Consider the following 72,089-nt stretch of genomic DNA (forward strand, 5'->3'; position numbering starts at 1 on the left):
ATTATACATATCGGCAACACATCAGGTGGTGAGCGCCTTACTCGTCGTTGAACCAGAACAGGACAGACATAAATTCCCGCTTCAGAAGCCAGTATACTATGTATCCACTGTCCTTACACCATGCAAATCCCGGTACCCGCATTATCAAAAGATAGCATACGCAGTCTTCATGGCATCCCGAAAGCTCCGTCACTACTTCCAGGAGTGTTCGATTATGGTGGCTTCCAAAGTACGACTCAATGACATTATGAATAACCGCGATGCCATGGGCCGGATTGCCAAATGGGCCATTGAGCTCCTCCCATTTGACATTACATACAAACCACAATGAGCTATTAAATCCCAAGTACTGGCTGACTTCGTCGCCAAATGGACAAAGGCCGAACTCCCTAAAGAGTACGACACATATTCCAATTGGGTTATGTATTTCGATGGCTCCAAAATGCTGGCAGGGCCAGGAGCGGGCGTCGTTTTAACGTCCCCTACTGGAGACGTTGTTTAGTATGTACTACAAATACTGTACACATATTCCAATAACGCAGCTGAATACGAGGCCTTATTACATGGTCTCTGGATGGTTGTCCCGATGGGCATACAACGCCTAGAAGTGCACAGGGACTCAAACCTTGCAATATCTCAAATAAATGGAGACTTCGATGCCAAAGATCCGAAGATGACAGCTTATCATAACACAGTCATAAAAATGTCGGCCCAGTATGAGGGGCTCGAGTTCCATCATGTGGCTCGAGAAAGTAATCAAGCGGCGGACTTTCTTGCTCGTATCGGCGCTAAGCGCGACCCCGTCCCACCTAATACTTTCTGGAAAGGCTTTTTAAGCCATCTGTGGTGTGGCAGGGGGAAGGCGGCAACACTAGTCCGGATCTGAACATAACCCCAGATTCCGAAAATACCAATATCATCGGAGGCTCAGCCACCGAAATAACACCATCGGCGAATCTCATCATGGCAGTCATTGCCCCATGGACCGAACCCTTCCTGGCCTACCTTAACAGGAAGGAGCTTCCCGAGGACCAGAATGAGGCCCGCTGCATTGTCCGGCGTTCGAAGGCCTACAAGGTTCATGACGAAGACCTCTATAAGAAAAGCGCTACCGGAGTTCTTCAAAGATGTATCTCCGAGGAAGAGGGGCGGAAGCTCTTGGCCGAGATTTACGCCGGGCTTGGCGGTCACCGCGCCATAGCTCGGTCCCTTGTTAGCAAGGCCTTCCGTACATGGTTTTATTGGCCGACGGCCCGACCATCTCCAACATTGCGTCGGATGCCAACTCTTCGCCAACCAAAGCCATATGCCCCCCACTGCCTTACAAACAATCCCCATCACTTGGCCTTTTGCTGTCTGGGGACTAGATATGGTCGGACCCCTTAAAGGAGGAAGCCATAAGAGAAAGTATTTGCTGGTCATGTTCGATAAATTCACTATGTGGATAGAGGCCAAACCAATCAAAACGGCCGAAGCAGGGCCAGTAATAGATTTCATATACGGCATGGTACACCGTTATGGTGTCCCACAAAACATAATAACCGATAATGGCTCTAATTTCACAGCCGATGAAGTGAAAACTTGGTGTGCTAATCTCGGTATTAAACTCGATTACGCCTCAATCTACCACCCGCAGACAAACGATCAAGTCGAACGGGTGAATGGTCTTATTATGAGCGGCATCAAACCTAGACTAGTGTGGTCTTTGAAAGAATTAGATAAGCACTGGGTGGAGGAACTTGACTCCATACTCTGGGGGCTGCGGACCACGCCCAACCGCACTACTGGATGTACACCTTTCTTCAGGGTGTATGGTGCAGAAGCAGTGTTACCCTGCGTTATTATTCATGACTCACCTCGAGTGCGCATGTACGAAGAGAGAGAAGCCGATCTTGATCGGCAGGACATCGTAGATGCCTTGGAGGAGGAGCGTGACGTCGCAAAAGCCCATTCCGCATTTTATCAACAGCAGCTCGCAGGTATCAAAGCAGAGAGGTGCGGGCCAAGACTTATAACGTTGGTGAACTCATTCTACGCCTGCCAGAGAAGAAAAAGGACAAGCTCAAGCCCAAGTGGGAGGGTCCCTTCATCATTGACAAAGTTCTCACCGGAGGAGCGTACCGCCTGTGTGATGCGTCAGACAATCACCTGGAGCTGAACCCCTATAATGCGGCTAGACTACGCCAATTTTATGCCTAGCACTGAACTACTATGTTCGTCTCCTCCCTCCTGTTATTAACATTATTTTTTCTCTCTTTTCATTTTTATCTTTTTCTTCATTTTGATGTTTAGCCTTACAGTTTCAGTACGGCTAGACCGTCCTTACCTGATGCGTAGACCTCTACATATGTACGTTCATTATACCTGGGGGCTTCTCGTACAGAAGCTTGCTATTATTCTTTGAGCATCAAGTCACCACATATGCGTTTTTCCATATGTATATTTTCTTCGCCACTATATGCATCGATATGACTTAAGTTTTGGCCAAGCTGGGTTGCCTGGCTCTTGTGCTTATGCCCGACGTTCCCGTTAGTTCAGCTAGGGCATAAAGGGAGCACCTCTGCGATCGTTACTACTGGGTCATTCAGATGTGTACCTCAGACTGGGTGAAGCTGAAAGCTAGCGTTCTTAAGGGAATATTCTATCGGCGAATTAAAGATGTTTTTGCATTCACTTCATTGTGAAACCCCAGAAGTTACTTACTCTGTGATTTTTTTTCAATCACAGTTCGGACATGCACATTAAATGCATGCACACCCAGGGAAAGGAACCCTTAACAGAACTATTCTCTCTGGAAGATGTTTCTTACATAATGTAATATAACATAACTAGCCGGATACACATTGTCTATTCAATCAACTATGACCCCTTTGCCTGGCTCCCATGCATACCCCCGGTATATTCTGCCCTAAGGGTATTCGGAAACACTCTGCACCTTCGGGTCCAGAGGTCGAAGCGAAAAGGTCGGCCATGACAATTGTTTTTATTATCCAGTTAGAAGGAAAGTACATAGTCACATAGGACTCAAAAACTTCCTCCTCTATACCGTCCAACAGGCGGTCTAATTTACAATCCTGTTGGGAGTATCTAGCAGCCACCTCTACTTGGCCATATACCAAACTAACGGGAATTTCTTCCCCATTTGACCCTACCGGCCCAACCCGGGCCATGTGATTTGGATCCAGCTTGGTATATCATCTTTTTATCATGGCCCAGGCTTCTCGCGCACCCACCCAGCAGGCCGATATCTTCCACAGTCGGATACGCGCCCGCGCTCCCTTGAACAGCTCTACAAGCTTCTCCATACTCCCTAGAGGGGAGTCGGATGGCCATAAGGCCTTGGCTACACTCTGCATTGCCATCCGAACTCCCTCATGCAACTACGATAGCTCTAGCAGAAGATCACTTGATGATCCGGACACCTCCTCTTCAGGACGGCCCGTCAATATACCTGCAATCATAGCTATATCAGGTATTGTTACTTCCAAACTGTTATAAGGTAAATGCAGTCACATACTGAATATGCCGCCTCGCAGTTTTTTATTGTCCTTCACGGAGTCAGCTAGCTGAGCTCGCACGTCTTTCAGTTCTTCGCCTAGTTTGGTGTTCGAATCCTGGAGCTTCTTTTTCTCCTGAACGACTTTTGTTAACACACACTCGCCCGCAGCTAGCAGTTTTTTGGCTCCATGTTCTTCGCCTCGAGCGGCGTCTAGCTGCTCCCGCAGTTGGTCTAACGATCGAATACAACGATAAGCAACCAGATTAGCATTATTAGTGTACGATTATGATTTCTCTATGGAGGGAAACATTACCGGGGATGGCTTCTTGGATTTCTCCAATTCGACATTGGCAGCAGACAGCTGGCACTGACACTTTTCTAGTTCCTGAGTTAACATGGTGTTCTTCTTCGTAAGCACCTGGTAGTACATTGTCCTTAAATCAGTTGTTTCAACTACTTTAAGTCTCGGGGGCTACTGGTATATGGTTATCATTGTCATACAAAACAAACTTACCTGCACATCTTTTAAATGTTGTCTTGTAGCTCTGTTAAGCCCATCTCGAGCAGCTCGGATATACGCATCGGCTGAGTTGAAGGCGTTAAATGACTCTTCTGAAAAGCCATGGTCTTGTAAAATGGCCCTGCGGCGCCGATGATTCATGGCGCTCTCCACTTCCGAGTTGGTGATGGGTACATCATCTGAATCCGCCGCTGGAGGACAGTCCGGCGTCACCCCTGCTTCAACCCCCGTCTTCATGGCAGGATTTGAATCCTGGCTATGGGAAGTATGACCGGCCGGACCCTCGGATATAGTCCGGTACACCTTTTTCCCGATAAAGGGTAAATGGAAATGATGTAGGGTAGAATCCTAATCGCCTGATCTTTCACGAAAGGAGCAGAACCCGCGAAGAACACGAGGAACACGAGGGGAAAACGAGGGAAATCACGAGGGGAAACACGAGAGAATCACTCAACCAACAAGAAATATTCACACATGTGCTAGATCCTTGAATACATAAGAGAAGATACACGATCCAAAGTCAACAACGGATGATACAAGAGGTAACCGGCCTTCTCTGTGAGGAGGTCTTGATGTTCTTCTCCACAAGGAGGTCTTGAATCCAAAGGGATCTTCTCCGAACAGGCCGCGGTCTCTCTCAAGGAGTAGATCCTAAGTGGATGAGCGTAGCTCTATCTCTAAATATGAGCTCAACCAACGCTAACCCTCAAATGGTGGAGGTGGAGGAGTATATATAGTCTAGGGCCACGAAGGGGTAAGTGAGGGCGAAGGGATACATGGGCTCAGCCCAATACACTGTGCATAGACAGGCGTCGGACGTCCGACGGGTACCGGACGTCCGGTGACTCACGAGGGTCCGGTCGTCCGGTACTTGTCGGACGTCCGGGGTTTTGGCTCGGTTGATGTGGCGCCGGATTTCCGGAGACGGTTGGACGTACAGTTGCTGGAGTGTGTCGAACATCCAGGACTTGTCGGACGTCCGCTCGTTTGGCTCGGGTGCGGGATTGCCGGTCGTCCGGTCCGGGCCGGTCGTCCGATGGGTCTTCAGGCGTCGGACGTCCGGTCCCGACCGGTCGTCCGGTGGCTGGAGCTTCTTCCGTAGCTCTTCTTCTCGTTCCTCACGCTTGGTGTCCTCTCCTTCTTGTCCATGGTCTTCCTCTTGGTTCCTGGTCATGCATAGTACACATGTTTGAGGTAGTAGCCATGTCTCACGTATGGAAAGTGATGGTTCGAAGAGGAGCGAGTACACCTTGTGTCCAATGGTGTATAGATGAGGTCTCGTCTTATGTTCTCTTAGGGCTTGGAGAGTAGTCGGAGTGTACATGGGGATGAATGTGGGATGCTCCGCATCATCTCCCCCTCCTTGGGAAAGATCCGACCTCGGATCGTGATCCTCATCACCATGTAAACGGTAGTCGTGGACGGACTTGTAGTTGGACAGAGTTGAAGACATTTCGCAATCCAAGTACTCCAAGGTGTCGCCGGAGTGGTATACATGCAAGAAGAGGAAACACAAATGACACTCGGAAATACAATGGTTAACGCACACAAGGTGTCCATCAAATAAACATGAGTTCGTCCAAAGGAATTGTTCATGAAAATGCATGAGATGCTTATCCAAATGATGTAAAATGACATGTAAAGCATTTATGGAAGCAAAACCATTCATTGTGCACACAAATGTATTGTGGATGTGATCAATGCAACCACGGTGCAAAATGATGTCATAGTGAGACGGTTTATCAATAGCATGAATATGGTAATGGATGCTCAATGTGATGTGATCATGCAATTGATGGTAGGCAATAAGATCATGATGTATGAATATGCCATCAAGGTATATCACAACAAATTTGCTAATGAAATGCACAAGCTCATATATCATGGATGACATGGGAATACAAGATGCAACAAGGCAATCATGATGTGAGTCAATCCATGCATAAGATGCAAATTTGTCATGTGTATGATATGTCCATCGAGCATGACATGTGTGAACACAATTGACAAATATGGAGGTGTTGGTATACAAATGCTCGATGTCGTGGCATGAGTGGAGGTTTGAAGGTGCATCCAATAAATCTGAGCGCTCCTCAACTTGAAGGTCCATGGGTTCCATCTCCAATGTCGGTCCTCCATCCAATAGATGTAACATGTAGACAAGAAGAAGGAAACAACAATGAAAGAGTGACCCATCCAATATGCATATTTGAGGATGGCTCAAAGGGAAGGAGTTCACCATTAGGAGATTCTTGCAAATGTTGGTGTTGCACATCGTGTATACCTTCACATGACCAAATTGTGTCATGACGGTATCGCCTTGTGAATCCTTCAACATGAAAGAACATGACAAACACATGGAAAAAAAAATGAGGTTAGCGGAAAACCTATCATTCATGCGGTAAAATACCCAACAAGTGGATGCATCATGCTCATCATAAGAAAGGACAATGGAGCATTTCATAGTACGGAGGAATATGATGTGAGAACAACCAAATAGAATAGGCTCAAGCAAGCATGCATGCATCACAAGATGTATCATGTGAGAGGCATGAACATATACGTCATCAACCCAAGAAAGAAAGTAATAATGGAACATGGGTGATGCGACAAAGCAAGCAATCATATGAATCAAGGCAAGCAAGCTAGTTGTGCAAAGATGCAATGTACTAGAAGGAATCATGTTAAGTATGTCATGTGTACAAATGGTAGTCATGAATAATGCACAAGACACATCACAAGCATGAAGGCAAGATATGAGCAAAATAGCATCAATAGCATGAGGCACATGATAAACATGGCAATAGCAACAAGGATCTCCACCAAGCATGCAAATACACATAGAAGTAGCATAATGGTGAATCATGGGTAGATGCAAGAAAGGGTCACAATTGCATGGCAAAGGCATAGAAGCAAGCATAGCATGCACAGTGAACACGGTAAAGTGAGCAAGAAGCGAGAAGCGGTATATAGCCCATAGCCGTGTGAGAGCCAAATGAGAAAGATGCGCATAGTCGTTGCGCGAAGAGAGCGGTGGGAAGCATAGTTCACAGGATCCCAAGTCATCTATGCTCTCAAGAGATCGTTTCGTCAACTCTTGGGATTGAGAGGTTGACGAGTATACATGAGTACCTACATAAAACAAAGACAAAGAGAAAATTGTGTGTGCGTGGTAGATGTACACATCATCCATCATGATGCGCACGTGCTTGTGTTGGTTAGCACAAAATATCCAATGATCGAATAAATGATATGTGTGATATAGAAACATGTCATCTATCATGAGAGGTTTGTTGTTATGTATAGCATAATGGAGACTCAAATTGTGTAATGCATCACAAGAAATATATAGAGCATTTTTGTTCATGGAATGCATATGGTGCAAGCAATTATGGGAATCATGCAATGTATAGAATGCATCAAAATATCCTAATATGCATGAGGAAACTATGGGGGTCTCCTCATGATCATTAGTGGAAACATCACACGGAGAATATTGACAACATCCAAAACAATGCATATTTGGAACAATGTGATCATGGTATGGCATAGTAGATGAATTGCGCAAATCATGTAAAGGAAGCATGGAAATATCATCACATGAAAAACAAAAGCCAATGACCATCATCTCATCATCTATGCCATAAGTGCAAATGGGATTGATTTTAATGGGGCATGCATAGTTACTATGTTGAGATTGAAAAGATGCAATATGGGAGATCTCACTCATAGCATATGACAAGGTTAATGGATTGTCAAACAAGATGTGACCAAAAGAATTTTCACATGATATCCTATGAAGCATAGCATCACAACTAGGCAACTCAACATGCTCATCATCATATTTATCATAAATAGGTAAGTCATGACATGAAGAAGTCGCACTAGCATGTAGCATGTGTATAGGTGTGTCAACATCATGCAAGCAATCATTCGTGAAATAGTCCACTAGTGGGACAAGAGAAGCACTATCACCTATGTTACCTTTGGAACATTGCTCATGTGTTGTAGGTGAGGTGTCGAAGACCAAGTCGTGGTCATCTTCATCTTGATGGAACCATGTGGGGGGTGCATCATCGTCCACCATGGCCATCATTGTCTCCATTGGAGGTATGGACTCGTCGAGGGTAGGCATGTCATCATGTAGGAGACCTAGCACCAAAGAAGAAAACACACTAGGAGTAGAGGCTAACTCGTTAGAAATCAAAGTGGCCTCACATGTCGTGTCAACTACCTCACTCACTAAGTGTTGTGGCTCACTCACTCCCTCTCGGATGCTCCCATTCATATGGTTGGTGGAGTCACACAAATGGCTCTCAACCTCACATAGGATGTGTGGCATGCTCTCAAGTGTGGGGCTAGTGGTGCTCACACTCATCCTCTCATAGGAAATGCTCTCAATGTCACGTGTGGTGGAGTCACTCATGTCACACATGTGGTGGTGGCTCTCCTCACATGGAAATTGGGGCATCTCGTCACATGTCGTTGTCGGAGAGATGTTGGTGCAAATGTCTCCATGCTCAATCATGTCGTGGTCGTAGCTGTGGATGAAGGCCGAAGATGGCACATCATCACTCTCCTCGAAGACCAAAGATAGGGTCTCATGAGCGGTCTCGTAGCTTGACTCGGAGTATGAGTCCAATATTGGCGCCGTCTTCATGTTGTTGAAGAGGTTCGTGCTTGTCGCCGTGGTCGAAGAGGATGGCCCTTGCTCGACCTTCTTGTTGCCGTCTTGTTGTTGGAGGCCCAAATGATGTGGCACTTCGTAGCTCGTCTCCATGACCGAAGGGAAATTCCCATGCTCGGCCATCTTCCTTGAGGGGCTTCCGAAGATGGAAGTGTCTCCCTCACGCGTAGTTGGTCGCCTTCTAGTTGAAGATGTCGATGTAGGCGAACTCATGGGAAGTAGGCGAAGATGCCGTACGTCCAAAGGCGAAGATGCCTTGATAGCACTTGGCGAAGATGCCGAAGTGGTTGGTGTAGCCGTAGCTCCGTCTTGGTGGTGCTCGTCTCGTGGTCTTTTCTTGTGCCCATGAAGTTTGGACTTGGCCTGAAGTAGGGCTTGTTGGGACTTGTAGGAAGGCGCATCTCGAGCATCTTCATGTTGATGGTGGCATTGTCACACTTGAGCTCGTAGTAGATGTCATTCGACGTCGTCGCGCACATGTTTCTTGGAGGTGACTTGCCCTTTATGACGAGGTGGATCATGAACGTGATGGTGGTCGCCAGGGAGATGTGGACATGGACGTCTTGCGCTTGTGTCGCTTGGGTGCTCCGAAGAGGATCGATGTGCTTGCCGCCGCCTTGAAGATGATGAAGGGGAAGTAGACTTGATCAAGTCCCGAATCTCCTCCATCCTTGCATCTTGCTCCTCCTTTTGTGCGGAAAGCTTGTTGTCGATGTAGTCCCCTTTCCTCGCTTCGGAGTGACGAATGTCGATGGAGAGGTTCTTGATGCGCTCTCATAGTCTTGATTGTGCGCCTTGCATTTGTCGTTGTAGATCGAAGATTGACGCTTTGGTGATGTAGTTTTTCACGCCGTCGTTGTTGTGGAAGACCGGAGATGAAATGCCGTGCCTATCCATCACAAGATTCGAGCCAATATGAGTGGATAAAGAGAAGAACGAATACCAAATGTACCTTGACCGAAGTTGACAGTGGATCAATGATCACTCCAATGTGGACAAGGAAATAGCACAATTGGTACCAATTCTTGTCGGTTTTTCACACCTACACAAGTAAGGCTTATGGTGGAGCTCGGTGAGGATAGTGGCACAAAAATTTAATGCAAAATGTTAGCAAGAGTCAATAATGTTGAAAGAGATTCACAAATTTGCAAGTGTAACAAGTAGACCAATAGCAATATGTGGCACACGAAAACACACACACGGATAGATAAATGGGGTTGTGCAACCAAGGATGAGCACAAAATGTGGAATCCACGGAAAACGCTCGTGTTGCACAAATCAAGAGAGACGCTAGCACGTTTGCTCACTAGGCGGATACGACACTTTTGCACAACCTATAAGATGCAAAATGGATAAACTTTCTATCCCAAGTATGCTATGTATGTATGGTTCTCGGTGTTTGATCCAAGATGATCGGATATGATAATCTTATGCAATGTGGTGGATGCTATGTCTATTGCTTACAAGCTTCTTTGCTCCTTCTCTTTTGCTTAAAAGCTTATTCTTTTTTCTGTATGGCCACTTTGAGAAATGCACAAACCAAGATAGCAATTGTGTATATGCGGGAACAATCTTGAGGCACAAGGGATGATATGATGATACCAATATGATATGGTATGTATGCAATGGAAGGGTGGATCACTAATGTGCACAAGTAACGTTGCCGGAAATACTCAAATGGCTAGTCTCGATAGGCAAGGAACGCAAAATGGGCTAGGGGTTAACAATGCAATTGCAAGGGGAATGTACAATGGAGGTGTGCCACGATACCAAGATGATATGGAGGTTACCGTCCTTGGCGATGATTAGTAGCGGTGTTCTTGATGTAGATACCAAGATGATGGAGACTCGTCCCTAAGTAGCCGAAACACCTTAGGAAACGGAAAAACCGCGAACTCAAAATCTCAAACGTCAAATGTCAAAATGGTGGTAGCGGGATGCGGTGGTGGTTGTGGAAGCTCAAAGGGATTGTGGAAATGCAATGATGGGTTGTGGAGTACGCAATGCGGAACTGGAGGGAAGGTGGTGGACTATACATGGTGTCAGAGTTGGAAGCACGGTCCCTAAGTAGTCGAAACACGTTAGAAGACACAACTCACAACACAAACAAAATTGGGTTAAGTTGGGGGGGGGGGGCGGAAGTGTATAGTGGTCAAGCCTATGCGGAAGTGGTGGTGGTGGTTGATGAAGAAGTAACCGTACCTAAGTAGACTAGACACCTTAGTAGAATCAAATCACTCCTCAAGCAACCACATATGCGCTGGGGATCAATATGGGTTAGGTTGCGGAAGTCGGTGCTGGTGTAGCGGATGATGTGGTGGAAGCCCTGGGCAAAGATGCCAAAATTTTCAAAATTAGATGGAGTCAAAAGATGTTGGTGGTATTTTTGTGGGAAGGGGGATGTCAAGAGCTTTCCAACGAGCTAAAGAACGTCAAAACGAGTTCGGATGAATTAGTTATGGCCAAAACAAAAATAAGCCGAAGTTGATATCTACAGGTAGCGGACGTCCGGAAAAAAACGGTCATCCGGTTGCCGGACGTCCGGTCGGGTCGGAAATCCGTTGATTCTGCTCGGGTTAGGGGGTTCCGGTCGTCCGGTAAGGTCGGACGTCCAGTGGTTCCTGCGGCTCCGGACGTCCCGTAAGGTGACGGTCGTCCGGTGTATCGGGGTCAACTCCAGATCCGAGATTCGGGACGCGATTTTGGGCGGAATTTGGGGATTTTGGGGTCAAAATTGATGAGATTTCGTGGATGAAAGATGGGGAAACTTGGGGAGATGCTAGATCCACTTGAAACCAAGCAAATCCATGGATCAAAATCAACAAAACTTCCTCACACCAACAAATCACAAAAAATGGGGCTATTTTTGGTGGGGATTTTCAAAATTGGGGAAGAACACAACAAAATTAGGCTAGAAAGCGGTGGGGGAGGCTCCGAAATCATGATCAACGTGGCTCTGCTACCAAGATGATGTAGGGTAGAACCCTAATCGCCCGATCTTTCACGAAAGGAGCGGAACCCGCGAAGAACACGAGGAACACGAGGGGAAAACGAGGGAAATCATGAGGGGAAACACGAGAGAATCACTCAACCAACAAGAAATAGTCACACATGTGCTAGATCCTCGAATACATAAGAGAAGATACACGATCCAAAGTCAACAATGGACGATACAAGAGGTAACCGGTTTTCTCCATGAGGAGGTCTTGATGTTCTTCTCTGCAAGGAGGTCTTGAATCCAAAGGGATCTTCTCCGAAGAGGCCGTGGTCTCTCTCAAGGAGTAGATCCTAAGTGGATGAGCGTAGCTCTATCTCTAAATATGAGCTAAACCAACGCTAACCCTCAAATGGTGGAGGTGGAGGAGTATATATAGTCTAGGGCCACGAAGGGGTAAGTGAGGGCGAAGGGATACATGGGCTCGGCCCGATACACTGTGCACAGACAGGCGTCGGACGTCCGACGGGTACCGGACATCCGGTGGCTCATGAGGGTCCGGTTGTCCGGTACTTGTTGGACGTCCGGTGTTTTGGCTTGGTTTACGTGGCACCGGATTTCCGGAGACGGTCAGACGTCCGGTCGCTGGAGTGTGTCGAACGTCCGGGACTTGTCGGACGTCCGCTCGTTTGGGTCGGGTGTGGGATCGCCGGTCGTCCGGTCCAGGCCGGTCGTCTGGTGGGTCTTCAGGCGTCGGACGTCCAGTCCCGACCGGTCGTCCGGTGGCTGGAGCTTCTTCTGTAGCTCTTCTTCTCGTTCCTCGCGCTTGGTGTACTCGCCTTCTTGTCCATGGTCTTCCTCTTGGTTCCTGGTCATGCATATCACACATGTTTGAGGTAGTAGCCATGTCTCACGTATGGAAAGTGATGGTTTGAAGAGGAGCGAGTTCACCTTGTGTCCAATGGTGTATAGATGAGGTCTCGTCTTATGTTCTCTTACGGCTTGCAGAGTAGCCAGAGTGTACATGGGGATGAACGTGGGATGCTCCGCATCAGGAAAGGTTACAGTTGGATGTGACTGCCAAGGTGCATACTTGCAAATTCGTACCTCTTTGATGAAGGCTCTGCCATATCTTTCTCTGCCTTCCTCTTGGAAGGCTTGCCTGGTATGGGGGACGCTCTCTTCGGAGATGCCGGACTATCGAACTGTCCGAACGCTTCCCCTTCTAAGCACAGGACAGTGCGGTGGGTAAGGAGGAATGAGAAAACTCCTTTGGATAAGGTGTCTTCGGATTACTTATGCGTGAAGCAGGAAGGAGGCCGGGGTAATCGGTGATAATGGGTACATATGTACCATTGTAGCTCATTTGATAAAATAGTCCATGCTCAAGCTCCACAATTATGTCCGAATCTTCCTCATATCCAGGGTCATGATCCCGGTTGCGATTCTCCAGCTGAGGGGCAGGGTCATGGATCCCCTCGACAGCCTTTCGCCATTCCTGTGATGGGCAAGATAAGATGTTGCTTGTCAAGAATGATTCAGCGAGAAGAATAAAATAGTGGAGCTGAACCTTACCCAGCTGGGAGGATTATACATGGAAAACCCATCTCGGATTTGGAGACAGGTGAACTCCTCCTTCTCCCCTTTATACTGCTCGGCCAGTATTTTGGCTAGGGCGGCAGGAGTCTTTGGGCCCTTTCGGCCATAGCATGAGGCGTCGTCTTCTTCGCTATACTGCCACATGGGCAGCCCTCTGTATTGAAGTGGCTGGACCCCCGCGTTACTGAAATCGCCATCACCTCGGCTATTGATAATCCGGACTGGGCAAGCGTCTAAATCTTGCCCAGCAGCAGGCTCATCTCCGTGCTATCCTCTTCCTCGAGGCTCCGAGGACGCCAGTTATGGCATTTCTTTAGCGGAGCGTTTGAAAACTCGGGGAGGCCCATGCGGACAGGGTTAGGTAGAGCGACGTCGTCGATGTAGAACCATTCAGACGGCCACTCTTCGGGAGCTTTCTTTGGCGTGCCAGACAGGTATCGGTCCTGGCGATGCGCCACACTTCGGCTCCTCCCACTTCAAAAATTGAACCACCTTGATTGCATGGGACGAGGCAGAACAGTCTTCTCCACACATCAAAATGGGCCTCGCAACCTAGGAATAGTTCGCATAAAGCGACATAGCCCGCGATATGCAGAATGGAGGCCGGAGTAAAATTATGTAGCTGGAGGCCGTAGTACTCCAGAAGCCCTTGAAGGAATGGGTGAATTGGGAACCCCACGCCCCTCAGCAGATAGGGGACGAAGCACGCTCGTTCTCCCGCAGACGGATTCGGGAAATCCTCCACCTGGGTTTTTCCGTTGAAGGAGGCCAATCCTGCTGGAACAGGGACCAGATCTGCAGGAGGAAGAAATCCTTGCGTTTGCAGCTTCGCTAATTGGCTGTGGGGCATGGAGCACCTCTCCCACTCGCCCTCTCTAGGTTGGAATGGGAAGATGATCTAGGAATGTTGGCCATGTTGGAATGGTTTTGCCTGGCAGTGCCTGAGGATTTTCTCCGCGTGATGCTGAAAGGATCTGAGATCCAATCTCATTAAATAGACACTCTTTCTTGCAGGGCTAGGGTGATATTTGCAAAAAAAATACCATGACTATCCACATTCGCCCGACAAGTGGAAGATGAAGTCATAAATGCATAGAAGCCGAGGGGTGCAGTGTTGAATTGAAAGCCGAACACCCTACTTGGAGGACGTCGGAGGAGGAACCCCCCTTGCAATGCCGAAGACAATCTGCGCACCGTACACCTCGTCATTGAAGCCTAGTTCGGGGCTACTGAGGTAGTCCTGGATTAAGGGGTCCTCGGGCGTCCGGCCTGTTAGCCATGGGCCGGACTGATGGGCTATGAAGGTACGAAGACCGAAGACTGTACTCGTGTCCAGATAGGACTCTCCTTGGCGTGGAAGGCAAGCTTGGCAACCGAATATGTAGATTCCTTTCTTTGTAACCGACCTTATATAACCCTAGATCCTCCCGGTGTCTATATAAACCGAAGGAGTTAGTTCGGATAGAGGATACTGATTATAATAGCCATACATGCTAGACCTCTAGGGTTTAGCCATTATGATCTTGAGGTAGATCGACTCTTGTAACACTCATATTCATCAATATCAGTCAAGCAGGATGTAGGGTATTACCTCCACAGAGAAGGCCCGAACCTGGGTAAACATCGTGTCCCTTGTCTCCTGTTACCATCGACCTTAGACGCACAGTTCGGGATCCCCTACTCGAGATCCGCCAGTTTTGACACCGACAATTGTGTCTTCTCATTTGGTGCTAGGTCCCATATATGATGACTGCCGATTCACGACGTCTTGATCCTACCTTTGGACAAGACGATGGCCATGGTGGAATATGATGCACCCCCCACATGGTTCCATCAAGATGATGATGACGACCACCCTCTGGTCTTACCCACTTCACCTACACCACTAGAGTGGAATGGAAAAAGTAACATAGGTAAAGGTGATGCTCTAGTGCCACTAGTGGACATTCTTGACATTGATTGCTTGCATGATGTCGATCCACCTAGTACCATGCTTCATGCTAGTATGATTTCCCCATGCGATGATTTGCCCATTTACGATGAGTATGATGATTCTAATGTGGAGGCTATTAGTTGTGATGCCATGCTACATCGGATTTCTTGTGACAATTCATGTTCCCATAAGTTGTTTTCTCACAAAATTTCTATGCATAGGAAGTGGCTTAAGCTTAAATTTGCTAGTCATATTCTTCATGATGCCCTCTTTATGTTACAATTCTTATCTTTTATGTGAGCATCATTGAAATCATCATGCCTAGCTAGGGGCGTTAAATGATAGCGCTTGTTGGGAGGCAACCCAACTTTATTTCTGTTCCTTTCTTTTTATTCCTGTTTAGTAACAAATAATTTATCTAGACTCTGTTATGGTTGTTTTTTTGTTTATAATTAGTGTTTGTGCCAAGGAGAACCTTTGGGAAGACTTGGGGAAAGTCTTTGCGATCATGCTGTAAAAAGCAGAAACTTTAGCGCTCATGAGAATTGCTGCCATTTTTTATTGGAGAGTGCTATTTAGTTAATTATTGTTGAAGATGATTAATAGAAAAATTTCTCAGGTCCACAAATTTATTTGAGAATTTTATGAGTTCTAGAAGTTTGCGTTAGCTACAGATTACTACATACTGTTCTGTTTTTGACAGATTATGTTTTTCGTGTGTTGTTTGCTTATTTTGATGAATCTATGGCTAGTAAAATAGTTTATAAAACATATAGAAGTTGGAATACAGTAGGTTTAACACCAATATATATAAAGAATGATTTCATTACAGTACCTTGAAGTGGTGTTTTGTTTTCTTTCGCTAACGGAGCTCACGAGTTTTCTGTTAAGTTTTGTGTTGTGAAGTTATCAAGTTTTGGGTAAAGATTCGATGGACTATGGAATAAGGAGTGGCAAGAGCCTAAGCTTGGGGATTCCCAAGGCACCCCAAGGTAATATTAAAGGACAACCAAAAGCCTAAGCTTGGGGATGCCCCGGAAGGCATCCCCTCTTTCGTCTTCGTTCATCGGTAACTTTACTTGGAGCTATATTTTTATTTACCACATGATATGTGTTTTGCTTGGAGCGTCATTTTATTTTATTTTGTTTTTCTTGCTGTTTGAATAAAATACCAATATCTGAAATTCTTAGTTGTTGGAGAGTCTTCATATAGTTGCATAATTATTCGACTACTCATTGATCTTCACTTATATCTTTCGGAGTAGTTTATTGTTGCTCTAGTGCTTCACTTATATCCTTTGAGACTACGGTGGTGGTTTTATTTTATAGAAATAATTGATCTCTCATGCTTCACTTATATTATTTTGAGAGTCTTTATAACAGCATGGTAATTTGCTTTGGTTATGAATTTAGTTCTAATATGATGGGCATCCAAGTGGGATATTGTCGGTGTACAAAAAGAGGGGTACACTTTTTGTACCCCTATAACTGTGCACGGGCAGTCTGAGCCGCGGATACCACCACACCAAGCAAGGCAAGGGAGGTGAGCCAGGGTAAGACCGAAGCTCAAGAGAACTAGAATGACGCCAAGGCCAAGACCACGAAGAGCAAAGGGGGCAAAGCGGACTCCCCCGGCAAGATCCTTGTCGGGAGATAGTTCTAGCAGCCCCGGCAAGACCCTTGCCGCGGCGACTCGTCCCGCGCCTACGGAGCAAATCACCCTTGAGTACACTGCCCCCAAAGGGCAAGGATTCAGGAGACATCCCCGTGGCGGCATGCAGATCTTTGTGAAGACATTCAAGATCAGATACGCACTAAGGAGATGACAACCCTTGGCGGGATCCCAGCCGAGGAAGACCACAAGGCCCTCGGCAAGCGCCTTGCTGGGGATGACAGCAGGCGCCTCGGCTAGACCCTTGCCGGGGCTCCGGCAAGTCCCTTGCCGAGGATACCCGCAGGGCCACCATCAGGCCCACGCCGACTAAACCACCACCACCGCATGCATGCAGCTGCCGACTGAACCAGCTGGGCAGGCATCCACGTGGCGGCATGCAGATCTTCGTGAAGACCCACCACTGCGCCACCTCAGCTGCCTGCCTACCTACATGGCATCGTACGCGTCGCTGGCCAGGGCGCGTGTCGACACAAGAAGGAGCGGCGACGGACGAGACAGATCTCTCCCCCGTCCTTGATAAAGCAAGGACACCTAGGCAAGACGCATTAAATGCACCTTGTCATGTAATGCGAGGGATAACCTCGCATCACTGTACCCTTTCCACCTCCTGTGTGCCACTGTGGCAACCCCTTTTTCTATAAAAGGAGGCCCGAGGCGACCAGGAGAAGGATTCGGCTTTTTGGAGCTCCTCATGCCCCATAGCTAGCTCAAGAACACAAATATACAATCCACCAAAGAAGGAGTAGGGTTTTACGCATCCTCGCGGCCCAAACCTAGATAAACGAACCGTGTGCTATCTGTTTGATCCGCTCTTCTCACGACCCCGCGCCCTGCTAACCACAATAGGGATTCTTGTGATCCCATAGGTGTCGTTCCCACCGACAGATATAATAAAAACTTTCATATAAAGTGCATTGAATACTAAGAGAACTTTGATACTTGATAATTGTTTTGAGATATGGAGATGGTGATATTAGAGTCATGCTAGTTGAGTAGTTGTGAATTTGAGAAATACTTGTGTTGAAGTTTGTGATTCCCGTAGCATGCACGTATGGTGAACCGTTATGTGATGAAGTGGGAGCATGCTTTATTTATTGATTGTCTTCCTTATGAGTGGCAATCGGGGACGAGCGATGGTCTTTTCCTACCAATCTATCTCCCTAGGAGCATGCGCGTAGTACTTTGTTTCGATAACTAATAGATTTTTGCAATAAGTATGTGAGTTCTTTATGACTAATGTTGAGTCCATGGATTATACACACTCTCACCCTTCCACCATTGCTAGCCTTTCTAGTACCGCGCAACTTTCGCCGGTACCATAAACCCACCATATACCTTCCTCAAAACAGCCACCATACCTACCTATTATGGCATATCCATAGCCATTCCGAGATATATTGCCATGCAACTTACCACCATTCCGTTTACTATGACACTCTTCATCATTGTCATATTTCTTTGCATGATTATGTAGTTGACATCATATTTGTGGCAAAGCCACCGTTCATAATTCTTTCATACACATCACTCTTGAGTCATTGCACATCCCGGTACACCACCGGAGGCATTCATATAGTCATATTTTGTTCTAAGTATCGAGTTGTAATTCTTGAGTTGTAAGTAAATAGAAGTGTGATTATCATCATTATTAGAGCATTATCCCAGTGAGGAAAGGATGATGGAGACTATGATTCCCCCATAAGTAGAGATGAGACTCCAGACGAAAAATAAAAAAAATAAAAAAAGAGGCCATAAAAAAGGCTCAAATTAAAAAATTAAAAAATTAAAAAAATGAGAGAAAAAGAGAGAAGGGGCAATGCTACTATCCTTTTACCACACTTGTGCTTCAAAGTAGCACCATGATCTTCATGATAGAGAGTCTCCTATGTTGTCACTTTCATATACTAGTGGGAATCTTTCATTATAGAACTTGGCTTGTATATTCCAATGATGGGCTTCCTCAAAATGCCCTAGGTCTTCGTGAGCAAGCGAGTTGGATGCACACATTGTTGAGCTTTCATACATTTATAGCTCTAGTGCATCCGTTGCATGGCAATCCCTACTCACTCACATTGATATCTATTGATGGGCATCTCCATAGCCCGTTGATACGCCTAGTTGATGTGAGACTATCTTCTCCTTTTTGTCTTCTCCACAACCACCATTCTATTCCACCTATAGTGCTATGTCCATGGCTCACGCTCATGTATTGCGTGAAGATTGACAAAGTTTGAGAACATCAAAAGTATGAAACAATTGCTTGGCTTTTCATCGGGGTTGTGCATGATTTAAATATTTTGTGTGGTGAAGATAGAGCATAGCCAGACTATATGATTTTGTAGGGATAGCTTTCTTTGGCCATGTTATTTTGAGAAGACATGATTACTTGGTAAGTATGCTTGAAGTATTATTATTTTTATGTCAATATTAAACTTTTGTCTTGAATCTTATGGATCTAAATATTCTTGCCACAATAAAGAGAACTACATAGAGAAATATGTTAGGTAGCATTCCACATCAAAAATTCTGTTTTATCATTTACCTACTCGAGGACGAGCAGGAGCTTGGGATGCTAATACGTCTCCAACGTATCAATAATTTTTGATTGTTCCATGCTATTATATTATCTGTTTTGGATATTTATGGGCTTTATTATACACTTTTATATTATTTTTGGGACCTATTAACCCAGAGCCCAGTGCCAGTTTCTATTTTTTCCTTGTTTTAGAGTATCGCAGAAAAGGAAAATCAAATGGAGACCAATTGACCTGAAACTTCACGGCGTAGTATTGGAGATGGACCAGGAGAGTCCCGGGCTGCCCACGAGGGTGGGGGGCGCGCCCACCCCCCTGGGCGCGCCCCCCTGCCTCGTGGACAGCCCGGAGGTCCACCGACGTACTTCTTCCTCGTATATATACCCATATACCCTAAAAACTTCGGGGAGCAGAATAGATCGGTAGTTCCACTGCCAGAAGCCTCAGTAGCCACCGAAAACTAATCTAGACCCGTTCTGGCACCCTGCCAGAGGGGGAATCCCTTTCCGGTGGCCGTCTTCATCATCCCGGTGCTCTCCATGATGAGGAGGGAGTAGTTCTCCATCGGGGCTGAGGGTATGTACCAGTAGCTATGTGTTTGATCTCTCTCTCTCTCTCATGTTCTTGAGGTGGTATGATCTTGATGTATCGCGAGCTTTGCTATTATAGTTGGATCTTATGATGTTTCTCCACCTCTACTCTCTTGTAATGGATTGAGTTTTCCCTTTGAAGTTATCTTATTAGATTGAGTCTTTAAGGATTTGAGAACAATTGATGTATGTGTTGCGTGGGATACCCGTGGTGAAAATGGGGTATTCTATTAATCCACTTCATGTATGTTTTGGTGATCAACTTGTGGGTTCCACCCATGAACCTATGCATAGGGGATGGCACACGTTTTCGTCTTGACTCTTCGGTAGAAACTTTGGGCCACTCTTTGAAGTACTTTGTGTTGGTTTGAATAGATGAATCTGAGATTGTGTGATGCATATCGTATAATCATACCCATGGATACTTGAGGTGACATTGGAGTATCTACATGACATTAGGGTTTTGGTTGATTTGTGTCTTAAGGTGTTATTCTAGTACGAACTCTATGATAGATCGAACGGAAAGAATAGCTTCATGTTATTTTACTACGGACTCTTGAATAGATCGATCAGAAAGGATAACTTTGAGGTGGTTTCGTACCCTACCATAATCTATTCGTTTGTTCTCCGCTATTAGTGACTTTGGGGTGACTCTTTGTTGCATGTTGAGGGATAGTTATATGATCCAATTATGTTATTATTGTTGAGGGAACTTGCACTAGTGAAAGTATGAACCCTAGGCCTTGTTTCAACGCATTGCAATACCGTTTGTGCTCACTTTTACCATTAGTTACCTTGCTGTTTTTATATTTTTAGATTACAAAAACCTTTATCTACCATTCATATACCACTTGTATCACCATCTCTTCACCGAAATAATGCACCTATACAATTTACCATTGTACTGGGTGTGTTGGGGACACAATAGTCTCTTTGTTATTTGCTTGCAGGGTTGCTTGAGAGAGACCATCTTCATCCTACGCCTCCTACTGATTGATAAACCTTAGGTCAACCACTTGAGGGAAATTTGCTACTATCCTACAAACCTCTGCACTTGGAGGCCCAACAACGTCTACAAGAAGAAGGTTGTGTAGTAAACATCAACAACTCCCTCCATCGATGATGAATTTGACGGATCTTCCATTAATGTCGGCCTTGGTATGAAAGATATGGCATATTTGGTCTTCTTCTTGGTGATGTTGAAGGGTCAAGACCTTGGAGATAACAAGAGCGGGACTTGAATCTTCATCGCAAAACACTTGTTCTGTGTCTTCTTCGTTCACTTGCCGGTCTATGGCCACTTGCTCAAGGGCTTCCATTTCTCCTTCACTCATTGAGTCATAAGTGTCGTCATCGTTGAGGATCATGGTCCGCTTGTTGGTGCACTCATAGGACTTGTGGCCTCGGCCTCCGCATGTGAAGCATTTGAAGGAACTCATCTTGACGGTCTCATTGGTTGGGGTAGATGATGATGAAGCTCTCGGCTTGAAGTTGCTCATTGTAGGAGGATGACTTGGAGTTGATGAAGCTTTCTTGGAACTCGACTTGTCGACGTTGCTTGTAGAAGGCTTGGTAGATGGTGTTGGAGTCATTGAAGCTTGGGTGTTGGAGAAGCCGTATGACTTGGATGAGAACTTGACATACTTGAAATTGTCTTGCACTTGAGGTTCCGCTTTGGTAGCTTGATAGGTTCGAGTATGGTTGGAAGTCGGTGATCTTCTTGATAGGATGATTGAGTCCATTCAAGAAACGTGACATTGTTTGCTCATCATCTTTCGTGACGTTGGCTCTTATCATGGCAATCTCCATCTCCTTTTAGTACTCTTCAACGCTCTTGGTTCCTTGCTTGATTAGTTGAAGTTTCTTGAAGAGGTCGTGGTTGTAGTAGGTAGGCACAAAGCGTGCTCTCATGAAATCCTTCATTTGCGCCCAAGTAGTGATGGGTGGTTCACCTCTTGCCTCACGGCCCTCGACAACTTGTTCCCACCAAATGAGGACATAGTCTTGGAACTCAAGGGATGCCATCGCGATCTTCTTCTCTTTGTCATTGTTGTGCAAGCGAAATATTTTGTCGACCTTCAATGCCCATGAAAGGTACTCTTCGGGATCATTGCTTCCATTGAACTTGTCCATGGTGAACTTTAGCTTGCCGTATCGTTGCTCTTCATTGTGTTGGGGTCGGGGATGATGACGCCCATGTTGTTGATGATTGTCAAACTCGTCGTGCTCTTGCCGAGGACGGTTGTCGACATCATGTTGCCCTTGTCGTGCAGGATTTCCATTGTCTTCATGCTCTTGGCGAACCTCATGTTCTTGGCGAGCTTGCGGAGGGACTTGTCGAGCTTGACGTTGGACGCAAGCTTGAAATCTTCGTTCGTGAGCTTCTTCGCGAAGTGCTTCTTCATGTTCACGAGCTTGTCGGCCTTGATTGGCTACGGCTCGACTTGAATCTTGGAGGGCATGTTGCACCTCAAGTGCTTGAGCTTCACGGAGTTTTTGTTCATGGCGTTGTGCCTCGGCATCTTGTGCATCTTGGTGTAAACGCGCTCGCTCTTCCTCTTCATGTTGGCGTTGCCGTTGCCGTTCTCATGCTAGCGCCATAGACGCTTGGGTTTGATGTTGTCGGTGTTCTTGAGAGTCGGTGTCGCATAGAGGATTGAGTCTTGCTTGACGATCATTGCGCACGGCACGTCGAAGAGTGTTCGATGTCGGTGTACTTGAGCCGGAGAGGGTGAAGTCGGAGTGTCGGCTTGAGCGGCTCCCTCTTGATTAGGACGAAGTGGAAGAAGAGCGGTTGAGCAACAAAGCACGAATCTCGTCCATTCTTGCGTCGTTCTCTTGCTTGTGATCGTCGAGTTTGTGGTCGAAGTAGTCCCTTGTACGTTGCTTGGAGAGTCGCAATTCGGCGGTGAGGTTGTCGATGCGTTCACTCATTACTTGTTGCTCTTGATGCAAAGCACATTGCGCACGAAAGAGGTGGCTCTTGGTGACGTAGGAGTTCATGTCATCGTCGTGCTCAATGAAGAGTGGGTTGGTAGAAGTACTTGGCCTATCCATCATTCCAAGAGAAAAATTTGAGTGGTAGAACGAGAAGAACGTATACCAAATGTAACTTGATTGAAGTTGAAGGTGAATCAATGATCACTCCAATATGGACAAGGAAATAGCATAATTGGTACCAATTCGCGTCGGTTTCTCACACCTACACAAGTAAAATCTTATGGTGGAGCTTGGTTAGTATGGTGGCACAAAATTTGATGCAATTGTAATAGAGCTTCAATAATGTTGGAAAAGATTCGCAATTTGCAATGCAACAATTAGATCAAGCAATATAAGGTACAAGGAAACACACACGCAAAAAGATAAGTGGGGTTGTGCAACCAAGGGTGAGCCAAAATGTGGAATCCACCAAAATGCTCTAGTTGCACAACACTAGAGAGAAGCTAGCATGATTGCACAAAAGGTGGATACAAGACTTGTGCACAACCTACTAGGCAAAAATGCAACGACCTCTATCCCAAGTATGCTCTATGTATGGTGTTTCGATGTTATGATCCAAGATGATCTAGTATGACAATCGTAATGTTGTATGATGCTATGGTTCTTGCTTAAAAGCTCTTTGCTTATCTTTCCATTTTGCTTAAAAGCTTGTTTGGCTCTTTGTTGTTTAATCTATTTTCTCATGCAAGGCTTCACGAACCAAGATAGCAATTGTGTATGCGATGACAACCTTGTGACACAAGAGATGATACCAAGATATGCACCAATGATGTATGTATGCTATGAGAAGTATGATCACTAATGTGCACAAGTCTCATTGCCGGCGCAGACTAAGGCATAGCCTAGTGGTGGGAAGGGGGTGATGCCTTCCCACCCACCCAGGTTCAAGGCATGGTACTTGCAAGTTGGGTTTGTTTCACCAATTATACTGTAGGGGGTTCCCCTACAGTCTTTCTGTCAACAAAAAGTCTCGTTGCCGACAATACTCAAAAGCTAGTTTCGATGGGGAAGCTACACAAAGGAGTAAGGCTATGAAGGCTATCAATATAATGGCAAGAATGATATGTCCAATACCAAGGTGAGGTTACCGCTTCTTTCTTACAGTAAGGTTTCAAAATGGTGGCACGAATAACAAGATGTAGTTGAGGTGGTCGTTGTTAATGATGCATCCGCGGCGAAGATGAGCGGCAGTGATGTTGGTGTCGAACCGTACCTAAATAGCCGAAACACAATAGGACACGGAACCGCAACTCAAATTGACAAATCTTGTCGGAGAGTGAAACAGGTAAGCAATGGTGGTGGGAGTGCTATGAGGAAGTGGTGATGGTGTAACGGTGGTGGGGGTGCGTATGCGGAAGTGGGACGGTGGTGGTGACCAAAACTGAAGAAAATTCAGTTTCGTCAGGGATCGTCGAATGTCCGGGATGGGCCGGTCGTCCGGTCGTCAGACGTCCGGGGACGGTCGGACGTCCGGTGCCTGGGCGAAAATTCGGGCACGGGAAGAACAGCTAGGTTTCGTGATGGTGATGGCGTAAAATGGTCAAATTCGGCCGATTTCGTGGATGGAAAGGGTGGGGGAGGGGGGAGCTAGATCCACTCAAGGTAAAGCAAATCCAGGGATGAAATCCAACAAAATTTCAACACACCAACAAATCACAAAAAAAAAATTGGGGCTATTTTTGTGGGGAATTTTCGAATTCGGGACAAAATCAACAAAAACTAGGCTAGAAACACAACGGGGAGGCTCCGAAATCGTGATCAACGTGGCTCTAGATACCAAGATGATGTAGGGTGGAACCCTAATCGCCCGATCTTTCACGAAAGGAGCGGATCCCGCGATGAACACGAAGAACACGTGGGGAAACATGAGGGGAAACACGAGAGAAACACTAAACCAACAAGAAATAGTCACACATATGCTAGATTCTCGAGTACATAAGAGATCACACGATCCACGGTCAACTAGGGACGATACAATGGTAGCCGGTCTTCTCCGTGAGGAGGTCTTGAGGTTCTTCTCCGCAAGGAGGTCTTGAATCCAAAGGGATCTTCTTCAAAGATGGGCTGCGGTCTCTCTCATGGAGTAGATCCGATGTGGATGAGCAATGCTCTATCTCTAATATGAGCTAAACCAATGCTAACCCTAGCTAGGAGGAATAGGAGGTGTATTTATAGTCTTAGTGCAAAAGGTTGCGAAAGGAGGGGGTACATGGGCCTCGGGCCCGAATCCTCTACACAGACATGTACCGGATGTCCGCTGGGGTCCGGTCGTCCGGTGGCTCACGGGCGGCTGGACATCCGGTTGTCGCCGGTCGTCCGCTCGTCCTAGCTCGGGAGTTGAAGTGACGGATTTCTGGAAGTGGTCAGTCGTCTGGTCGTCAGTCGTCCGGTGGCGTCAGACGTCCGCTCGTCTGGCTCGGGTGCGGGGTCCTTGGTTATTCGATCCGGGCCGAACGTCTGCTCGCTGTAGCTCAGCTGGGGCTTGAGGCGCCGGACGCCCGGTTCCGACGTGTCGTCCGGTGGTTGGGGCTATAGGCTCCGGACGTCCGGGCCCGGCTAGTTGTCCGGTGGCTGGGGCTTTGTCCGCAGCTCTTCTTCTTCTTCTTCTCCATCTTCACGCCCATCTTCCTCTTCTAATCCTCCTTGCTCGTTAGCTTCTTCATGGCCAACTCCTTGATACCTGAGTATGCACAATGTCTCCATTTGAGGTAGTAGCCATGTCTCATGTGCATTGAAGGAACTTATGAGAGGAGAGATGTCACCATGGTTTCGAGAGCTCTTGCACGTGCTCATGTCATGGGTCCACTAGGCACTTGGTGAGACGATGGTACGTCCATGGGGATGACCTTAGGATGCTCCGCATCAAGGAGCGCCATGGAGCCACCACATCCAACGGATGAGCTAGGGAGGAAACCAAGTACATGGTCCAAGAGAAGAAGCTGCCCGAAGTCTACACCCTCCAGACGACCGGACCTCGCCGGAGATCCGACGCCTGGAGGCCGCACCAGCCAGATGGCCCAACCCCCAACTCTACAGCGACCGGACGACCGACCGAGACCGGACTTTCGACACCTCCCAGGCCTCGGACGATCGAGCGCCATCGGACGACCGGTGGCACGGCGCCTGAATGCTATTTACGGAAGTCCGAAGACTTCCGGACGTCCGGACCGCCCCGAGCCTCCGGACATCCGACGCCTATCTGCGCACAGAGATCGGGCCCGAGGCCCATGTACCCCTTCGCCCCTCACTTACCTCTTCGTGGATCTAGACTATAAATAGACCTTCCCCTCATCCTTTCTCGGGTTAGCAAAGTAGTAGCTCATTTAGAGATAGAGCTTTATTCATCCACATTGGATCTACTCCTTGAGAGAGACCGCGGCCCCTCTTTGGAGAAGATCCCTTTGGATTCAAGACCTCCTCGCGGAGAAGACCATCAAGACATACTTTGGAGAAGAACCGGTTACCGTGCATCCTTTGTTGATTGTGGATCTTGTATCTCCTTTTGTGTTTCGAGAATCTAGCATATGTGTGATCACTCTTGTTGGTTTTAGTGTTTCTCGCGTGTTTCCCCTCATGTTCACCCTTGTGATTCCCCTTGTGTTCATCGTGTTCATCCCGGGATCCACTCCTTTCATGAAAGATCGGCCACATAGGTTTCCACCCTACATCATAGTCCAGATTGGTTTCGACCCATAGCTGCATAGAAACATTGAGGCTTATATGGATGATATTGTGGTCAAGACCAAGGACAGAGAAACCCTTATCCAGGATTTGGAGGAGACATTTGCTAATCTGCGCAAGATCAACTTGAAGCTCAACCCAGAGAAGTGTGTGTTTGGCGTTCCCTCCGGCAAGCTACTTGGGTTCTTTGTGTCCCATCGGGGGATCGAAGCTAACCCCGAAAAGATTAAAGCTATAGAGCAGATCCAAGCGCCAAGGACAGTCAAGGATGTGAGGCGTCTGAAAGGGTGCATTGTCACGCTAAGCAGATTCATTTCCAAGTCTGCTGAGCGTGCCCTGTCGTTCTTCAAAATCCTGAAGAATGCAGGACCCATGAAGTGGATCCCAGAAGCAGATGCGGATTTGCAAGAGTTGAAGGCCTACTTGTCCTCTAAGCCCACCTTGGTTTCTCCCAAACCACAAGAGCCATTGCTGCTATACTTGGCGGAAACCAACCAAGTGGTTAGTGCAGCCTTGGTGGCACAGCGGGAAGTGGACAAAGCAGAAAGTGAGCAAGGACCAGCAGAGCCAGATAAGGACCAGGACAAAAATGAGCATGACAGCGAGAGCAACCCCAAGGACACGGCAAGGAAGAAAGTAGTGGAGCGCCCAGTGTACTTTGTCAATTACTTACTACAAGGGGCTAGATCGAGGTACTCTGGCATGCAAAAGTTGATCTTTGGTCTCATCATGGCCTCAAGAAAACTACGCCATTACTTCCAAGCCCATGAGATCACGGTTATCACTCACTTCCCATTGCAAAGGATACTCTGAAACCTTGAGGCTACCGGCAGAATAGTGGAGTGGGCTTTGGAGTTATCCAGTTTTGGCCCGAAGTTTGAGTGCACATCAACGATCCAAACCAGGGCATTGGCAGAGTATATTGCAGAATGGACGCCAACCCCTTATGAGGAAGTACCAGAAATAGTTATTCCCGGCAAGGAGGCGCCTTTTCCCTACAAGGTGCCGGGGTTGGCGTGCTTCTCGTCGCCCAATCCGGGGAGCACTTGAAGTACATTGTCCAGATGCATTTTGCCCGGGAAGAGGCGACCAACAATACATCAGAGTATGAAGGGTTCCTTGCCGGGCTCAGGATTGCCGCAGAATTGGGAATTAAGAAACTGATCATTCGAGGAGATTCATAGCTTGTGGTGAGACAAGTCAACAAGGATTAGCAAAGTCCATTGATGGAGGCATACGTTGAGGAAGTGAGAAGATTGGAGGAGCGCTTTGACGGATTGCAAACAGAGCACGTACCTCGTGTGGAAACTAGCATAGCTGATCATCTACCAAAGTGTGCTGTGCAGAAGCTTCCTGTGGAACCAGGGACTTTTGTTCTCCATCTTACTCAACCCTTCGTATCACCACAAACATGGCCCGGAAAAGGAGAAAGATGGACTCCAGTAAGCCTCTCCCGGTAGAGCCTTCCGCTCTTGGCAGCAACCCTGCCGGAAACAACTCCTCACCACTTGCCGGACCACACCCTCCAGCTGGGCCCATGGTCCCTGCGAATGAGGAACGTGCCCCATCAGTTGAGGAGGTGCTGCTCGTCCTCGTTGCCGGAGCACCAGGCTCCAACTTGGGCAAGGCACATAGTCCACTTCCTCCAAACCCGATGACCAAGATGAAGCTTAAAGAGTAGCCCGTAGGGCTAGTACGTATCAGTTTGTCGATGACACTCTGTAGAGAAGGAGGCCCAACGATGTGAAATTGAAGTGCATCCGCCAGGTAGAAGGAAAGGAACTGATGGCTGAGATACACAAAGGCATGTGCGGCTCCCACATTGGATCAAGGGCATTTGTTAGGAAAGCATTCCAACAAGGATTCTATTGGCCCACAACCCTCCAAGATGTGGTTGAGCTAGTCACCGAATGTGAAGCCTACTAGTTCCAATCCAAGAACATCCACCTACCTGCCCAAGCTCTTCACACAATCCCTTTATCATGGCCATTTTTAGTCAGGGGGCTCTATATCCTCGGTGTTGGGGAACGTTGCAGAAAATTAAAAATTTTCCTACGGTTTCACCAAGATCCATCTATGAGTTCATCTAAGCAACGAGTCAAGGGAGAGAGTTTGCATCTACATACCACTTGTAGATCACGAGCGGAAGCTTGCCAAGGGGATGGTGATGATGGAGTCGTACTCGAACGTGATTCGGATCATCGATGTCCAAGTGTTGAACGGACAGCACCTCCGCGTTCAACACACGTACGGGACGGGAGACGTCTCCTCCGTCTTGATCCAGCAAGGAGGAAGGAGAGGTTGAGGAAGGCAGCTCCAACGGCAGCACGACGGCGTGGTGTAGTTGGTGCAGCAGTACTCCGACAGAGCTTCGCCAAGCACGTACAGAGGAGGAGAGGTGTTGGGGAGGGGAGGGGCTGCGCCTTCAGTTGTGGTCTGTTGCAGCCCTCCCCTCACCCCTCTATATATAGGGGAAGGGGCAAGGGGGGCCGGCCCTCTAGGGAAAACCCTAGGGGGGGGGGGCGGCGGCCAAGGGGTGGGGGGCTTGCCCCCCAAGCAAGGGGGGTGCGCCCCCTTTAGGGTTTCCCCCCCAACCCTAGGCGCATGGGCCCAAGGGGGGGGGCGCGCCAAGCCCACTAGGGGCTGGCTGCTATCCCTACGCAGCCCAAGTGGCTCCCCGGGAGGGGTGGTCCCTCCCGGTGGACCCCCGGAACCTTTCCGGTGGTCCCGGTACAATACCGGTATGACCCCGAAACTTTCCAGTGCCCGTTTAACAACTTCCCATATATAAAAATTTACTTCCGGACCATTTCGGAACTCCTTGTGACATCCGGGATCTCATCCGGGACTCCAAACAACATTCGGTAATCACATACTTGTCTTCCTGATAACCCTAGCGTCACCGAACCTTAAGTGTGTAGACCCTACGGGTTCGGGAGACATGCAGACATGACCGAGACTCTCCGGTCAATAACCAACAGCGGGATCTGGATACCCATGTTGGCTCCCACATGCTCCTCGATGAAGTCATCAGATGAACCACGATGTCGAGGATTCGATCAAACCCCGTATACAATTCCCTTTGTCAATCGGTACGTTACTTGCCCGAGACTCGATCGTCGGTATCCCAATACCTTGTTCAGTCTCGTTACTGGCAAGTCACTTTACTCGTACCGTAATGCATGATCCCGTGGCCAACACCTTGGTCACCTTGAGCTCATTATGATGATGCATTACCGAGTGGGCCCAGAGATACCTCTCCGTCATACGGAGTGACAAATCCCAGTCTCGATCCGTGTCAACCCAATAGACACTTTCGGAGATACCTGTAGTGCACCTTTATAGTCACCCAGTTACGTTGTGACGTTTGATACACCCAAAGCATTCCTACGGTATCCAGGAGTTACACGATCTCATGGTCGAAGGAAGAGATACTTGACATTGGAAAAGCTCTAGCAAATGAACTAACCGACCTTTGTGCTATGCTTAGGATTGGGTCTTGTCCATCACATCATTCTCCTAATGATGTGATCCCGTTATCAACGACATCCAATGTCCATAGCTAGGAAACCATGACTATCTGTTGATCACAACGAGCTAGTCAACTAGAGGCTTACTAGGGACATATTGTGGTCTATGTATTCACACGTGTATTACGATTTCCGGATAATACAGTTATAGCATGAATAAAAGACTATCATCATGAACAAAGAAATATAATAATAACACTTTTATTATTGCCTCTAGGGCATATTTCCAACAGTCTCCCACTTGCACTAGAGTCACTAATCTAGTTACATTGTGATGAATCGAACACCCATAGAGTTCTGGTGTTGATCATGTTTTGCTCGCGAGAGAGGTTTAGTCAACGGATCTGCGACATTCAGATCCATATGTACTTTGCAAATTTCTATGTCTCCATCTTGAACATTTTCACGGATGGAGTTGAAACGACGCTTGATGTGCCTGGTCTTCTTGTGAAACCTGGGCTCCTTGGCAAGGGCAATAGCTCTAGTGTTGTCACAGAAGAGTTTGATTGGCCCCGACGCATTGGGTATGACTCCTAGGTCGGTGATGAACTCCTTCACCCAAATAGCTTCATGCGCTGCCTCCGAGGCTGCCATGTACTCCGCTTCACATGTAGATCCTGCCACGACGCTCTGCTTGCAGCTGCACCAGCTTACTGCTCCACCATTCAACATATACACATATCCGGTTTGTGACTTAGAGTCATCCAGATCTGTGTCGAAGCTAGCGTCGACGTAACCCTTTACGACGACCTCTTCGTCACCTCCATAAACGAGAAACATGTCCTTTGTCCTTTTCAGGTACTTCAGGATATTCTTGACCGCTGTCCAGTGTTCCTTGCCGGGATTACTCTGGTATCTTGCTACCAAACTTATGGCAAGGTTTACATCAGGTCTGGTACACAGCATGGCATACATAATAGATCCTATGGCTGAAGCATAGGGGATGACACTCATCTCTTCTTTATCTTTTGCCGTGGTCGGTGACTAAGCTGAGCGCAATCTCACACCTTGTAACATAGGCAAGAACCCTTTCTTGGACTCATCCATTTTGAACTTTTTCAAAATCTTATCAAGGTATGTGCTTTGTGAAAGACCTATGAGGTGTCTCGATCTATCTCTACAGATCTTGATGCCTAATATATAAGCAGCTTCTCCAAGGTCCTTCATTGAAAAACATTTGTTCAAGTAGGCCTTAATGTTGTCCATAAATTCTATATTATTTCCCATCAAGAGTATGTCATCCACATATAATATGAGAAATGCTACAGAGCTCCCACTCACTTTCTTGTAAACGCAGGCTTCTCCATAAGTCTGCATAAACCCAAACGCTTTGATCATCTCATCAAAGCGAATATTCCAACTCCGAGATGCTTGCACCAGCCCATAAATGGATCGCTGGAGCTTGCATACTTTGTTAACCTTCTTAGGATCGACAAAACCTTCCGGCTGCATCATATACAGCTCTTCCTTAAGATGCCCGTTAAGGAATGCCGTTTTGACGTCCATCTGCCATATCTCATAATCATAGTATGCGGCAATTGCTAACATGATTCGGACGGACATAAGCTTCGCTACGGGAGAGAATGTCTCGTCGTAGTCAATCCCTTGAACTTGTCGATAACTCTTAGTGACAAGTCGAGCTTTATAGATGGTGACATTACCATCCGCGTCCGTCTTCTTCTTAAAGATCCATTTGTTTTCTATCGCTCGCCGATCATCGGGCAAGTCAGTCAAAGTCCATACTTTGTTTTCATACATGGATTCTATCTCGGATTTCATGGCTTCTAGCCATTTGTTGGAATCTGGGCCCGCCATCGCTTCTTCATAGTTCGAAGGTTCACCGTTGTCTAACAACATGATTTCCAGGATAGGGTTGCCGTACCACTCTGGTGCGGAACGTGTCCTTGTGGACCTACGAAGTTCAGTAGCAACTTGATCCGAAGTACCTTGATCATCATCATTGGTTTCCTCTTCAGTTGGTGTGGGCATCACAGGAACATTTTCCTGAGCTGCACCACTTTCCCGTTTGAGAGGTAGTACTTCATCGAGTTCTACTTTCCTCCCACTTACTTCTTTCGAGAGAAACTCTTTTTCCAGAAAGCATCCGTTCTTGGCAACAAAGATCTTGCCCTCGGATCTTAAATAGAAGGTATACCCTACAGTTTCCTTAGGGTATCCTGTGAAGACGCATTTTTCTGACTTGGGTTCGAGCTTTTCAGGTTGAAGTTTCTTGACATAAGCATCGCATCCCCAAACTTTTAGAAACGACAGCTTAGGTTTCTTCCCAAACCATAATTCATACGGTGTCGTCTCAACGGATTTAGAAGTGCCCTATTTAAAGTGAATGTAGCTGTCTCTAGAGCGTATCCCCAAAATGATAGCGGTAAATCGGTAAGAGACATCATAGACCACACCATATCCAATAGAGTGCGATTACGACGTTCGGACACACCGTTTCGCTGAGGTGTTCCAGGCGGCGTGAGTTGTGAAACGATTCCACATTTCCTTAAGTGTGTGCCAAATTCGTGACTTAAATATTCTCCTCCACGATCTGATCGTAGGAATTTTATCTTTCGGTCACGTTGATTCTCCACCTCATTCTGAAATTCCTTGAACTTTTCAAAGGTCTCAGACTTGTGTTTCATTAAGTAGACATACCCATATCTACTTAAGTCATCAGTGAGAGTGAGAACATAACGATATCCTCCGCGAGCCTCAATGCTCATTGGACCGCACACATCGGTATGTATGATTTCCAACAAGTTGGTTGCTCGCTCCATTGTTCCGGAGAACGGAGTCTTGGTCATTTTTCCCATGAGGCATGGTTCGCATGTGTCAAATGATTCATAATCAAGAGACTCCAAAAGTCCATCAGCATGGAGCTTCTTCATGCGCTTCACACCAATGTGACCAAGGCGGCAGTGCCACAAGTATGTGGGACTATCGTTATCAACTTTACATCTTTTGGCATCTACACTATGAACATGTGTAATATTACGCTCGAGATTCATTAAGAATAAACCATTGACCATCGGAGCATGACCATAAAACATATCTCTCATATAAATCGAACAACCATTATTCTCAGACTTAAATGAGTAGCCATCTCATATTAAACGAGATCCAGATACAATGTTCATGCTCAAACTTGGCACTAAATAACAATTATTAAGGTTCAAAACTAATCCCGTAGGTAAATGTAGAGGCAGCGTGCCGACGGCGATCACATCGACTCTGGAACCATTCCCGACGCGCATCGTCACCTCGTCCTTCGCCAGTCTCCGTTTATTCCGCAGCTCCTGCTGTGAGTTACAAATATGAGCAACAGCACCGGTATCAAATACCCAGGAGTTACTACGAGTACTGGTAAGGTACACATCAATTACATGTATATCAAATATACCTTTGGTGTTGCCGGCCTTCTTATCCGCTAAGTATTTGGGGCAGTTCCGCTTCCAGTGACCCTTCCCCTTGCAATAAAAGCACTCAGTCTCAGGCTTGGGTCCATTCTTTGACTTCTTCCCGGCAACTGGCTTACCGGGCGCGGCAACCTCTTTGTCGTCCTTCTTGAAGTTCTTTTTACCCTTGCCCTTCTTGAACTTAGTGGTCTTATTGACCATCAACACTTGATGTTCTTTCTTGATTTCAACCTCTGCTGACTTCAGCATAGAAAATACTTCAGGAATGGTCTTTACCATCCCCTGCATATTGTAGTTCATCACAAAGCTCTTGTAGCTTGGTGGGAGCGACTGAAGGATTCTGTCAATGACTGCCTCATCAGGGAGGTTAATATTCAGCTGGGTCATACGGTTGTGCAACCCAGACATCTTGAGTATGTGCTCACTGACAGAACTATTTTCCTCCATCTTACAACTATAGAACTTGTCGGAGATGTCATATCTCTCGACCCGGGCATGAGCTTGAAAAACTAGTTTCAGCTCTTCGAACATCTCATATGCTCCGTGATGCTCAAAACGCTTTTGGAGCCCCGATTCTAAGCTGTAAAGCATGCCGCACTGAACGAGGGAGTAATCATCAGCACGAGACTGCCAAGCATTCATAATGTCTTGGTTCTTTGGGACGGGAGCGTCACCTAGCGGTCCTTCTAGGACATATTGTTTCCTGGCAGCTATGAGGATGATCCTCAGGTTCCGGACCCAGTCCGTATAGTTGCTGCCATCATCTTTTAGCTTGGTTTTCTCTAGGAACGCGTTGAAGTTCATGTTGACATGAGCGTTGGCCATTTGATCTACAAGACATATTTGCAAAGGTTTTAGACTAAGTTCATGATAATTAAGTTCTAATCAAATTATGAACTCCCACTTAGATTAGACATCCCTCTAGTCATCTAAGTGTTACACGATCCGAGTCGACTAGCCCGTGTCTGATCATCACGTGAGACGGACTAGTCATCGTCGGTGAACATCTTCATGTTGATCGTATCTTCCATACGACTCGTGTTCGACCTTTCGGTCTCCGTGTTCCGACGCCATGTCTGCACATGCTAGGCTCGTCAAGTTAACCTAAGTGTTTTCGCTGTGTAAAACTGTCTTACACCCGTTGTATGTGAACGTAAGAATCCATCACACCCGACCATCACGTGGTGCTTAGAAGCGACGAACTGTAGCAACGGTGCACAGTTAGGGGAGAACACTTCTTGAAATTTTGTAAGGGATCATCTTATTTACTACCTTCGTCCTAAGTAAACAAGATGCATAAAACATAATAAACATCACATGCAATTATATAAAGTAGTGACATGATATGGCCAATATCATATAGCTCCTTTGATCTCCATCTTCGGGGCTCCATGATCATCTTGTCACCGGCATGACACCATGATCTCCATCATCATGATCTCCATCATCGTGTCTTCATGAAGTTGTCACGCCAATGACTACTTCTACTTCTATGACTAACGCGTTTAGCAATAAAGTAAAGTAAGTTACATGGCGTTCTTCAATGACACGCAGGTCATACAAAAATAAAGACAACTCCTATGGCTCCTGCCGGTTGTCATACTCATCGACATGCAAGTCGTGAATCCTATTACAAGAACATGATCTCATACATCACAATTCATCATTCATCACAACTTCTGGCCATATCACATCACATGATCAATCGCTGCAAAAACAAGTTAGACGTCCTCTAACTGTTGTTGCATCTTTTACGTGGCTGCAATTGGGTTCTAGCAAGAACGTTTTCTTACCTACAAATAACCACAACGTGATTTTGTCAACTTCTATTTACCCTTCATAAGGGCCCTTTTCATCGAATCCGCTCCAACTAAAGTGGGAGAGACAGCCACCCGCCAGCCACCTTATGCAACTAGTGCATGTTAATCGGTGGAACCGGTCTCACGTAAGCGTACGTGTAAGGTTGGTCCGGGCCGCTTCATCCCACAATACCGCTGAAGCAAGAAAAGACTAGTTGAGGCAAGCAAGTTGACAAGATCCACGCCCACAACAAAATTGTGTTCTACTCGTGCAAAGAGAACTACGCATAGACCTAGCTCATGATGCCACTGTTGGGGAACGTTGCAGAAAATTAAAATTTTTCCTACAGTTTCACCAAGATGCATCTATGAGTTCATCTAAGCAACGAGTCAAGGGAGAGAGTTTGCATCTACATACCACTTGTAGATCATGAGCGGAAGCTTGCCAAGGGGATGGTGATGATGGAGTCGTACTCGAACGTGATTCGGATCATCGATGTCCAAGTGTTGAACGGACAACACCTCCGCGTTCAACACATGTACGGGACGGGAGACGTCTCCTCCGTCTTGATCCAGCAAGGAGGAAGGAGAGGTTGAGGAAGGCAGCTCCAACGGCAGCACGACGGCGTGGTGTAGTTGGTGCAGCAGTACTCCGACAGAGCTTCGCCAAGCATGTACGGAGGAGGAGAGGTGTTGGGGAGGGGAGGGGCTGCGCCTTCAGTTGTGGTCTGTTGCAGCCCTCCCCTCACCCCTCTATATATAGGGGAAGGGGCAAGGGGGGCCGGCCCTCTAGGGAAAACCCTAGGGGGGGGCGGCGGCCAAGGGGTGGGGGGCTTGCCCCCCAAGCAAGGGGGGTGCGCCCCCTTTAGGGTTTCCCCCCCAACCCTAGGCGCATGGGCCCAAGGGGGGGGGGCGCCAAGCCCACTAGGGGCTGGCTGCTATCCCTACGCAGCCCAAGTGGCCCCCCGGGAGGGGTGCTCCCTCCCGGTGGACCCCCGGAACCTTTCCGGTGGTCCCGGTACAATACCGGTATGACCCCGAAACTTTCCGGTGCCCGTTTAACAACTTCCCATATATAAAACTTTACCTCCGGACCATCCCGGAACTCCTCGTGACGTCCGGGATCTCATCCGGGACTCCGAACAACATTCGGTAATCACATACTTGTCTTCCTGATAACCCTAGCGTCACCGAACCTTAAGTGTGTAGACCCTACGGGTTCGGGAGACATGCAAAAATTACCGTGACTCTCCGGTCAATAACCAACAACGGGATCTGGATACCCATGTTGGCTCCCACATGCTCCTCGATGAAGTCATCGGATGAACCATGATGTCGAGGATTCGATCAAACCCCGTATACAATTCCCTTTGTCAATCGGTACATTACTTGCCCGAGACTCGATCGTCGGTATCCCAATACCTTGTTCAGTCTCGTTACTGGCAAGTCACTTTACTCGTACCGTAATGCATGATCCCGTGGCCAACACCTTGGTCACCTTGAGCTCATTATGATGATGCATTACCGAGTGGGCCCAGAGATACCTCTCCGTCATACGGAGTGACAAATCCCAGTCTCGATCCGTGTCAACCCAATAGACACTTTCGGAGATACCTGTAGTGCACCTTTATAGTCACCCAGTTACGTTGTGACGTTTGATACACCCAAAGCATTCGTACGGTATCCAGGAGTTACACGATCTCATGGTCGAAGGAAGAGATACTTGACATTGGAAAAGCTCTAGCAAAAGAACTAACCGACCTTTGTGCTATGCTTAGGATTGGGTCTTGTCCATCACATAATTCTCCTAATGATGTGATCCCGTTATCAACGACATCCAATGTCCATAGCCAGGAAACCATGACTATCTGTTGATCACAACGAGCTAGTCAACTAGAGGCTTACTAGGGACATATTGTGGTCTATGTATTCACACGTGTATTAGGATTTCCGGATAATACAGTTATAGCATGAATAAAAGACTATTATCATGAACAAAGAAATATAATAATAACACTTTTATTATTGCCTCTAGGGCATATTTCCAACACTCGGCCCTTTCCCCCGAGCAGTCGGGGGCTTTGAATTCTTGTTCGTTGCCGGAAGTGGCCGGAAGTAGCTGTCGTGAGAAAGGTGATAGAGGCGAGTGTCCCGATCTTTCGATGAGATGATAACTAACGATTTGGTGGAGTCGACTTTGACGATCCGACTACAAATGTGCACGACGTTGCGCCTTAGCAATCGTAAACCAATCTCACGAGGTTACTGACGATGTTGGAAGCATGATCAGCCTGACCATGAAGGTCTATTCCTGCACGCAATCGAAGAACAAGAAAGAATATGATAATGCAATCTGAATACTGCGAATATAGATGAAGTATTGATAAAGGTGGGGATCCGAAAGCGGTCTTGGTATGGTCGTTGGACACAAACGAAGTACACGAAGTTGCAATGGCTAACTTTTAACTAAACAAATCCCAAGGAAAAAGCTAGTAAATGGATCTACTTATATAGGAGCAAGGGATGGCGGCCAAGGAGGTGGGAGGACGTCCCAAGGCAGCCTAAAACTAATCCTAGGTCGTACATGGCTCGTGGGCCCAAGTGGAGGTGATGCAACACCTTTGGGCTTGTAGTTTGGCTCGGATTCTGCTACAACGTCAGATTGTTTCTTCCATGACTCAACGCTCCAGACGAATTTGAAGATGAATCCAACTATGTTGGAAAGAGCACGAAATCTACTTTCAACCAAAAAAAGAATCACCCAATTCGGAGTCCGTATGAAAAAGTTGTTGGCGTTTTGAGTCAGGTATGTTTGTGTAGTCCGAATCTGAATCCAGAACGTGAGAGACTTGGACTCTACCATCTCTTGGTCCAAAAGTGACATGAGAGGACTTTTTTAACAGCACATAAGCTTCTCTTTTTCCCTTCTCTTCATATGTGGATTGTACAAATGTCCCATACACCTGCAATTAGACATGGCACAAAAGTTTGTGAAGTATTTTTGTCCTGGATGACATAAATAAATCACTGCATAGTTTGCATTAGAAATCACCTCACAAATATACATGTATGCAATATTTTTGGTCGTATACAAGGTATTCATGTCCTCATCATCCTCCCCTTCTTGAAAACAAAGCCGTCCTCGGTGTTGCTTAATCTGAAATGTGGCTAACAAAAGAGAGAAGGTGTACATGTTGTATATGTATATGTCATCCATTTTTACTTCCCTTGGTTTTTGCACAAATGACACATGTGTACATGAGTAATTTTCATAGTTCATAAAATATGAAGCCGAAATATGATCACAAGAAGTAGAAGGCATGAAAATATTGCAACTCAGTTTACACATATAAGTGAAGCTCTTATTCATATCAAAGGATTGACAATGTTCATCATTAAACCATCCGAATATTGATGAATAAACCTTACTTGCATCAAATTTACATGCTACAACAAGCTTAAAAAAGCAAACATGCAATAAGTCATGTGACACAAAATCATCACCAAGATTAGAGGTCATATCAAAATGATTAAACATTGGTTCTTTTGCATCAACAGTTAATTGAATGGGTGCACTCAAAATTGTTGGTATTTCAATTGTTTGGTCACATGACGCATTCATGACAGTAACAAGATTCTCTAAAATAGTTGGTGTGCTCAAATCAAGAGTTACCTCAACACATAATGCATTCAAGTTAACTAGGCATGCATCATTCTCATGTGAAGTTATATCATCAATACCTTTACTATTACCTTGTCGCAAAGAGGTAGCTGATGTAGGTATGGACGTTGACAATGTACCATACTCTTGAGATGATGTCGCGCTCACAATCTGAGGTGGGGCTTCTCTAGTAGGTGCAACGGTGGAGGAACCAACCGGCGGTGGTGAGCATGAACTGGAATAGTAGTTGTTGTAGTCACCCAATGCATCCTCCTGTATCTGTCTCTCAAAGGTACAAGCATGAACATACATACCAGTAATGCAATGAGGAATATACTGAAATCTTGTCTGAATATCATGGTTCAAACCACCAAAAAAATCTATTCATTGTATCATCCTCTGATTCTTCTATGTCACAATGATGCATATAAGATTTGGACTCTTGGTAGTAAGCATGAACAATGTTGTTGCCTTGTTTAAATTGTTCAAATTTGTGAAGCAATTCACGACGATAGTAAGGAGGGAAAATTTGTTGTCTCATCACATATTTCAAATCTCACTACTAGGAAAAGGGCTATAGCTAATATGGACATTAATGACGCACCATGTATGTGGTGCACCACTGCTATATATCAGTGGCGCACCAGATACATGTGCGCCATTATGTCCTCATTACTAATGGCGCACCACACACACGGTGCGCCATTACTAATTTTTTTTTCCAAAACTATTAATGGCGCACCAAGGCAGAGTGCACCATTACTAGTTTTAACTAGTAATGGCGCACCACATACCCTGTGCGCCACTACTAACTTTTGTTTACTTTTTTAAAACTAGTAATGGCGCAGCAGGCTACAGTGCGCCATTACTAGTTCAAACTAGTAATGGCGCACCACAACCACGGTGCGCCACTACTAACAATTATATGTTTTTTTGCAAAACTAGTAAGGGCGCACCACATAACAGGTGCGTCACTAGTAACCAGGGTTACTAATGGCGCAGTGTTAGGTGCTGCACCGTTACTAACTTTCTTTGCACCCCCCCCCCCCGGTGGACCGCCTTTTCAGTTTTAGAAAAAATAAAATAAAATGATGGAAATGTCAAAAAAAGTAAAAGAAAATAAGTTTCCCATGTGATATGTGGTCTAGTTGTTGGGAAAATTTACAAATATGAATTTCGACTTTATCTGCAAAATCTCTCTGGAATTTAGTAAAATGGGCATAACTTTTGCATACGGCTTTATTTGCAAAATCACTCAAAAAGTTACATCTGAATTGAACAGGGGCTTTTAAGATCTAGAGGGGGGGATGGAAAAAAAATTCAAACTTACTAGTGGCGCACCATTTGCTAGGTGCGCCACTAGTAATAGAAAAAAATTGGTTTCGTATTTTTTTGGATTTTTTTTTCAAAATATGATACGTAATATGACCGGGAAATTTGAAATATTTTTCAAAATTTCATCACACTCATGAACATGAACAAAGTTGTAGACATCAACAAGGTTTAATAGGATTGATATGATACATATATCAATAAGTGCCTGTTAAGTGAGGTGGTGTTGTGGTTGGATAAAACTGCAAAGTTAAGCGTGCTGTGGCCGGAGTAGTGTGTGGATGGGTGACCTTCTGGGAAGTTTGACCACTTAGTGTGATTTGACCCGAGATTAAGCCATAGTGACCCAAGATTAAGAAAAAAACGAAAAAAAATTGAAAAAAAATTCTGAATTTATTTTAATTTTTTTAGTAATGGCGCACTTCTATGTGGTGCGCCATTACTAAGATAGGTAGTAATGGCGCACTTCTACACATACTAATGGCGCACTATAGGTGCGCCATTACTATCACAGTGGGGTGATAATAGTGGCGCACCTGTAGTGCGCCATTAATGGCCAAAACAGGTATGCCACTAATTAGCCTTTTCCTAGTAGTGTCTTTCCAAGTTGTGGGTTGGTTATCAATGTTTTTCTTACAATGCACACTCCACGAAACAGAAGCAAAACCAGTAAATGCTCTAGTGGTAGCTCGTACTCTCTCAAGTTCAGAAAAATCATGGTGAGTAAAAACTTGTTCTACTTCAAGCTCCCAAGCTAGATAAATAGAAGAATTAAATCTACCCTCAAATGATGGTAAAGAGATAACCTGACCATATGCTTGTGTGTGTTGTCCCAACTCTCGTGATGGTGAACATGTATCCATCGTCCAAAAACATCTATCTTCGGACCCTGTCATGATTAGTAGAAACAAGAAGCAAAATTCAAGAATAATGTTCCTATGAACTACTAGGGTGTGGTGGTAAAGCGCTCACTGTAAAGAAAATATCAATATCTTACAAGTTCTTACCAAGCAGCAGTTGGTGACAAGAAACGAGCGGTGCCGAATAACTCTGAAGATCGTGTAAAGCGATTGTCAGGGGAACGTACGTACACACGGTGTAGAAATATGTGGAGCTGGGTTGTCTATATATGGTAGTAAAAGATTAGCAATAATTAATTCAGAGATGCAATGTTGAATAAACGCTCAATGACGGTACTGTGCTGGTCCTAGGCAAGACCGTATTAGAGACGTGAGCCTAGAACACGAAAAAAATCACTATGCGGCACGTAAACAAGGGAGGAGCACTCTCTGATTTTTTTTCCTTTTTTCACTTTTTTTGCCCTTTTTCCTCATTTTTTTGCTCCGCAACAATTTTTTTTCAAAAAAGTCTACAAATGGTCTAAAAACTGCCTAGCCAGAATTTTCCAGACTTAGTTTTTTTTAGTTTGGAACTATTTCTTTACTGCGGGTAGCATGGAAGTTGGGGAGCCCAACTTGGTCATGACTCGAAGTATCGTGTGATCTGGAACTCGAAAACAAAGCAACAAATACTGGACACGGACTAGGACTGGTGGCGGAGATGAATCTGGTGGAACTCGGACTGGTGGTTGTATATGGCGATGGAATATCTGAACTCGGATTGGTGGTGGTATATGCCGATGGTATATGTGGACTCGGATTGGTGGTTCTATATGGTGATGGTATATGTGGATTCGTATTGGTGGTTGTATATGGCAGCGACGATGTATATAGTGGGGTGGTGGTATATGGTAATAATGATGACGATGGTGCGGCGGTGGCGTGACAACCTGTGAACAGAACTTGAAACTCAAAGGGACTAGACACTAAGACCAGCAACTCGACACGACGATGCAACCGCAAATTCAACAAAGCAAAACTCTAAAAAGACTATGCAAAGGCTCAGATTGGTTCAGATATGATGACCTAACCCTAATTTTTTTTGCCTTTTTCGTGGACTGTAGGTATGAAGAACAGACTCGATCCAAACTACGAAAAACTATAAAATCTCACTGAGCAACCTGAAAACTGATACCACTTGATAGAGGTGAGGGTCCCGGTCTTTCAATGAGATGATAACTAACGATTTGATGGAGTCGACTTTGACGACCCGACTACAAACGTGCACGACGTTGCGCCTTAGCAATCGCTAAACCAATCTACCGAGGTTACTAACGATGCTGGAAGCACGATCAGCCTGAGCACAAAGGTCTATTCCTGCACGCAATTGAAGAACAAGCAAGAATATGATAATGCAATCTGAATATTGTGAATATAGATGAAGTATTGATAAAGGTGGGGATCCGAAAGCGGTCTAGGTGTGATCATTGGACACAAACGAAGTACATGAAGTTGCAATGGCTAACTTTTAACTAAACAAATCTCAAGGAAAAAGATACTGGATGCATCTACTTATATAGGAGCAAGGAGTGGCGGCCAAGGAGGTCGGAGGACGTTCCAAGGCAGCCTAAAACTAATCCTAGGTCGTACACGACTCATGGGCCCAAGTGGAGGTGATGAACACCTTTGGGCATGTAGTTTGACTCGGATTCTGCTACAATGTCAGATTGTTCTATCCATAACTCAATGCTCCGGATGAATTTGAAGGTGAGTCCAATTGTGTTGGAATAACCACACAATCTAATTTCAAAGAAAAAAAAAAGAATCACCCAATTCGGAGTCTGTATGAAAAAGTTGTTGGCGTTTTGAGTCAGGTATGTCTGTGCAGTCCGAATCTGAATCCAGAACATGAGAGACTTGGACTCTATCTTCTCTTGGCCCAAAAGCGACATGAGAGGACTTTTTCAACAGCACATAAACTTCTCTTTTTCCCTTATCTTCATATGTGGATTTTACAAATGTCCCATACACCTGGAATTAGACATGGCACAAAAGTTTGTGAAGTATTTTTGTCATGGATGACATAAATAAATTATTTGCATAGTTTGCATTAGAAATCACCTCACAAATATACATGTATGCAATATTTTTGGTTGTATCCAAGGTATTCATGTCCTCGGCAAAAGGTGACTGCTTAGTCACCTATCAAGTTCTTGAAAGAATTGGTGTGTCGTTTGGGAGTCCCTGCAAGGATCATTACTAACAATGACACCCAGTTCATGAGACGTGCCTCCATGCAATATGTTCATACCCTCGGAAGCAAGATCTTATTTGCCTCTGTTGCACATCCCAGAACCAATGGGCAAGCTGAGATAGCAAATGCTGAAGTGCTGCGAGGACTCAAGACAAGAACCTTTGATACGCTGCAGAAGCACGACATGTAGTGGATCGATCAGCTGCCGGTAGTTCTTTAGTCCCTCAGAACGACACTAAATCGAGCTACCATGCAGACTCCCTTCTCCCTAATCTATGGTGCACAAGCAGTTATCCCCATGGAACTCATTTACGGGTCACCTCGAGTGCTTGCCTGCGATGAAGTAGCGCAAGATCAGCACCGGCGTGAGGATGTTGTGCTACTCAAGGAGAACCATCTCTGGGCTGCTACACGTGCTGCATGCTATCAGCAGGCCCTGCGTCTCTATCATAGCTGCAGGGTAAATGCTTGGTGTTTTGAGGAAGGTGACCTTGTCCTTAGGCGTGTTCAGTCTGCCAAGGGTACAAACAAGTTGATGCCAAAGTGGGAAGGCCCATCCGGGTAGTACGAGTCACCAGACCTGGCGCAGTCTGTATGGAGACCGGAGATGGCATTCAATTGTAAAACTCATGGAATATTGAGCATCTCTGCAAGTTCTACCCGTAAGGCGCGGCTGTCGGGCCCTGGCCAGCAGCCACCCTTCTGTACAGGCCTTTCCTCAGTTGCATGTAACCCCTTATACAGAGCCAAACGATGACCCTGAGCAACAGAGAAATAAACGAAGCGTTGGGGGGCCCCAACCAAGTTGCATGCATGATGAACTTTCCAAGAGAATTGCATAAGAATTTGCATATGCATATAGATAGGATCGCATCTTGCATCATTCCCATCTGCATGAAGCTGCTGGTTCCTGCCGTGAACTTGGCTTCTACAAGGAGTTGGGAAGATGGACCAGCACCGCGATCTCCGACAAGCCAAACAGATAAGTTCTACCTCTTGTCCTTAAGTGTTCTGTAAGATGGAACTTGTGCATGAGAAAACTGCGCCGCTCTTTGAAACTTAGGTGCTCCCATCCTTGACTCGAACGTCGCTTCGGCCAGGATGGCCACAGTGGCCTTTGGCAAAAAGAGGTTGGCGCAGGGCTGGTCCCTTTATTTTTTGCCTGGTAGGCTCAGTTCTCTGGCAAACAGAATCAAAAGGGTACCGGCAGGATAGCTTGATAACCCACAAGTATAGGGGATTGCAACAGCTTTCGAGGGTAGAGTATTCAACCCAAATTTATAGATTCAACACAAATGGAGCCAAAGAATATTTGAAGGTATTAGCAGCTGAGTTATCAATTCAACCACAACTGGAGATTAATTATCTGCAGCGAAGTGATTAGTAGCAAAGTAGTTTGATAGTGTTGATAGTAGTGATAGTAGCAATAGTAACAGTAACAATGATAGTAGTAGTTTTGTAGCAAGCGTAAAAGTGATGATAGTAGTAGTAACTTAGCAGAAACAATATGGAAAAGTTCATAGGCATTGGATCGATGACTTGTTGGATGATATTCATCATGTAACAGTTATAACCTAGGGCGAGGCGGCACGAGCTCTAGTTCATCGATATAATGTAGGCATGTATTCCGTAAATAGTCATACGTGCTTTATTAAAAGAACTTGCATGCCATGTTTTGTCCTACCCTACCGTGGCAGCGGGGTCCATATCAGAAACTAAGGGATATTAAGGCCTTCTTTTAATAGAGAACAGGAACAAAGCATTAACACATAGTGAATACATGAACTCCTCAAACTACGGTAATCACCGGAAGAAGTCCCAGTTATTGTCACTCCGGGGTTGCCGGATCATAACACGTAGTAGGTGACTATAACTTGCAAGATCAGATCTAGAACCTGGATATAATGGTGATAACATAAACGGTTCAGATCTGAAATCATGGCACCCAGGCCCAAAGTGACAGGCATTAAGCATGGCAAAGTCATAGCAACATCAATCTAAGAACATAGTGCATACTAGGGATCAAGCCCTAACAAAACTAACTCGATTACATGATGAATCTCATCCAACTCCTCACCGACCAGCGAGCCTACGAAGGAATTACCCACTCCCGATGGGGATCATCATGGAATTGGTGATGAATAAGGGTTGGTGATGACGAAGAACGAAGATCCCCCTCTCTAGAGTCCCAAACGGACACCAGATCTGCCCTCCCGAGGAAGAATGGGGCTTGGTGGCGGCTCCGTCTCATGGATCACGATAATTCTTTCTCCCTGATTTTTTTTCTCCGAAAATAGGAATTATAGCGTTGGTTTCAGGGTCTGCGAGGCCACCAGGTGGGGACAACCCACCTAGGTGCACCCTGGTGGGTTGTGCCCACCCAGGGGGCCCTCTCCGGTAGGTCTTGACTCCAGAAATTCTTATATATTAGATAAAAAATCCTCAAAAAGTTCCGTTCCATTCCGAGAACTTTTATTTCTGCACAAAAACAACACCATGGTAGTTCTGCTGAAAACAACATTAGTCCGGGGTTAGTTTCATTCAAATCATGCAAATTAGAGTCCAAAACAAGAGGAAAAGTGTTAGGAAAAGTAGATACGTTGGAGACGTATCAACTACCCAGGCTTAAACCTTTGCTGGTCCTCAAGCAATTCAGTTGATAAACTAAAAGAAAAACATTTACGAACTCCTTTGCTCTTGTTTGCATAAAATAAGCTTAAACAACACCGAGGTTTTCAGCCAACATTATAACTAACCATGTCGACAATAGATCTTAAAGATTATACTGACTCGTATTAATGACATAATCAGTTAACGAGTAATAATAAAATATCTCAAACAACAACGCATTGTCAAAACAACCATGATATAATATGACAATAGTGGTATCTCGCTAGCCCTTTCTGAGACCGCGAAACATAAATGCAGAGCACCTCCAAAGTTCAAGCAACAACAAAATATTGTAATTCATGGTAGAAATGATCCAGTCATGATGCGCCCAACATTATCTATACACAATGCATAAATCATGACAACTATGCTCTGCTCAGTTTCTGGCGCTTGTTTTAGAAGGTGGTGACACAACATAAAAGTAAATAGAAAGTCCCTTCGCAGAGGGAAGCGGTGATTTGCAGAGGTGTCAGAGCTCAATTTTTAAAACAGAGATCAATGATATTTTGAGACATGCACCCTTTTTATTTACTTCACAATGATCATTTATCAATATCTCCCATGCTAAACAGGCTAGTGGCGGTTCCCAAGCGGTGAAAGTAAATGTTTTGACTCCATTTGATGTTTTTGTTTGATTATTTGAGCGATTAACTCTTTTTGTATTTTGCAGTTTGGGACTGGGCATCCCTATTACCGCCCTTTTCTCGTGCAATGGTGAGTGAATAAACACTCAACCTGAGAATAACCTGCTTAGCATGGAAGATACCGACCACCTCTTGTTGTTCCATGAACGATCGAGGAACACAAAACTATAATTTTTAGACCTTTTTTAGAGGTGGCACATGCAAATTTACTTAGGACGGCAGGGTAATACCGTATATAGGTAGCTATGGTGGACTCGTCTAGAATAACTTTGGGTTCAAGGTTTTTGATGTACATGCAGAATCCCCACTTAGTATAGGCGAAGGCTAGCAATTAGATTGAGAAGCGGCCAGCTAGAGAGCAACAACGATCATAACCATGCATTATGCATAAGTAACATTGGACACTAGCATGAGTAGGATATGAACACCATGGCCATAAATATCATAGAGGCTATGAAGGTTTTTGATTCAACTACATGCATGAACATGTACCAAGTCAAGCCACTTGAACATTCAGAGGAGGATACCATATCATCATACTACATCACAATCATTTTAACACTATGTTGATATCCAAGATAAATCGTTATCAACTCCCAGCTACTTATGCATGGCATGACAAACTATAATCTCTAATCGTCATTGCAAACATGTTTAATCATAATGGCCTGAATCATTGATACTAGGTTAAACATATTTACACAGACAGAACAAGTCGAGTTCATACCAGTTTCTCTCTGCCATGGCCAATTCATCGAATGTCATCATTATTGCCTTTCACTTGCATGACCGAATGATATGAAAATAATAATAATGCAAGAGTGCCATGGACTAAGCTGGAATCTGCAAATATTTTATTCACAGGAGAAGACAAGGTAAAATGTGCTCTTTATTAATTCAACAATTATTCATGTGAGAGCCACTCAACATTTTCATCATGGTCTTCTCCTTAGTACGACTCGAATAAAAACAAAATAAATTCAGAGAAACACACTGAAATATTTTTGGAGTTTTTGATTTTCTTGAACAAGCAAATAAAAGAGAAAAGCAAAAATGATAAAAACTATTTACACAGGAAAGCTCCCAACAAGCAAAAGAAGAACAAGGAAATCTTTTTGGGTTTTCTTTTTAATATTACTACGAAGCATGCATAGAAAGTACATTAACTATAACTAATTTTTTCGTTTTTTCTAAAGTTTTTCAAGCACCCAAGAAGAACGCGAGAAAATAAATCTAAGCATGGATGATACAATGAAAAATTGTGGACAGCGACAAATGGACTAAGTGAACATGAATTTAAAGTCGGTGTAAACACGTACTCCCCCAAGCTTAGGCTTTTGGCCTAACTTGGTAGTCGATCGGTAGCCTCGAGGGTAGTAGTCGGCGTGGTAGCTCACGGAGGCTCTTGGTGCGGATGCCTCAGCCTGCCGTGCTGCCTCTACTGCCACGTTGTGAGCTCGGGCCTCGCTCTGGAGAACAAAATATCTTCCCTTGCTATGATAATCAAAAAGAGCAGGCGCATGCAAATATGTTTGCACGGGAGATGTTTGGTTAAACAAAAGACTATAAGTGAAGTTATCAGCCTTTCCCTTGAGAATCTTATGGTCTTTTAAGGTGTTAAAATCTAAATACAATGTGGGTAGAATAGTATCAAAGGGCAAAGGTGAAACACCAAGCCCTCGAGCTAAACGCGTGGCATAAATTCCAGCATAGAACCAACCGCTGTTAGTGTTGTGTTGAAGTCTGCGTGCAACAATGGCTGCAAGGTTATAATCCCTTTCACTGGTGAGAGCAGTATGTATGAGGCTCAAGTCTAGAGCACAAAACGTGCTACAGTATTGCTTGCCAACTATGCATTTCTCGTTAAATAACGCAGAGTACTGAATTGCGGGAAAATGAATGCTCTTTATTCTACCTTGAGTCACTCCTCTCCTTTCACCGTAACAAAGGCTCGTCAAGAATGTTTCGAACTCAGCCTTTGGTGGTTCGTCAAACGAACCCCAAAATGGAAACTTGCAGTGATAAGCAAAATTCTCTAGTGATATGGTAAATGGACTATCATAAAGCATAAACGACACCCTAGAATCACGTGGAAAATATTTAAATCCTTTGACAAATGATTCAGTGAGAAGTTGATGATGTTCGCACTTAGCTGAAAGGTAGGGACCGAGACCAGCATTGTGAACATCTTGCTCAAATTCCTCCTTAATGCCCACACGCACCATATACTCATCGCAAGGCCATAAGCATGTTTTGATGGCGGCATCTTGCGTGGAAGTTTCCCTTGGTTCAACATAAGACTGGCGAGCAGAACAATCACTAGAAGATGCCCCCGAGGATCATCCCCTCGAAGAACTCCTTCCAAATAAGTTCATGACCGCGTACAATGTTCTAAAAATAAAAATTTTGGGGTGACAAAAATTTGTCAACAAAACTTTATAAAATTGATAACAACTATTCGTAGGGATACATAAAAGCCATGCAAGCATTCAAACTACTTAGAACACTAAGAATTTAACATGCAAGCATTTCTACAGCAGCACCAAGAGTAGCTAATTATTCAAAGTATAAACCACTAAAACAAAAACTAATTGGACAAACGGTGGAGTCACATACCAAGCAACAATCCCCCGAAACAGTTTCGGAAATGGAGCTTCGAGCAAAGAGATCGAAATCCGCGGGTTTGAGCTCAAGAACACGGGAGAGAGAGCAAAGGAGATTTTTTTCTGGAGGTAAGTGATGATGTGGGATGAAGAGGTAAGTTAGGGGGCCCACATGGGGACCACAACCCACCAGGGCGCGCCTGGGGGTGCTGGCGCACCCAGGTGGGTTGTGCCCACCTGGTGCACCTCCCTCTAATGTTTATTACACCAAAAAATCTCAAATATTCAGAAAACAATCGTGTAAAACTTTCAGGGCATTCCGAGAACTTTTATTTTTGGGTCATTTTTTTATTGCATGGGAAATTCAGAAAACAGACAAAACATGACATTTTATTTTAGTTAACCAATAAAAACAGAGAATAAGAAGTAGGGACATAAAGTAGTGCTTACTCAATTCATCGACTTCATACTATTCAAAAATGATCCATTAATAAGGTTGATCGAGTCTTACTAACAACCACTTTCGATTAGCATGAAACAGAAAACTTTTGTAAATCACAAAGTTACCTCAATGGGGATATGCAATTCCCCAACAATAAGTATTTCATATTTCTTTTTGATAGCAGGTAGAGGTATTTGAAAACTTCCAATAGTGATTGTCAGAGATTTTTCAATAACATTAATACCATTCACTTGGAATTGTTTCTTCGGAAAGTGCGTCTTATGCTCATTGCCATTAATATGAAAAGTGACCTTGCTTTTATTGCAATCAATAACATCCCCCGCAGTGTTCAAGAAGGGTCTACCAAGGATAATCGACATGTTGTCATCCTCAGGCATCTCAAGTATAACAAAGTCGGTCAAAATAGTAATATTAGCAACAACAACGGGCACATCCTCACAGATACCGATAGGTATGGCAGTTCATTTGTTAGCTATTTGCAAAGACATTTCAGTAGGTGTGAGTTTATTCAAGTCAAGTCTTTTATATAAAGAGAAAGGCATAACACTAACACATGCTCCTAAATTACGCAGTTTTCACATAATTTTTTTGATAGAGCAAGGTATAGTTGGTATTCTCGGATCTCCGAATTTTTTAGGTACTCCATCTTTAAAAGTATAATTAGCAAGCATAGTGGTGATTTCAGCTTCCGGTATGTTTTTCTTATTTGTGATGATGTCTTTCATATACTTTGCACAAGGAGGCATTTTCAAGATATCAGTCAAGCGAGTACGCAAAAAGACTGGCCTCAGCATTTCAGCAAAGCGTTCAAATTCTTCTTCATCATTCTTTTTAGTTGACAAAAGTGGAAAAGGAATAGGTTTTTGAACATGCGGTTCTCTTTCTTTATCGTGTTTTCTAGCCACAAAGTCTCTTTTGTCATATCTTTTTTTAGGTTGTGGGTTATCAAGATCAACAGGTGGTTCTATCTCAACATCATTATGTGGTTTTTTATCATTGGTTGGTTTAGAGTCATCATGAACCTCATCATTTCCTTTTTCATTATCATTAGGTGAGTGTTCATTACTAGACTGAGTTTCAGCATCAGAGATAGAAGTTTCATTATCATTGTCAGGAGGTTTCTCTATTTCAGGTTCACTAGCAGCTTGTGAAGTCCTATCATTCTTCCTTTTCTTTTTCTTTTTAGAACAACTAGGTGCACTAGTGTTAGCTCTTTGTTAATCTTGTTCAATTCTTTTAGGGTGTCCCTCAGGATAAAGTGGTTCCTGAGTCGTTTTACCTCCTCTAGTTGCAACTCTAATAGCAAAGTCATGCATATTATTATTCGTTTCATCAAGCAATTCTCTTTGAGATTTAGCAACTTGTTCTAATTAAGTTTTGACCATAGAAGCGTGTTTTCGAACACATCTAACATCATTTGATAGTCTAAATAAACAAGTCACTCAAGCGAGCAATCATATCAGAATTATATTTCAATTGTTTCATAACATTTGCACTGAAGTGATCTTGTTTCCTAATGTAGTTTTCATACTCATAAAGGCATTGACTAGGATGCATATTGTGAGGATTGTCATTATCATTGAACTTCATAAGACAATTTTCCTCTACCACCTTAGGTAGTGGTGGTGTATTAAGCCCATGTATTTCTTCAATAGGAGGTAAATTTTTAACATCCTCAGCTTTAATACCTTTTTCCTTCATAGATTCCTTTGCCTCTTCCATATCTTTAGGACTGAGGTATAATATACCCCTCTTCTTTGGAGTGGGTTTAGGCGGTGGCTCTGGAAGAGTCCAATCATCATAGTTTTTCAATGTGTTATTCAATAATTCCTCAGCTTGTCCAATAGTTCGTTCCCTGAAAACACAACCAACACAACTATCTAGGAAGTCCCTAGAAGTATCGGTTAGTCCATTATAGAAGATATCAAGTATTTCATTTTTCTTAAGAGGATGATCAGGCAAAGAATTAAGTAACTGGCAAAGCCTCCCCCAAGCTTGTGGGAGGCTCTCTTCTTTAGTTTGAGCAAAGTTAAATATTTACAGTAAGGCAGCTTGTTTCTTATGAGCAGGAAAATATTTTTCAGCGAAGTAGTAAATCATATCCTGGGGACTGCGCACACAACCAGGAGCAAGAGTATTGTACCAAGCTTTAGCATCACCCTTTAACGAGAAAGGAAATAATTTGATAATAAAGTAATAGCGAGTTTTCTCGTCATGAGCAAAAAGGGTGGCTATATCATTCAACTTAGTAAGATGTGCGACAACAAACAGAAGGTGAATCTAAAGCATAACTGGATGGCAGTTCCTTACCTCCCCTTGTCCTTGAGGGAAATATCTTAGTCTTAGGATCCTTCAAATTCATCATAGTGATAAATTGATAATAATCCCAAGTGACTCAACAAATATAGCTATGCTCCCCGGCAACGGTGCCAGAAAAAGGTCTTGATAACCCACAAGTATAGGGGATCGCAACAGTTTTTGAGGGTAGAGTATTCAACCCAAATTTATAGATTCGACACAAGGGGCGCCAAGGAATATTTGAAGGTATTAGCAACTGAGTTGTCAATACCACCACACCTGGATATTAATTATCTGCAGCAAAGTGATCAATAGCAAAGTAGTTTGATAGGTTTGATAGTAGTGACAGTAGCAATAGTAACAGTAACAGTGATAGTAGTAGTTTTGTAGCAAGTGTAACAGTGATGATAGCAATAGTAACTTAGCAGAAACAATATGGAAAAGTTCGTAGGCATTGGATCGGTGACTTGTTGGATGATATTCATCATGTGGAAGTTATAACCTAGGGCGACACAGCACTAGCTCCAGTTCATCGAAATAATGTAGCCATGTATTCTGTAAATAATCATACGTGCTTTATTAAAAGAACTTGCATGCCATGTTTTGTCCTACCCTACCGTGGCAGCGGGGTCCATATCAGAAACTAAGGGATATTAAGGCCTTCTTTTAATAGAGAACCGGAACAAAGCATTAACACATAGTGAATACATGAACTCCTCAAACTACGGTAATCACCGGAAGAAGTCCCAGTTATTGTCACTCCGGGGTTGCCGGATCATAACACGTAGTAGGTGACTATAACTTGCAAGATCAGATCTAGAACCTGGATATAATGGTGATAACATAAACGGTTCAGATCTGAAATCATGGCACCCAGGCCCAAAGTGACAGGCATTAAGCATGGCAAAGTCATAGCAACATCAATCTAAGAACATAGTGCATACTAGGGATCAAGCCCTAACAAAACTAACTCGATTACATGATGAATCTCATCCAACTCCTCACCGACCAGCAAGCCTACGAAGGAATTACCCACTCCCGATGGGGATCATCATGGAATTGGTGATGAATAAGGGTTGGTGATGACGAAGAACGAAGATTCCCCTCTCTAGAGTCCCAAACGGACACCAGATCTGCCCTCCCGAGGAAGAATGGGGCTTGGTGGCGGCTCCGTCTCATGGATCACGATAATTCTTTCTCCCTGATTTTTTTTCTCCGAAAATAGGAATTATAGCGTTGGTTTCAGGGTCTGCGAGGCCACCAGGTGGGGACAACCCACCTAGGTGCACCCTGGTGGGTTGTGCCCACCCAGGGGGCCCTCTCCGGTAGGTCTTGACTCCAGAAATTCTTATATATTAGATAAAAAATCCTCAAAAAGTTCCGTTCCATTCCGAGAACTTTTATTTCTGCACAAAAACAACACCATGGTAGTTCTGCTGAAAACAACATCAGTCCGGGGTTAGTTTCATTCAAATCATGCAAATTAGAGTCCAAAACAAGAGGAAAACGTTGGGAAAAGTAGATACGTTGGAGACATATCATAGCCTGCTGGGGAAGACTCGTTTATTTAAACTAAAGAGTCATCCCACCTCTGCATGGACATATACATGCACAGGTTCCTGGCAAGGTTCATCTTTTTCATTAATATGTTGATAATACAAGTACAAACTTTACAGAGAACGAATGTGGACTCGAGAGATTACATTATTTGAACTAGAATTTGGCAAGTGCTGACAGATTAAAGATTGAATAAAGATAAATGCCCCGTGATGCGCTTTCTTGTCCCTCTCCTCCTAGGCATGGTGGTAGAAGGTGAAGGAGGTGAGAGGAGCGCCAGAGCAGAAGCCCAGCTTGACCCCGTCGGGCTCCAGGAGAGGTAGCCTGACGGGGCAGGAGGACGTTGGTGAATGTGTAGATAGAGAGCATGGCGGAGGCGACCCGCCAACCGCCACCACTAGGGCCATCAGGACGTGGCAGGGCTAATGGAGCTGGAGCCCGAGAGGAAGCCTGCCGGGATCCAGCTGGAAGGTTGCTGAAGGAAGCGGGTACGCACTATCCCCATCGTTGCACCCAACTCCTCGGCAAACCACCTTGTCGGGAAGGAGATGCAGGTGCAGATGATGGTGCTGCCGCCTGACGAAGATGGTGCGGGCGACACTCAGCCGGAGTCAGAGTGATCACCCTCCCGCTTGCCATCCTTGTCATCGCCGTCACTGTCCTCCTTGTCGCTTTTGCTCAAGGAGGAGCTTTTGTCATCGGTGGAGCTACCGTGCAGCACCCTAAGCGAGTTCTTGAGCGCCCAAAGATCTTGACGGAAAGCAGGACGCTCTCCATTAACTTAAACTGGAGAACTTGCCCCTCCGCCAAGCTATGGGCTCGATCGAAGGTCTTCCAGCCATGGCAGAGGTACATAACATGAGGAGCAGGGAAGTTGACATCTACCCACATGCGGCCATTCCCACAGCCCCTCATACGCAACCTCAAATCACGCGTATTTTCAGGCTCTATTTCCTGTGCAAATGGAGTAGGGAGATGAAGGTGGCCGCACGGAGCCTTGTACACTCTGATGATGAACTCTCGAGGCTGTTCTCCGATGTCGCCTTCCATCGGAGGAGGATCCACTAGTGGAGGCGCAGCCAGATGACCGCCTCATCATCCTCTTCCTCGAGCACCGCAATGACCATGACCTTGCCCTCTCCCTCCTCTTCTCACAACGGGTTCAGCCACCGCAAAGTCTGGAGGAGGAGGGGTGCGCTGTCGAGCATAAGGAAGGGAAGAAGGGAGTGTGCACTAGTAATTGGGCCACATGTCCACATGAGCACACTTGGCTCCAAATTAGTCTTCAGTAATGATGGACTCATTTTCATCCCGAGGTGAAAAGCAAAGCATCAACAAACAAGTTACTTTTGAATGTACATGCATGAAGGATGAAAACGTGGCATCTAATCTAAGTTCAACCATCAACCACACATTCACAAGTATATATCTTAAAAAGGAGTGCACTGCAAACACATCACTTGTTATTTAAACGTATAAAACATCCCCAAAAGAATAAATTGAGATGAGAAAAAGGAGTTACCATCACTTATTCTTCATCCTCAAGAACATTTTGAACTACTTGTAGAGCGAAGTTGATATCACCTAATCCAAAGATGAAGCAAAAAATCAATTTATGCATAGCACAAAGAAACTGAATACAAATTGATAATTAACAAGATTACCTAACATGTCCGCTCGTGACCAAGCTTGCATACACATAAGAGCTTCAATTATGCTTGGTGTAAGTTGACTGCAATGTACACCAAGTAACCTCCCACTAGTACTAAAGACTGACTCTGATGCCACAGATGTAACAGGGATGTGTAATATATCACGAGCAATCTTGTGCAAATTAGGGTACTTGGCACCTCCAACTTTCCACTAATTAATAATGTCAAAATCTGATGTTCTAAGAATAAGGGGCTCATCCAAGTACATGTCCAATTTAGTGCGAACTTGAGAAGGAGCGACATGTTGTCAAGACAAGTATTGCTGAAACACACCCAAAATTTCATCCACACCACCATTATGAACAGCTGGGGTGTTTCCAACATTATATTGAAAGTGTGTTATATCGACTAGAGGGGGTGAATAGGCGATTTTTATGAAATTCTTCACTGAGGAATTTGTCGGTGAGGAAATTCCATAGCGAAGAACTACTAGCAGCGGAATAAGTACTCAAAAGTAAACATAACAGAATACAAGCATAGTCATCATGATGAAATGAAGACAGGCACAGAGTACAGGAAGCATAATCACAGGATAACACAGGATGAAGACAAACATACTGAAGAAATTGAACTAAGAAAATTGAGAAGGTCTTCAGCCAAAGTCTTCAAACACAGATATGAATAAACACACAACAGAGTTATGAGGAAATGAAAGAGTTTAGGGAATAGAACTAGTAAGCTTGGTGAAGACAATGATTTGGTAGACCAGTTCCAACTGTTGTCTCAATTGTACGTCTTGTTGGAGCGGCTGAGTATTTAAACTCGAGGACACACAGTCCCGGGCACCCAGTCCTGAACATGCAGCTCAGGACACCCAGTCCTCACCGTATTCTCCTTGAACGAAGGTCACACAGACCTCATCCAATCACTCGTGGTATGTCTTCAGGCGACTTCCAAACCTTCACAAACTTGGTCACTCAGCGATCCACAATTCATCTTGGATGCCCTAGACCATGACGCCTAACCGTCTGGAGGAAGCACAGTCTTCAAAGGTAACAAGCGTCGGATCCATGCAGGATCAATTTATTCAGTGATGCTCAATCACTTGGGGTTTGTAGGTGTTTGGGTTTTGGGTTTTTCCTCACTTGATGATTTTCGCTCAAAGGCCTCAGAGGATGGGTTGTTCTCAAATGACAAGTGTTAGTTTCTCTCGGAGCAGCCAACCAGCTAGTGGTTGTAGGGGGCGGCTATTTATAGCCTAGGGAGCAGTCCAACATGATAAGACATAAATGCCCTTCAATGATATGACCGTTAGGTCGATAGATATTTTGGGACAGCTGGCGCATAGCACAGCAACGGTCGGAATTTTGAGTAGCAAAATCCTCAGGGCTATCATGTTCCTCAATGTGTAGGCAATCCGCACTAGCGAATTCCTAACTCCTCAGTCAAGACAAATTCCTTAGAGACTAGAAGAACTTCGTCTCTGTCACTGAAGAAATTCACTGAACTGTATGAGATTTCAAATGGCTTCACTCGATGGGATTGGTAGGTGTAGGATTTTGAGTTGAGCATCACATGGAAATTTTTCTTAGTATTTCCTCGACCCCCTTTAACAGTACGGTGTTTCCTATGACTCAAGAAAGAGAAAAAACAAAACTATGAAAATGAAAGTCTTCAAGCTTCATATTCCTTGCATGAATATCAAGTCTTCACGGACACACTAATTTCTTCACTTTCAAAGTCTTCATGAAAGTCTTCAGAAATATCAAAATCTTCAGTCGAAGATATTTATTTTTAGGGGTCGACTTTTCCTGTAAATATCAAACTCCTCATAGACTTATAGACATGTGTACACTCACAAACGCATTAGTCCCTTAACCTATAAGTCTTCAATACACCAAAATCACTAAGGGGCACTAGATGCACTTACAATCTCCCCCTTTTTGGTGATTGATGACAATATAGGTTAAGTTTTCAACAGGGATAAACATATGAAGTGTAACTACTGATATTGACGAATTTGATTGCAAGATATAGAAGAACTCCCCCTGAAGATGTGCATGGTGAGGAATTTGCTTTTGAAGCAATGCACACTTGAAGAGTTGAATCATGGAGATCTCCCCCTATATCTTGTAATTCATACACGCATTTAACATATAATATGAAGAATTTGAAATCCATGATGAAAATATGGTGCCTGATGAAATTCAGCATGCGTGCAACAATATTAATGAGGAATAAGCATGCAGAATAGTGCATCAAAAGTATCAGAGCATAGTGCATCAAAAGTATTAGAGCACCATCGGGTTTAAGATTACAACTCAATCCAATAAAGTTTCAGAAGAACGAGAGTTGTAACTTAGCAAGAAAAAAAAACGCCCATATAGTAGACCCGCTTGAAGACTAACTCATATTTCTCCCCCTTTGTCATTGAATGGCCAAAAGGATCGAAAATGAGGACTAACGCCCCTGAAGATAATCATGTTGATGAAGGAGCGCTAGCATTGTTGGGGTCGTTTGTTGATGTAGCGCCTGCCGCAGTGTCGTCCAAATGAGCTGGCTACCAGAGAAGGAACCTTGACCTTCTTGAATTTCTTTGGTGGAGGTGCAGACTAGTCAAAATCTTCTTTGAGACCCATGTTCTTCAGATCTTCTTCACCATACAGATGTGACAGGATTGCCCAGGTGCGACCGAAGACTTGATGGAGGTAGTAGTGGTTTTTCTTCACTGCATTGTGTGTGGCAGTCATGTTGTGAAGAAGTGAACCAAACTGACGCTTAACCCATTTGTGATTTCGATCCACCTTCTGGTGAAGACTAAGCAGAAGTTCACGGTCAGTCATCACGCGCGTAGCAGTGGCTTGAGGAGTGGACTTGGGTGCATTGGTAGAGTTATGTGTGGCAGAGTCATCATTGGTGGAATAAGATGCAATGGACGAATGCCTTCATCTATTACAGCTGGTGCCTTGCCCTTTCCATCAACTAAGGAATATGTCTGCTTGAGGACTTCAATTGGGGGCAAGTAGCTGAGGTGATTCTGGAAATCAGCTTTGTAGTTGAGTGATCTGAGAAATCTCATAATCCAAGGTGCATAAGGCTTCAGCTCAAACGGAGACAGTGCAACATTGGCCATAGTCCTCAAGAAGAAATCATGATAATTGACAGGAATGCCATGAACGATGTTGAATACCAGATTCTTCATGATGCGAACAATTTCCTCATCAGATGAGTCGTGGCCTTTGATGGGACTGATTCTCCTCGTAAGAATACGATAGGCAGTTCTGGGCATGTACAGCAATTCCTTCAGGAGGAATTTGGTTCTTGGTGCTTGACCTGGCTTCAAAGGTTTTATGAGCACCTGCATGTAATGATGTGTGAGCTCAGGTTCACTGTAGATGCAGCGAGCTTCTTCAAGGGGAGGACTGTGTGGTAGAGCATAAAGCAATTCAGAGGCTGGTGCAGTGTAGTGAGTATTTTCAGACATCCAGTCCAGCACCCATGAATTCATATCTTCAGCATCTCCGGTGATGTGCAGCGGTGCATAGAATTGAAGAATCAGTTCTTCATTCCAATCGCAGATGTCAGAGCAAAAGTTTAGCAGTCCAGCGTCGTGAAGAACACTGAGGACTGGTGCGAATCACGATAGAGATTCCATATCCACGTGAGGAATATGCTCATGGTAGAAGATCTTCTCCTTGTTGAACAAGAATGAGGAATAGAAATTGTCTTGACTGGCAGTCCAGAAACGCCTCTTCCTAATGCGAGCAGAGTCATATGGGTTGTAATCTTCGAAGAATACGTGTTCATCGAAGAAATCATGAGCCTTGAACTTTTGCTTGCGTGAGAATGGATCCTTTGGCTTCGAGAGAGGAGTGTCAGTGAGTTGCATCACGACCTCAGGAATCTCAATCACTGGTTCTTCAGGCTGAGGAATTTCTGGTTCCTCCTTAGTGGCAGTCTGCATCGTTGGTTGTTCAGCAGCAGCAGTTTCTTCAGCGCTAGTGGCTGGAATTTCCTCATGGACAGATGTAGTGAGATGAGTTTCTTCAGAGCCCATGTGAACAGTTTGTGTGGGGGACTGAGGAATTTGCTGTAGAGGGGTGAACATTGGAGAGTTTGGATGCTGACTTTCCTAGAATTCATCACAGATTACGAGTGTGGAGCAGCCAATGTCCACATCTTCATCTTCCATTTCTTCAACGTTAGCCTCTTCAGCTGTGAACTGAGGCATAGGCGAGGAGATGATAGGTGTTGAAGGGATCGCATCCACTTCAATTTCTTCATCCAACGGTTCAGACCAAGAAGCAGAAGGAGTTTCTTCATCAGATCCGCCGGGGATCACATATTCTTCATCAAAAGGAACAAGGTCCTTCGATGGCCTGGTTGAGATGGGAACAACATCAATCGGATTTGCAAATGAACTTGTCATAGGCTTCATTTTCTTCAGAGCTGAAGAATCTGAAGCAACTGATGCTTTCCTTCTCTTCACTGCAGCACGCTCTGCAGCCTTGGTCTTCTTCACATCTGATGCAGATGGAAGGATTGGAGTTGAAGTTGGTGCAGGAGCAGCTGAGGAATCTGGTTTATTTTCTTCAGGCACAACTGATGCAGTTGCCCTGAGTTCTTCAGTTTCTTCAGGCACCCCACTAGTGGGTGCCCTGGCAATTTCTTCAGCGGCTGGAATGTAGTCATCAGCCCTGGAACTCACATTATCTTCAGCAGCCTGATTGTCATCAGTGGTGCTGGCATTTTCTTCAGTAGGCTGAGCAGATGCTTCAGCCTGAGGAATTTCCTATTGCGTTGGGGCTGCAACATTGAAAGTGAAGTTATCCACAATTTTCACAAAATGAACCTTGGCTCCAAGCCAATCAGCGCGATATGCGTCAAAGTCATCACTCAGTTTCTTAATCTCAGTCTGAATAGTGACAAGTTCTTTAGTTGTCATAGAGAAAACGTTTTTCTTCAGATAGCGCTCTTTCTTGTACTGCGCTTTCTTGATCTGCCTGGCGTTCTCAAATTTCCACTTTTCTTCTTGAATGAAGTGGGCTAGCATGTGACTCTGGCCAGGAGTCAGCTTGAAGTCAGGCAAGGGAGTGTTGGGGTCCTTGTGCCAATGATCAACGTAGTCGAGGATCAGCTTGGGATCCAAAAGCAGTGGCACCTCTGATCCTTTGGCTCTAGCGGCCCTGACTTGCCTGTCTCTGATGATTTCTGCAAGTTCATCATCATCAGCTTCGTCTTCATCAGACGGCACTTGGAAAGCGACTTGCTTCTTTTGAGGACTTGGGAGAGGACCTCGTCCAGCAGTGGCCTTTGTCTTCAGCAGTGAGGGGCCAGCTGAGGAACTTGGTGCAGCTGAGGAACTAGCTGAGACACCTGAGGCAATGGAGATGCCGGCAGTCCTTTGGCACGAGGCGAGATGCACAGGTGTTGAGGATTTAGTCGGAACAGCTGAAGGCTTTGGCGGAGGAGCTGAGGAATTTGGAGGAACAGGAGAAGCATGAGGAATTTTCCGTGAGGGCTTTGAGGATTCTGGCCGTGAGGGCATTGCTGAGGAACTTGGCCTTGAGGGCATTGTTGGTGAAGCACTTGGCTTGCGCGCAGGCTTCTTTTACATAGCCTTCTTTGGCTTGACAGAAAAGGCCTCAGCAGAGGCAGCAGCAGCAGAGTCTTCATTAAATTTCCCCACTGCTTCTTTCGCTTGCTTAGCCAGCTTGCCTTGGTGCTTGGCCCATTCATAAGATAGTCCACACCGCGCTTGAGGCTGCTGGGATCAGCGATTTGGCCAGGTTCCAATGGAGCTCTTGGGCATGGAGGATTAAGTGCGAACTTCTTCATGTACTTAGGAGTGACATATCTGTACTCCCTCCATTCTCTTGCCCATCTCCTCTCTATCTTCTGAATGCGCACTTTGCACTCATTCTTGGTTTCCTCAGTAGGTGTGCAGTACCCAGCATATATGTCATCAGGGATCTCAAACGCTGTATTTACCTCAGGCCTCTTTCCTCCCTTCCGTGGCTTCTTACCGTCAGCCATTTTCTTCAGTTGAGGAATTTGAACAATTGAATTCTCTAAAGAAGTATGCAACTTTTCTTCGAGGAACGCTGAAAATGAGTTAAGTTGATGAGAACCTAGTGATTCAGTAGCTGACATGTGTACCTGTGAACAGAGTATAGTTGCGAGGAATTTGGAGAGGTCATATGCGTTCTCAGAAGGTTTTGAGAAAAAACAAGTTTGAGGAATTTGACCAGATGAGTCTTGAAGAATTTCACTAAGCGTTCTTTGTCTTAGGTTCTAGAGATGTGTAGATTAAAAATCCACACATTTGAGGCATCTTGAAGAAAAACATGGCATAGAGAAACGAGTTAAGAACAGATGACTTGTGAGGTGTTTAGTGTGTGAATCTATGAATAAAAACACCTTTGAAGATTTTGAAGATAATCATTCGAATCAACGAGCATAGTAAAAGTAACTTTTAATTACCCTGGACAAATAACACGACGAACTGGAGTGAGGAGATTTTAAGTTCGTCTGTGCAGATCTTCCACGCCCTAACTTAGTGGAGGAAGACAGCTACGATGACGGCAGAGTGATGATTTCCGCGGTTGGCGCGAGTACGTTGGCGACGAGGTCGAGGCAGTGAAGCTCTTCCTCACCGGCGGCGATGAAGTAGCAGCGGCGCTAGGGTTTGAGAAGCTCGAGCTGGAGAGAGAGGTCAAGCGGAGTAAAAGAAGTGAGGAAGAGAAGGAGGGGTATTTATAGCCACGGTGAAAAACTGTTCGCCCGAAGAAATTGGACGAACGTGCCCCTGACCCTTCTCATTCGCATGACATGTGTCACCCACGTAGTGAGAGGTGGAGATGGTGTTGGATCGTGAGTGAGTGGATAAGTGTATCGTGGGATGCGGAATGGTTTGAGCGGCAAAGCCAAAAATTTCGATAAGATAGGTTTTAAAGTTCCGTTCGCAATTTCTTCAGCTGACAAGGACACTGTGAAGATTTTGAACGAGTTTCAAATAGAACGCACATGAAGAATTTGTGAACAGATTGGGTTGAGGATAGCATAGAAGGGAAGGGTCCGATCACATTCACTTAGTAGAGAACCAACTTGAAGAAATAGCAATAAGTGAATGTTGTAGAGGACATAAACTCATATATATATATATATATATATATATATATATATATATATGTATAGCCAATGAAGAAAAACGACGGAACCAGTGAAGACTATGCAAAGTTGAAGAATATGAATAATTTGAGGAATTTCAACTTTTGGTGGTGGCGTGACCCATCGTATAAGAATGATGATTTCAGACACCACGTACAATTATCGTAGGGTTCTGAGAATCAAATTCTTCATTAATTTCTTCACACTAAGAGTGCTATTCTTCATTGATTGAAGAAAAACGTTTCTTCATGTGTTGCACATCTAAGTCATCAATTTTGCATGAGTGTTAGGATGAGTGTCCTTTTCAAAGAACATTCGAAGATTCTAGGATATTTAGCTCACACCGCAACTTACTAAATCTCTTCTCATCCAAGGGCTTTGTGAAGATATCGGCTAGCTATTCTTCACTCTTCACATGCTCAATAGAAATGTCGCCCTTCAACACATGATCACGAAGAAAATGATGACGTATCTGAATGTGCTTTGCCTTCGAGTGCTGAACTGGGTTGTGAGCAATCTTGATGGCACTCTCATTGTCACATAAGAGAGGCACATTCTTCATGTTGACGCCGTACTCCATGAGAGTTTGCTTCATCCATAGCAATTGGGCACAACAAGAACCAGCGGCAATGTACTCAGCTTCAGCTGTAGATAGTGATATGCAGTTCTGTTTCTTCGAGGACTAACATACAAAAGATCGTCCGAGGAAATGACATGTACCAGATGTTGACTTGCGATACACATGATCACCAGCATAGTCAGAGTCAGAATATCCAATGAGATCAAAAGCCGAGCCCTTGGAGTACCATAATCTAAGTGTTGGTGTGTGAGCTAGATATCAAAGAATATGCTTCACAGCCTTATGGTGTGATTCCTTCGGTGTAGCTTGAAATCGGGCACACATGCAAACACTAAGAATTATATCTGGCCTAGATACACATAAGTACAATAAGGAACTTATCATGGAGCGGTATACCTTATGATCGAAGTCAATACCATTTTCATCAGTGCACAGATGGCCATTTGTGGGCATAGGAATTTTGATGCCTTCGCAATCTTGCATGCCGAATTTCCTCAGTACATCCTTGAGGTATTTCTCCTGAGATATGAATATGCCGTTGCGTTGTTGACGAATTTGAAGACCTAAGAAGAATTTCAACTCACCCATCCTAGACATTTGATATTCTTCACTCATCATATATGCAAATTCATCACTATAACGTTGGTCAGTACAGCCAAAGATAATATCATCAACATATATTTGGCACACAAACAATTCACCATCATAAGATTTAGTGAAAAGAGTAGGCTCGAGTGAACCCGGTTTGAAGCCTTTCTTCATGAAGAGTTCCTTCAAGGTATCATACCAAGCCCGTGGGGCCTGCTTGAGGCCATAGAGGGCCTTGTTGAGTCTGAAGACTTTGTCAGGATTCTTTGGATCTTCAAAACCTGGGGGTTCAGCAACATATACTTCTTCCTCAAGCTTACCATTGACCAATGCACTTTTCACATCCATTTGATATAAAGTGATATCATGATGGTTATCATAAGCAAGTAATATGCGAATAGCCTCAAGTCTAGCAACAGGTGCAAAAGTTTCATAGAAATCAATTCCTTCAACCTGTGTGTAGCCTTGAGCTACAAGCCGTGCCTTATTCCTCACCACAAGGCCATTTTTATCTTGCTTGTTGCAGTAGATCCACTTTGTGCCGATGATATTGTGCTTGCGAGGATCTGGATGTTTGACCAGTTCCCAGACATTGTTGAGCTCGAACTGATGTAATTCTTCTTGCATGGCCTGAATCCTCTCAGGCTCCAAAAATTCTTCATCTACCTTAGTGGGCTCTATAATAGAGACAAAAGCATAGTGCCCACAATAGTTAGACAAATGTGAAGTTTTGAACATGTGAGAGGACCCGGCGCTTTGATGTCATTGATGATCTTTTCAACTTGCACTTCTTTTGCAATGCGAGGATGAGCTGGTTGTCATTGAACAATTTGATCAGCATTTTCTTCAGCACCATTTTCTTCAGCATTTTCTTCAGGTGCATTAGCCCGACGTTCTTCATGTTCTGGAATGAATTCTTTAGCAGATTCTTCAGTAGGAATGACATCCTCAGTAGCCTTGAACTTGATAGTTTCCTAAGGTGCTGGTTCATCTATCACAGTAGGTAGGTGCTCTATTTGCGAGCCATTAGTTTCATCGAACCGCACATCTACAGTGTCAACAACTTTGTGAAGAACATTGTTGAAGAGTCTGTAGGTGTGCGAGTCCTTTCCGTAACCAAGCATAAAACCTTCATGTGCTTTTGGTGCAAATTTTGAGTTGTGATGAGGATCTCTAATCCAACATTTAGCACCGAAGACTTTGAAATAACTTACATTGGGTTTCTTATCAGTAAGGAGTTCATAGGCAGTCTTTTTGAAGAATTTGTGAAGATATACTCTGTTGAAGATGCGGCACGCAGTATCAATTGCCTCAGTCCAGAAACGACGAGGCATTTTGTATTCATCAAGCATAGTGCGAGCCATCTCAACAAGAGTCCCGTTCTTACGCTCCACGACGCCATTCTACTGAGGAGTGTCAGGAGAAGATAACTCATGAGTAATACCAAGTTCATCAAGATAGTCATCGAGACCAGAATTCTTGAACTCAGTGCCATTGTCACTTCTGATGTGCTTGATATTCACACCAAAGTTGGTTGAGGCCCTCGAGGAAAATCGTTTGAAGACTTCCTGCACTTCATGTTTGTAAGTAACAAGGTGTACCCATGTGTAGCGAGAATAATCATCAACAATAACAAAGCCATATTGAGATTCTTCATTTGAAATAGCAGAATAATGATTAAGACCAAAGAGATCCATGTGAAGCAATTCAAACAGGCGAGTGGTGGTCATGATAGTCTTTGCTGGATGCTTGGCCTTGGTCATCTTCCCAGCTTCACAGGCTCCGCATAGGTGATCCTTGAGGAATTTGACATTCTCGATGCCAATGACATGCTTCTTCTTCGCAAGCGTGTGCAAATTCCTCATGCCTGCATGACCAAGTCGTCGATACCAGATCCAGCCTTCTGAAGCTTTTGCAAGTAAGCACACGGCTGGTTGTGGTCCTGTAGAGAAATCAACAATATACAGGTCTCCTCCTCTAAAGCCTTCGAAGACTTTGTCGGCAAAGATGATATGCTTGAGATGCGACGGAGATAATGGAGCATCCATTAATAGATTCTTGTCACCAGTCATCTGGTTTGTACATCCACTATCGAGGACCCACTCAGTGGCTTTGGGTTGATCATCCTGTAGACGAATTAGTGCAGCTTACAAACTCATATACTTCATCAGTGAAGAATATGACATCAATTCATTGGATCAATTTCATCAAGTAAAAGAGCTGATAAAGCAATATGAGGACATGAGAAATGAAAGTTCATTTCTTCATGATTAGCCTGCATCCTATCAGGCATGCTCAGGTCTCCAGCAAATTCTTCAGACGATTACGTGCGTCTGGAGACCTGACCCTGCAGAAGAGATTAGTTCTTTTTCTTCACCACCCAGATCTGAAGGGGTGGCAAAGAGTTCATCATTCTACGAGCTCCATACGAGAAGGATGGCATAGAAGTCAGTCCATTTCGTTTCACATAAGAGGGGTTAGAGTAAGCATAAGAGTATGCAGAGAAATTCTTCGAGGACTTATGGACATAATGATTTGAAGAATGAAAGTGCGTTATATTGACTAGGGGGGGGGTGAATAGGCGATTTTTATGAAATTCTTCACTAAGGAATTTGCCGGTGAGGAAATTCCTTAGCGAAGAACTACTAGCAGCGGAATAAGTACTTAAAAGTAAACATAACAGAATACAAGCATAGTCATCATGATGAAATGAAGACAGGCACAGAGTACAGGAAGCGTAATGACAAGATAACACAGGATGAAGACAAACAGACTGAGGAAATTGAGAAAGTCTTCAGTCAAAGTCTTCAAACACAGATATGAACAAGCACACAACACAGTTATGAGGAAATGAAAGAGTTGAGGAAATAGAACCAGTAAGCTTGATGAAGACAATGATTTGGTAGACCAATTCCAACTGTTGTCTCACTTGTACGTCTGGTTGGAGCGGCTGAGTATTTAAACTCGAGGACACACAGTCCCGGACACCCAGTCAAGGACACTTAGTCCAAGACACCCAGTCCTCACCGTATTCTCCTTGAACTAAGGTCACACAGACCTCGTCCAATCACTCGTGGTAAGTATTCAGGCGACTTCCAAACCTTCACAAACTTGGTCACTCGGTGATTCACAATTCCTCTTGGATTCTCTAGACCATGACGCCTAACCGTCTGGAAGAAGCACAGTCTTCAAAGGTAACAAGCGTCGGATCCACTCAGGATCAATCTCTTCAGTGATGCTCAATCACTTGGGGTTTGTAGGTGTTTGGGTTTTGGGTTTTTGGTTTTTCCTCACTTGATGATTTTCGCTCAAAGTCCTCGGAGGATGGGTTGCTCTCAAATGACAAGTGTCAGTTTCTCTCGGAGCAGCCAACCAGCTAGTGGTTGTAGGGGGCGGCTATTTATAGCCTAGGGAGCAGCCCGACATGATAAGACATAAATGCCCTTCAATGATATGACCGTTAGGTGGATAGATATTTTGGGACAGCTGGGGCATAGCACAGCAACGGTCGGAATTTTGAGTAGTAAAATCCTCAGGGCTATCATGTTCCTCACTGTGTAGGCAATCTGCACTGGTGAATTCCTAACTCCTCAGTCAGGACAAATTCCTTAGAGACCAGAAGAACTTCGTCTCTGTCACTGAAGAAATTGACTGAACTGTATGAGATTTACAATGGCTTCACTCGAAGGGATTGGTAGATGTAGGATTTTGAGTTATGCATCACATGGAAATTTTTCCTTAGTGTTTCCTCGACCCCCTTTAACAGTACGGTGTTTCCTATGACTCAAGAAAGAGAAAAACAAAACTATGAAAACGAAAGTCTTCAAGCTTCATATTCCTCGCATGAATATCAAGTCTTCATGGACACTCCAATTTCTTCACTTTCAAAGTCTTCATGAAAGTCTTCAGAAATACCAAAATCTTCAGTCGAAGATATTCATTTTTAGGGGTCGACTTTTCCTGTAAATATCAAACTCCTCATAGACTTATTGACATGTGTACACTCACAACCGCATTAGTCCCTTAACCTATAAGTCTTTAATACACCAAAATCACTAAGGGGCACTAGATGCACTTACAATCTCCCCCTTTTTGGTGATTGATGACAATATAGGTTAAGTTTTCAACGGGGATAAACATATGAAGTGTAACTACTGATATTGAGGAATTTGATTGCAAGATATAGAAGAACTCCCTCTGAAGATGTGCATAGTGAGGAATTTGCTTTTGAAGCAATGCACACTTGAAGAGTTGAATCATGGAGATCTCCCCCTATATCTTGTAATTCATACACGCATTTAACATATAATGTGAAGAATTTGAAATGCATGATGAAACATGGTGCCTGATGAAATTCAACATATGTGCAATAATATTAATGAGGAATAAGCATGCAGAATAGTGCATCAAAAGTATCAGAGCATAGTGCATCAAAAGTATCAGAGCACCATCGGGTTTAAGATTACAACTCGATCCAATAAAGTTTCAGAAGAACGAGAGTTGTAACTTAGCAAAAAAACACCCATATAGTAGACCCGCTTGAAGACTAACTCATATTTCTCCCCCTGTGTCATCGAATGACCAAAAGGATCGAAAATGAGGACTAACGCCCCTGAAGATAATCATGTTGATGAAGGAGCGCCATCATTGTTGGGGTCGTTTGTTGATGTAGGGCCTGCCGCAGTGTTGTCCAAATCTTCATGTTCATTAGTGTCGCGTGATGAAGAAAATGAGCTGGCCACCAGAGAAGGAACTTATACCTTCTTGAATTTCTTCGGTGGGGGTGCAGACCAGTCAAAATCTTCTTTGAGACCCATGTTCTTCATATCTTCTTCACCATATAGATGTGACAGGATTGCCCAGGTGCGACCGAAGACTTGATGGAGGTAGTAGTGGTTTTCTTCACTACATTGTGTGTGGCAGTCATGTTGTGAAGAAGTGAACCAAACTGACGCTTAACCCATTTGTGATTTCGATCCAATTTCTGGTGAAGACTAAGCAGAAGTTCACGGTCAGTCATCACGCGTGGAGCAGTGGCTTGAGGAGTGGACTTAGGTGCATTGGCAGAGTCATGTGTGGCAGAGTCATCATTGGTGGAATAAGATGCAGCTTTGCGAAACTGACCATCCAATGGACAAATGCCTTCATCTACTATAGCTGGTGCCTTGCCCTTTCCATCAACTGAGGAATATGTCTGCTTGAGGACTTCAATTGGGGGCAAGTAGCTGAGGTGATTCTGGAAATCAGCTTTGTAGTTGAGTGAAGACCTTGTCCTAAGGAATCTCATGATCGAGGGTGCATAGGGCTTCATCTCAAATGGAGACAGTGCAACATTGGCCATAGTCCTCATGAAGAAATCGTGATAATTGACAGAATGCCATGAACGATGTTGAATACCAGATTCTTCGTGATGCCAACAATTTCCTCATCGGATGAGTCGTGGCCTTTGATAGGACTGATTGTCCTCGTAAGAATACGATAGACAGTTCTGGGCACGTATAACAATTCCTTCACGAGGAATTTGGTTCTTGGTGCTTGACCTGGCTTCAAAGGTTTCATCAGCACCTGCATGAAATGATGTGTGAGCTCAGGTTCACTGTAGATGCAGCGAGCTTCTTCAAGGGGAGGACTGAGTGGTAGAGCACGAAGCAATTCAGAGGATGGTGCAGTGTAGTGAGTGTTTTCAGTCATCCAGTCCAGCACCCATGAATTCACATCTTCAGCATCTCCGGTGATGTGCAGTGTTGCTTAGAATTGAAGAATCAGTTCTTCATTCCAATCGCAGATGTCAGAGCAAAAGTTGAGCAGTCTTGCGTCGTGAAGAACACTCAGGACTGGTGCGAAGCACGGCAAAGATTCCATATCCACATGAGGAATATGCTCATGGTTGAAAATCTTCTCCTTGTTGAACATCACTGAGGAATAGAAATTGGCTTGACTGGCAGTTTAGAAACGCCTCTTCCTAATGCGAGCAGAGTCATATGGGTTCTAGTCTGCGAAGAATACGTGCTCGCCAAAGAAATCATCAGCCTTGAACTTTTGCTTGCGTGAGAATGGATCCTTTGGCTTCAGCAGAGGAGTGTCAGTGAGTTGCATCACGACCTCAGGAATCTCAATCGCAGGTTCTTCAGGCTGAGGAATTTCTGGTTCCTCCTCAATGGCAGTCTGCATCGTTGGTTGTTCAGCAGCAGCAGTTTCTTCAGTGCTAGTGGCTGGAATTTCCTCATGGACCGATGCAGTGGGATGAGTTTCTTCAGAGCCCATGTGAACAGTTTGTGTGGGGGACTGAGGAATTTGCTGTAGAGGGGTGAACATTGGAGAGTTTGGATGCTGACTTTCCCAGAATTCATCACTGATTACGGGTGTGGAGCAGCCAATGTCCACATCTTCATCTTCCATTTCTTCAACGCCAGCCTCTTCAGCTGTGAACTGGGGCATAGGCGAGGAGATGATAGGTGTTGAAGGGATCACATCCACATCAATTTCTTCATCCAATTGTTCAGACGAAGCAGCAGAAGGAGTTTCTTCATCAGATCCGCTAGGGATCACATATTCTTTATCAAAAGGAACAAGGTCCTTTGATGGCCTGGTTGAGATGGGAACAACATCAATCGGATTTGCAAATGAGCTTGTCATAGGCTTCATTTTCTTCAGAGCTGAAGAATCTGAAGGAGCTGATGCTTTCCTTTTCTTCACTGCAGCACGCTCTGCAGCTTTGGTCTTCTTCACATCTGATGCAGATGGAAGGATTGGAGTTGAAGTTGGTGCAGGAGCAGCTGAGGAATCTGGTTGATGTTCTTTAGGCACAACTGATGTAGTTGCCCTGAGTTCTTCAGTTTCTTCAGGCACACCACTAGTGGGTGCTCTGGCAATTTCTTCAGCGGCTGGAATGCAGTCATCAGCCCTGGAACTCACATTATCTTCAGCAGCCTGATTGTCATCAGCGGTACTGGCATTTTCTTCAATAGGCTGAGCATATGCTTCAGCCTGAGGAATTTCCTGTTGCGTTGGGGCTGCAACATTGGAAGCGAAGTTATCTGCAAGTTTCACAAAATGAACCTTGGCTCCAAGCCAATCAGCGCGATATCCGTCAAAGTCATCACTGAGTTTCTTAATCTCAGTCTGAATAGTGACAAGTTCTTCAGTTTTCATCGAGACAACATTTTTCTTCAGATAGGGCTCTTTTTTGTATTGCGCTTTCTTGATCTGCCTGGCCTTCTCAAATTTCCACTTCTCTTCTTAAATGAAGTGGGTCAGCATGTGACTCTGTCCAGGAGTCAGCTTGAAGTCAGGCAAGGGAGTGTTGGGGTCCTTGTGCCCATCAACAATGTAGTCGAGGATCAGCTTGGGATCCAAAAGCAGTGGCACCTTTGAGCCTTTGGCTCTAGCGGCCCTGACTTGCCTGTCTCTGATGATTCTGCAAGTTCATCATCATCAGCTTCATCTTCATCAAACGGCACTTGGAAAGTGACTTGTTTCTTTTGAGGACTTGGGCGAGGACCTCGTCCAGCAGTGGCCTTTGTCTTCAGCAGTGAGGGGCCAGCTGAGGAACTTGGTGCAGCTGAGGAACTAGATGAGACACCTGAGACAATGGAGATGCCGGCAGTCCTTTGCCACGAATCGAGATGCATAGGTGCTGAGGATTTGGTCGGAACAGCTGAAGGCTTTGGCGGAGGAGCTGAGGACTTTGGAGGAACAGGAGAAGCATGAGGAATTTGTCGTGAGGGCATTGCATAGGAACTTGGCCTTGAGGGCATTGTTGGTGAAGCACTTGGCTTGCGTGCAGGCTTCTTTGACATAGCCTTCTTTGGCCTGACAGCAAAGGCCTCAGCAGAGGCAGGAGCAGCAGCAGAGTCTTCATTGAATTTCCTCACTACTTCTTTGGCTTGCGTAGCCAACTTGCCTTGGCGCTTGGCCCATTCATCAGGAGAGTCTTCACCGCGCTTGAGGCTGGTGGGATCAGCGATTTGGCCAGGTGTCAATGGTGCTCTTGGTCATGGAGGATTGAGTGCGAATTTCTTCATGTACTTAGGAGTGACATATCTATACTTCCTCCATTCTCTCGCCCATCTCCTCTCTATATTCTGAATGCGCAGTTTGCACTCATTCTTGATTCCTCAGTAGGTGTGCAGTACCCAGCATATATGTCATCAGGGATTTCAAACGCTGTATTTACCTCAGACCTCTTTCCTCCCTTCTGTGGCTTCTTACCATTAACCATTTTCTTCAGTTGAGGAATTTGAACAATTGAATTCTCTGAAGAAGTATGCAACTTTTCTTCGAGGAACGCTGCAAATGAGTTAAGTTGATGAGAACCTAGTGATTGAGCAGCTGACATGTGTACCTGTGAATAGAGTATAGTTGCGACGAATTTGGA

Source organism: Triticum aestivum, chromosome 6A, assembly GCF_018294505.1.
Source record: "Triticum aestivum cultivar Chinese Spring chromosome 6A, IWGSC CS RefSeq v2.1, whole genome shotgun sequence".
Taxonomy (NCBI): Eukaryota; Viridiplantae; Streptophyta; class Magnoliopsida; order Poales; family Poaceae; genus Triticum; species Triticum aestivum.